Here is a 70,707-nt window from a genome sequence, read left to right as displayed (position 1 = left end):
ACAGTATTCTTGCCGCCAAGTTAAAGAAATATGGGCTGGATGAATGGACTGTAAGGTGGATAGAAAGCTGGCTAGATCGTCGGGCTCAACGGGTAGTGATCAATGGCTCCATGTCTAGTTGGCAGCCGGTTTCAAGCGGAGTGCCCCAAGGGTCGGTCCTGGGGCCGGTTTTGTTTAATATCTTTATTAATGATCTGGAGGATGGTGTGGACTGCACTCTCAGCAAGTTTGCAGATGACACTAAACTAGGAGGCGTGGTAGATACACTAGAGGGTAGGGATCGGATACAGAGGGACCTAGACAAATTAGAGGATTGGGCCAAAAAAAACCTGATGAGGTTCAACAAGGATAAGTGCAGAGTCCTGCACTTAGGACGGAAGAATCCCATGCACTGCTACAGACTAGGGACCGAATGGCTAGGTAGCAGTTCTGCAGAAAAGGACCTAGGGGTCACAGTGGACGAGAAGCTGGATATGAGTCAACAGTGTGCTCTTGTTGCCAAGAAGGCTAACGGCATTTTGGGCTGTATAAGTAGGGGCATTGCCAGCAGATCGAGGAACGTGATCGTTCCCCTTTATTCGACATTGGTGAGGCCTCATCTGGAATACTGTGTCCAATTTTGGGCCCCACACTACAAGAAGGATGTGGAAAAATTGGAAAGAGTCCAGCGGAGGGCAACAAAAATGATTAGGGGTCTGGAGCACATGACTTATGAGGAGAGGCTGAGGGAACTGGGATTGTTTAGTCTCCAGAAGAGAAGAATGAGGGGGGATTTGATAGCAGCCTTCAACTACCTGAAGGGAGGTTCCAAAGAGGATGGAGCTCGGCTGTTCTCAGTGGTGGCAGATGACAGAACAAGGAGCAATGGTCTCAAGTTGCAGTGGGGGAGGTCCAGGTTGGATATTAGGAAACACTATTTCACTAGGAGGGTGGTGAAGCACTGGAATGCGTTACCTAGGGAGGTGGTGGAGTCTCCTTCCTTGGAGGTTTTTAAGGCCCGGCTTGACAAAGCCCTGGCTGGGATGATTTAGTTGGGAATTGGTCCTGCTTTGAGCAGGGGGTTGGACTAGATGACCTCTTGAGGTCCCTTCCAATCCTGATATTCTATGATTCTAATGGCACCCCTGCAGAAGTCACCCCTGCGGCACCGTACTCTGGCCCGCTCCCCAGGACCATGCCAACGATCTCCGGAGCCGTGAATCACAGACCCGCGGCCACTTGGCAGGTTCCAGGCACCAATCTCCAGGATCCACACATTGGTCACCAGATCCACGGTACCAGGTCACAGAGGCATGCTGCCGGTCCCCGGGACTCAAGCAGCAGTCACCCAAAAGGCGCCGCTCCCTGGTTCCCAGGCACTGCTCACCAGAGCCTCCTCGCCGCCGTCCGGAATCCCAGCACTGCTCCTCAGAGCAACGCCAGTCGCTGCAGCCCCGACGCCGGTCACCGGAGCCCCATCGCCGATCACCAGAACGCCGATACCATCACCGGAGCCCCGACGCCGGTCACCGGAGCCCCATCGCCAATCACCAGAACGCCGATACCATCACCGGAGCCCCGACGCCGGTCACCGGAGCCCCATCGCCGATCACCAGAACGCCGATACCATTGCTGGAGCCCAGACGTCAGTCACCGGAGCGTCATAGACGATCCCCGCGCTCCCGGTGCCTGGAGCCTGCGCACGTTTCCAAAGTGGGTGGCATCGTTCTCCAGATCATTACCAGGCCCATGAGCAGCAAATCTATAGCCCATGGGCAGTTCCCCAGGCTGGGGGACCTCAGGCCCAGCGCTCAGTCTCAGGGGCATCAGAAAGACCTTCAGCCTCAGTGTCTCGACTGCTCCTGGGCTCAGATGTCGCGTCGGTCCAAGGGGCTGTGGTTCCCCAGGCAGGAGCCCTCCTGTGGCTGGAGGCTGGGGAGGAAGTTCCCGCAGAACGAAGAGGGAAAGGATTTTACTCCTGGTACTTTCTCATTCCGAAGGCCAAAGGGGGCCTACACCCCATCTTAGACCTGCGGGACCTCAACAAATATCTCAAGAAATTGAAGTACCGCATGGTCTCCCTGGCCTCCATCATCCCCTCCCTGGATCCTGGAGACTGGTACGCCGCCCTCGACCTGAAAGACACTTACTTTCACATCTCAGTATTTCCCGGCCACAGGAGATTTCTATGGTTTGTGGTCAGACACATTACCAGTTTGCAGTGCTCCTGTTGGGCCTAGCAACAGCACTGAGAGTGTTTACAAAGTGCATGGTGGTAGTCGCAGCTTACCTCAGGCGTTGGGGGTCCAGATCTATCCCTATCTGGACAACTGGCTCATCAAGGGCCACTCAAAAGGGCAGGTACAGCACAGTATCGAGGTGTTGGAAGCCACTTGTCACACCCTCGGCCTGTTGATAAACAAACAAAAATCAACATCGGTCCCTGCTCAGAGGATAAAGTTCATCGGAGCAGTCCTTGACTCTACCCAAGCCAGAGGTTCTTACCCCAAGCCAGGTTCAGAGCAATGTCACATCTGATTGCCCAAGTCACCACACGCCCGCTCACCACAGCTCGGGTCTGTCTCAGACTCCTGGGACACAGGGCTGCGTGCACCTATGTAGTCCAGCACGCAAGGCTGCAGCTGAAGCCCATTCAGATGTGGTTGTTGTCAGCCTATTCCTCAGCCAGACACCCTTTGGACAGGCTCTTCACCATCCTGCCCTGGGTACTCACCTCCCTCCAATGGTGGTGCAACCCGAATCCGGTGATGGAAGGAGTTCCGTTCATGGCTCCACAGCCCACAGTGTCCCTGATGTCGGATGTGTCCGACCTCGGCTGGGGAGGGCACCTCGGGGCCCTCAAAACTCAAGGACTATGGTCGTGGGAGGAGCTGTCGCTTCACATAAATGTCAGAGAGCTTAGGGCCATTCGTCTGGCATGCACGATGTTCCTTCCCCATCTATCTGGTCAAGTGGTGCAGGTACTGACAGACAACGTGGCCTCCATGCTCTACATCAACAGACGGGGGAGCCCGGTCGTCAGCCCTGTGTCAGGAAGCCCTTCACCTGTGGGTCTTCTGCATCCAGCATGCTATCCACCTGGAAGCCTTGCACCTCTCAGCGTCCAGAACACGCTGGCGGATTGCCTCAGCAAGTCCTTCTTCTCTCACCACAAGTGATCCCTCCACTCGAATGTTGCCCAGATGGGGTGGGGAACTCCCCAAGTAGACCTGTTCGCCACCATACAGAACAGGAAATGCCACCAATTCTGCTCGCTATAAGGCCTCGACAGCGGCTTGCTATTGAATGCCGTTCTCCTGTCATGGTCAGAGGGTCTCATGTATGCCTTTCCACCAATCCTGCTGATCAGCGGGGTCCTTTTCAAGATCAAGAGGGACAAGACACGAGTCATTATGATTGCCCCGGTCTCGCCTCGCCAGCATTGGTTCAGCACTCTCACGGACTTGACAGTGGCAGCCCCATGGACTCTTCATGGCCGTCCAGACCTGCTTTCTCATGATCACGGACAGTTGCTGCACCCGAATCTCACCTCTCTCCACCTCATGGTGTGGATGCTGTGTGGGTGAGCCCCGAGGAGCAGGCCTGCTCCACTCAGGTCCAGCAGGTTCTTCTGGAAAGCAGAAAGCCCTCCACCAGAGCTACCTACCTCACCAAGTGGAAGCGCTTCTCCTGCTGGGCCTCGGAGCGGAATATCTCTCCTGTTAGTGCCTCTTTACAATCCATCCTGGACTCTCTCCTGCATCTAAAGTGCCAGGGCCTTGCCTTTTCATCGATCAAGGTGCACTTGGCGGCCATATCAGCCTTTCATCCGCACATCCAGGGTAGATCAGTATTCTCACATAAGATGACTATCAGGTTCCTCAGGGGCCTCGAGAGGCTGTTTCCTCCGGTCCAGGATCTGGTTCCCCAATGGGACTTCAGTCTAGTCCTTTCCAGGCCTACCGGTCCTCCGTTCGAGCCTCTACCCTCTTGCTGTCTCTCGCACCTGTCGTGGAAGGTCTCATTCCTTGTAACTATTATATTGGTGAGGCGAGTCTCCAAGATAAAAGCTCTTACGTTGGATCCCCCGTACGCGGTGTTCTACAAAGATAAAGTCCAGCTGCGTCCCCATCCTGCCTTCCTGTCAAAGGTGGTGTTGCACTTCCATGTCAGCCAGGACATCTTCCTCCCGGCGTTCTGTCCAAAGCCGCACACATCTAAAGAGAAGAAGCGTCTGCACACACTAGACATCAGGCGTGCTCTGGCTTTCTACCTGGAGCGCACCTAGCCTTTCCGCAGATAGATTCAACTCTTCATTGCGGTGGCTGACAGAATGAAGGGCCTCCCCGTATCGTCCCTGGATCACCACCTGCATCCATACCAGTGACGCCCCACCAATAATAACTGCTTACTCCACGAGAGCTCAGGTATCGCCAGCCACATTTCTGGCCCTTGTCTCCATCCAGGACATCTGCAGAGCTGCGACGTGGTTGTTGGTACACACCTTCACGATGCATTACGCCATCACCCAGCAAGCCAGGGATGGCGCTGGATTTGGCAAAGCTGTGTTGCAATCGACACATCCATGAACTCCTACCCACCTCTGGAGGTGTACCGCTTGGGAGTCACCTACAGTGGAATGGACATGAGCAAGCACTCAAAGAAGAAAAACGGTTACTCACCTTCCATAATTGGTGTTCTTCAAGATGTATTGCTCATGTCCATTCCATGACCCGCCCTCCTTCCCCTCTGTCGGAGTTCCGGCAAGGAGGAACTGAGGGAGGTGGGAGCCGGCTGTGCCCCTTATACTGACGGATACACACGCTACTCCAGATGGCGCCAGAGCCGGTCCCCTACGGAAACCACTGAGGGAAAAACTTCCAGCACCGGTGCCCATGGTGAGCACACACACCTACAATGGAATGTAGGTGTGTGTGCTGGACATAGTGTACTTAGGTGTGTGTGCTGGACATAGTGTACTTAGATTTCCAGAAAGCCTTTGACAAGGTCCCTCACCAAAGGCTCTTACGTAAATTAAGCTGTCATGGGATAAAAGGGAAGGTCCTTTCATGGATTGAGAACAGGGAGCTTTGCGAACAGGGGCTGCTAACAGGGAGTTTCGCAAGGGAGTTTAGAAGGGGAGTGGGAAGGGAGTGGGAGTCCCTCGCCAGCCGTAACCCCATCCCCGTGGCCCCCCCCTAAAACCTATAAACCAAACCACATTCCAAAACTCCCTTCTGTAAACCACCCTTTCACTAACTCGGATACAATGCAGGCAGAAGCCCAGCAGCAGAGTGGGGGCTATCCAGTTTATTGCACCGACTGTTGCATGTATGATTACCTGCCCTGTGGGCGGGTGGCGTATGTGTGCAGTCGGTGCAAGGAGCTCCTGGCCCTCAGAGACCATGTACGGACTTTGGAGGCCAGGGTGGCGGAACTGGAGGAGCTGAGAGAGGCAGAGAGGTATGTTGATGAGGCTTTCCGGGACACCGTAGAATTGTCCCACCTCCGCTTAGACAGCACCTGTGCTGTTAAGGAGGAAGAAGGGCCCAGGGAAGTAGAGCAGTCAATGGGAGCAGAGGGAAACTTTCCCGTAGTTGGGACCCTCCTTCCAGATGGTTCTGGGGTTGCCTCTCGCACTGAGGTTGCCTCTCCGGGGGAGGGAACTCCAGTTGCTAGGAAAAGGCAGGTGTTAGTAATGGGAGATTCGATTATTAGAAATGTAGATAGCTGGGTCTGTGATGACCGGGAGAACCGTATGGTGACTTGCCTGCCTGGTGCGAAGGTTGCGGATCTCTCGAGGCATCTAGATAGACTTATGTGTAGTGCTGGGGAGGAGCCGGTGGTCGTGGTACATGTAGGTACCAATGACATAGGGAAGGGTAGGAGAGATGTCCTGGAAGCCAAATTTAGGCTGCTAGGGAAGAGACTGAAATCCAGGACCTCTATGGTGGCATTTTCAGAAATGCTCCCAGTTCCACGCGCAGGGCCAGGTAGGCAGGCAGAGCTTCAGAGTCTCAATGTGTGGATGAGACGATGGTGTAGAGAGGAGGGGTTCACGTTCATTAGGAACTGGGGAAACTTCTGGGATGGGAGGAGCCTATACAGGAGAGATGGGCTCCACCTAAACCAAAGTGGAACCAGACTGCTGGCACTAAACATTAAAAAGGTTGTAGAGCAGTTTTTAAACTAGGAGATGGGGGAAAGCCGATTGCTGCAGAGGAGCGTGTGGATCGGACACAGACTTCTCTTAGGGGAGAGTCTGATGATAGAGAATCTCCAGGTTATAGTCAGGAGCAGAGGACTGAAAAGTATAATGTAAGGGCCGGATCAGATGTAAACAGTCACATAAAAAAGAATCTGGCACATCAGAAAAAGACAGGCTAATAAACAGGGACAAGTTTTTAAAGTGCTTGTACACAAATGCCAGAAGTCTAAATAATAAGATGGGTGAACTAGAGTGCCTTGTGATAAAGGAGGATATAGATATAATAGGCATCACAGAAACCTGGTGGACTGAGAGCAATCAATGGGACACAATCATTCCGGGGTACAAAATATATCGGAAGGACAGAACAGGCCGTGCAGGGGGAGGAGTGGCACTATATGTTAAAGAAAGTGTAGATTCAAATGAAGTAAAAATCTTAAGCGAATCCACAGGTTCCATAGAGTCTCTATGGATAGAAATTTCATGCTCTAGTAAAAATATAACATTAGGGATCTATTATCGACCACCTGACCAGGACAGTAATAGTGATGATGAAATGCTAAGGGAAATTAGAGAGGCTATCAAAATTAAGAACCCAATAATAGTGGGGGATTTCAATTATCCCCATATTGACTGGGAACATTTCACTTCAGGACGAAATGCAGAGATAAAATTTCTCGATACTTTAAATGACTGCTTCATGGAGCAGCTGGTATGGGAACCCACAAGGGGAGAGGCGACTCTAGATTTAATCCTGAGTGGAGCGCAGGAGCTGGTCCAAGAGGTAACTATAGCGGGACCGCTTGGAAATAGTGACCATAATACAATAGCATTCAACATCCCTGTGGTGGGAAGAACACCTCAACTGCCCAACACTGTGGCCTTTAATTTCAAAAGGGGGAACTATACAAAAATGAGGGGGTTAGTTAGACAAAAGTTAAAAGGTACAGTGACTAAAGTGAAATCCCTGCAAGTTGCGTGGGCCCTTTTTAAAGACACCATAATAGAGGCTCAACTTCAATGTATACCCCAAATTAAGAAAAACAGTAAAAGAACTAAAAAAGAGCCACCATGGCTTAGCAACCATGTAAAAGAAGCAGTGAGAGATAAAAAGACTTCCTTTAAAAAGTGGAAGTCAAATCCTAGTGAGGCAACTAGAAAGGAGCACAAACACTGCCAACTTAAGTGCAAGAGTGTAATAAGAAAAGCCAAAGAGGAGTTTGAAGAACGGCTAGCCAAAAACTCCAAAGGTAATAACAAAATGTTTTTTAAGTACATCAGAAGCAGGAAGCCTGCTAAACAACCAGTGGGGCCCCTTGACGATGAAAATACAAAAGGAGCGCTTAAAGATGATAAAGTCATTGCGGAGAAACTAAATGGATTCTTTGCTTCAGTCTTCACGGCTGAGGATGTTAGGGAGATTCCCAAACCTGAGCTGGCTTTTGTAGGTGACAAATCTGAGGAACTGTCACAGATTGAAGTATCACTAGAGGAGGTTTTGGAATTAATTGATAAACTCAACATTAACAAGTCACCGGGACCAGATGGCATTCACCCAAGAGTTCTGAAAGAACTCAAATGTGAAGTTGCGGAACTATTAACTAAGGTTTGTAACCTGTCCTTTAAATCGGCTTCGGTACCCAATGACTGGAAGTTAGCTAATGTAACGCCAATATTTAAAAAGGGCTCTAGGGGTGATCCCGGCAATTACAGACCGGTAAGTCTAACGTCGGTACCGGGCAAATTAGTTGAAACAATAGTAAAGAACAAAATTGTCAGACACATAGAAAAACATAAACTCTTGAGCAATAGTCAACATGGTTTCTGTAAAGGGAAATCGTGTCTTACTAATCTATTAGAGTTCTTTGAAGGGGTCAACAAACATGTGGACAAGGAGGATCCGGTGGACATAGTGTACTTAGATTTCCAGAAAGCCTTTGACAAGGTCCTTCACCAAAGGCTCTTAAGTAAATTAAGCTGTCATGGGATAAAAGGGAAGGTCCTTTCATGGATTGAGAACTGGTTAAAGGACAGGGAACAAAGGGTAGGAATTAATGGTAAATTCTCAGAATGGAGAGGGGTAACTAGTGGTGTTCCCCAAGGGTCAGTCCTAGGACCAATCCTATTCAATTTATTCATAAATGATCTGGAGAAAGGGGTAAACAGTGAGGTGGCAAAGTTTGCAGATGATACTAAACTACTCAAGATAGTTAAGACCAAAGCAGATTGTGAAGAACTTCAAAAAGATCTCACAAAACTAAGTGATTGGGCAGCAAAATGGCAAATGAAATTTAATGTGGATAAATGTAAAGTAATGCACATTGGAAAAAATAACCCCAACTATACATACAACATGATGGGGGCTAATTTAGCTACAACGAGTCAGGAAAAAGATCTTGGCGTCATCGTGGATAGTTCTCTAAAGATGTCCACGCAGTGTGCAGAGGCGGTCAAAAAAGCAAACAGGATGTTAGGAATCATTAAAAAGGGGATAGAGAATAAGACTGAGAATATATTATTGCCCTTATATAAATCCATGGTACGCCCACATCTCAAATTCTGTGTACAGATGTGGTCTCCTCACCTCAAAAAAGATATTCTAGCACTAGAAAAGGTTCAGAAAAGAGCAACTAAAATGATTAAGGGTTTAGAGAGGGTCCCATATGAGGAAAGATTAAAGAGGCTAGGACTCTTCAGTTTGGAAAAGAGAAGACTAAGGGGGGACATGATAGAGGTATATAAAATCATGAGTGATGTTGAGAAAGTGGATAAGGAAAAGTTATTTACTTATTCCCATAATACAAGAACTAGGGGTCACCAAATGAAATTAATAGGCAGCAGGTTTAAAACAAATAAAAGGAAGTTCTTCTTCACGCAGCGCACAGTCAACTTGTGGAACTCCTTACCTGAGGAGGTTGTGAAGGCTAGGACTATAACAATGTTTAAAAGGGGACTGGATAAATTCATGGTGGCTAAGTCCATAAATGGCTATTAGCCAGGATGGGTAAGAATGGTGTCCCTAGCCTCTGTTCGTCAGAGGATGGAGATGGATGGCAGGAGAGAGATCACTTGATCATTGCCTGTTAGGTTCACTCCCTCTGGGGCACCTGGCATTGGCCACTGTCGGTAGACAGATACTGGGCTAGATGGACCTTTGGTCTGACCCAGTACGGCCTTTCTTATGTTCTTATGTTCTTAATGGACATGAGTAACACATAAGGACATAAGGTGGATAGAAAGCTGGCTAGATCGTCGGGCTCAACGGGTAGTGATCAATGGCTCCATGTCTAGTTGGCAGCCAGTTTCAAGCGGAGTGCCCCAAGGGTCGGTCCTGGGGCCGGTTTTGTTTAATATCTTTATTAATGATCTGGAGGATGGTGTGGACTACACTCTTAGCAAGTTTGCCGATGACACTAAACTAGGAGGCGTGGTAGATACACTAGAGGGTAGGGATCGGATACAGAGGGACCTAGACAAATTAGAGGATTGGGCCAAAAGAAACCTGATGAGGTTCAACAAGGACAAGTGCAGAGTCCTGCACTTAGGACGGAAGAATCCCATGCACAGCTACAGACTAGGGACCGAATGGCTGGGTAGCAGTTCTGCAGAAAAGGACCTAGGGGTCACAGTGGACGAGAAGCTGGATATGAGTCAACAGTGTGCTCTTGTTGCCAAGAAGGCTAACGGCATTTTGGGCTGTATAAGTAGGGGCATTGCCAGCAGATCGAGGGACGTGATCATTCCCCTTTATTCGACATTAGTGAGGCCTCATCTGGAGTACTGTGTCCAGTTTTGGGCCCCACACTACAAGAAGGATGTGGAAAAATTGGAAAGAGTCCAGCGGACGGCAACAAAAATGATTAGGGGTCTGGAGCGCATGACTTATGAGGAGAGGCTGAGGGAACTGGGATTGTTTAGTCTCCAGAAGAGAAGAATGAGGGGGGATTTGATAGCAGCCTTCAACTACCTGAAGGGGGGTTCCAAAGAGGATGGAGCTCGGCTGTTCTCAGTGGTGGCAGATGACAGAACAAGGAGCAATGGTCTCAAGTTGCAGTGGGGGAGGTCTAGGTTGGATATTAGGAAACACTATTTCACTAGGAGGGTGGTGAAGCACTGGAACGCGTTACCTAGGGAAGTGGTGGAGTCTCCTTCCTTGGAGGTTTTTAAGGCCCGGCTTGACAAAGCCCTGGCTGGGATGATTTAGTTGGGAATTGGTCCTGCTTTGAGCAGGGGGTTGGACTAGATGACCTCCTGAGGTCCCTTCCAACCCTGATATTCTATGATTCTATGAACACATCTCAAAGAACAACTGTTACAAAAGGTGAGTAACTGTTTTTTCTTCTCATACATTCTGGGAAGCTGTTTGAGTGTCTCTTCCTCCCCACTCACCCTAGGAGCTCGGGGCAGGTCTCTGCTGCTAGTTGGGCTTTCGAAGGATCACAGAAGAGGACATGTGTGCTGGGGCGATGGCCAGAATGTCCTTGGAAAGGCACTGGCCCTTAACAAGTGTAACTGGTGGTAGTTGTAACAGTCACTTCAGCAATGCTCCAGGCCGCTTCTATGCTCAGCATTCAGAAATGCAAGGAGGCCAAAGCCCAGACCAGCTGGGGGCTGAGAAACAATTCCAGATTTGTGTGGCCTCTCTGCCAGCACAGTCCTCTGCTGTGACAATGGGTCCCTCTGTCCCGCAGAGAACAGCAGCTTGTTCAGCCAGACTCCAGTGAATTCCCCTGCCCCTCTCTGGATGCCAGCGCCTAGGTTCTGCATCGGGGCTCCTACGTTCTGCTGGGTCCATGGAAATTCTGCAGCAGCTTCAGATACAGTGGATATTTCCTCCCCGCAGAGCAGCCCTCAGAGGAGCTGGTCTGCTCGGCGTACGCGCTCCCCAAAATGTGTCTGCTTTTGGTCCAGGCACTGACCCCACATGACTGCACTGTGAGGAGGGAGCTGGGGGGTTAGAACATAAGAACATAAGAACATAAGAAAGGCCGTACTGGGTCAGACCAAAGGTCCATCTAGCCCAGTATCTGTCTACCGACAGTGGCCAATGCCAGGTGCCCCAGAGGGAGTGAACCTAACAGGCAATGATCAAGTGATCTCTCTCCTGCCATCCATCTCCATCCTCTGACGAACAGAGGCTAGGGACACCATTCTTACCCATCCTGGCTAATAGCCATTTATGGACTTAGCCACCATGAATTTATCCAGTCCCCTTTTAAACATTGTTATAGTCCTAGCCTTCACAACCTCCTCAGGTAAGGAGTTCCACAAGTTGACTGTGCGCTGCGTGAAGAAGAAGGGTTGGGCAGCTGGGGAGATGATTTCAGATCAAGGGGTAAACACACTAGTTTGGTGTTCACTCTGATATTACCAACTTTGGTTGCAATTTTAATACCCCATTGAAATGACTGGGGAGTTCCCCTTCTCGGAGCTGTTCCTAGCTGTCTTCAGCCTCAGACCTGGGCCACATTAGAAGGTTTTACTAGCAAAACTTGCCTTTTCTTGGTAATCGCTGTGGGCATGAACGCCCTGTTCTAGGTCCTGGCGGTAAAACTCTGACTTTCTGGCAGTGGCTGAAAACCCGCTCGCCGAATGACACACCGCCTGCTGGCACTGATTGACTGGTACAGTGTCAGTGCAGACACTGCACTGCCTGTGCCGGTAGGAACAGTCCTGTAGTGTCCCTGTCCCTGCGGTGGTGACCACTCTGCTGCTCTGCGGTCACAGTGACCAGAAGTCCATCCCCCTTTAAAATCCCCAGCGTGTTTTCAAAGTGCATATTTTCCTGCTCACCTGCCTTGGTGAGCAGGCACACAGGCCTGCCTCCACATAAAGCTACAGCTAAACCTCATGCTGCTGCCTGGTCCCAGATCCAAGGAAGTCCTGGATCTCCTTGGCCTGTGGGAAGAAGGGGCAATGCAAACACAGCTGCATAATAACCCAGCTGCCAAAATAAATCTGCCTTCAGACATTGCAGAGGGCATGCAGCAGTTGGAGGACGAGCAGCAATGCTGGGTGAAAGGGAGGAACCGCGCCCGGCCTAACAAAAGGCAAAGGAGACCAACACAAGCTGACGCTGACCCCAGACCCACCGCTTCTATGCGGAGCTGAATGCCACCCTTGATGGGGATCCCCCACCACCCTGCGAGTGACAGTGGACACCTCACAAGCCCTGGAGGCAGGAACCCTCACCGGTGCCCTGATGACAAGCTCATTTGGGGACAGGGATGCAGGGCCTGTGGACTGCCAGGAGCTCTTTGAGACCCAGCAGGACTCGACCTAGACAAGGCAGAAGGCAGCATAGGGAGCTGTATTAATGCACGCTGCTCTTTTCCTTTCACTCTCTGCACGGGCCCTGAAACTACCTCCCCCTTCTCCACCCTCCCCCCCTTTCCAAAATGGTGGCCAAAAGCACACATGCAGGGAACACATAAATTGCCTTTTGAAGAAGAAATTTTATTTCAAAAATGTGCCCTGGCAGTAAAGCTAAAGAGTCCTGTAAAGATCACCAGCATATCAACCTTGCTAGATTTTCGCAGGCCGCCGGATTGGATTTCTACCAACCAAAATCAAGGCATTCATTGCAAACACTGATACTGGACCATTCAAATAAAAAACAAAAAAATTCAAATCACCCCTGCAAGCAGCCCAGTAACTGGCCATTCAGACGACCTGATTCTTATGAATAAACTTGAAAACTGAACGTGCAACATCACCATTGCAAAAGGCAGGGCTTTGTTTTCCAGTCCCAGAGCACAAGTCTGAAATAAATCACTCACATGGCGTGCTTGGATTCAGGGGTACAGAGAGGTAGAGATGATCGATTGCTGGCTCAGGGGGCTTGGCTTTGTACTGGCTTGAAGAGCTAAGTAGCTGCAGCAGCAGAGTTCTGCTTTTGTGAAATTTTAACTTATCTTGCATATGTCCCTTTTTGTCCTCTCGCACAATCCCAGTAACGTTTTGAAGCAGATGCTCTTTAATCTGTGACTGAACATGCCTGGGAAGGACAGCCCTGGCTCATTCACCATGGTAGGACACTGTGACTCTTCCAAGGGGTAGCCGGGGTGGAGGCACCTCGCTACCACCTGCCCTTACCAGGCTGGTCTGTGCCTCCCGCTTTTGCTTCTTTGCTAGCATTTCCGTTTCCTGGACTCTTTCCTTTATTTCCAGTTTTCTCATCTCTAGTTTGGCCAGTTCCAACTGCATTGCTATTCACTGGGACTTGTGCCCGGCTGGTGTCCGAAGCCCACACCCCTCTTGGCCGCAGGCACTTTGAATAGATTAGTCAGTTCCTCCTGATGTCTATCATCTTCCAGGAGCACAGGTCTCATCCCCTCTGCAGTGTTTACTGGACCTCCTGGGCCATGCTCGACACTGAGCTTTTCCCGCTGCAGTGTGGTATGTTTAGCAGATGTCTCCGGCTTACTCACCTTGTCCTTCCCTTTGTTCTGTTTCCCTTACCCAAAATAAACAAATGGAAAATAACAAACTGCAACCTTTTTTCTTTACCTGTTTTCAAGCTGCTCACCTTTGAGTCTCAATATCTGTATTATCTGGTGCACAAGTGTCTGGAGTGTGATCCTTGGCTTATGAGCAGACAGGCTGTAGAATACTCAAGGAGCGCAGGTGGTATTCTCTTCGATTCTTCCTGTCAAAGGTAGGGGCCCGGGCAGAGACAGATGCATCATGGAGGTGAATGCCTGGCTGCGAAGATGGTGTCGCCAGGAGGGCTTTGGCTTCCTAGACCACGGGATGCTATTCGAGGAAGGACTGCTAGGCAGAGATGGCATTCACCTTTCGAGGAGGGGAAAGACCCTATTTGGACACAGACTGGCTAACCTAGTGAGGAGGGCTTTAAACTAGGTTCGACGGGGACAGGTGAGCAAAGCCCGCAGGTAAGTGGGGAACATGGAGACCTGGGAGATGGGTCGGAAACGAGAGGGAGTGTGGGCTATATTGGCAGAGAGAAAGGAGGGTCAGGACAAAACTGGGAGGAAAGATCAAACCAGTATCTTAGATGCCTATATACAAATGCGAGAAGTATGGGTAATAAGCAGGAAGAACTGGAAGTGCTAATAAATAAATACAACTATGACATTGTTGGCATCACTGAAACTTGGTGGGATAATACACATGATTGGAATGTTGGTATGGATGGGTACAGCTTGCTCAGGAAGGATAGACGGGGAAAAGGGAGGAGGTGTTGCCTTATATATTAAAAATGTACACACTTGGACTGAGGTAGAGATGGACATAGGAGATGGAAGTGTTGAGAGTCTCTGGGTTAGGCTAAAAGGGGTAAAAAACAAGGGCGATGTCATGCTAGGAGTCTACTACAGGCCACCTAACCAGGTGGAAGAGGTGAATGAGGCTTTTTTTAAGCAACTAACAAAATCATCCAAAGCCCAAGATTTGGTGGTGATGGGGGACTTCAACTATCCTGATATATGTTGGGAAAATAACACAGCGGGGCACAGACTATCTAACAAATTCTTGGACTGCATTGCAGACAACTTTTTATTTCAGAAGGTTGAAAAAGCTACTAGTGGGGAAGCTGTTCTAGACTTGATTTTAACAAATAGGGAGGAACTCGTTGAGAATTTGAAAGTAGAAGGCAGCCTGGGTGAAAGTGATCATGAAATCATAGAGTTTGCAATTCTAAGGAAGGGTAGAAGGGAGAACAGCAAAATAGAGACAATGGATTTCAGGAAGGCAGATTTTGGTAAGCTCAGAGAGCTGATAGGTAAGGTCCCATGGGAATCAAGACTGAGGGGAAAAACAACTGAGGAGAGTTGGCAGTTTTTCAAAGGGACACTATTAAGGGCCCAAAAGCAAGCTATTCCGCTGGTTAGGAAAGATAGAAAATGTGGCAAAAGACCACCTTGGCTTAACCACGAGATCTTGCATGATCTAAAAAATAAAAAGGAGTCATATAAAAAATGGAAACTAGGACAGATTACAAAGGATGAATATAGGCAAACAACACAGGAATGCAGGGGCAAGATTAGAAAGGCAAAGGCACAAAATGAGCTCAAACTAGCTACAGGAATAAAGGGAAACAAGAAGACTTTTTTTCAATACATTAGAAGCAAGAGGAAGACCAAAGACAGGGTAGGCCCACTGCTTAGTGAAGAGGGAGAAACAGTAACAGGAAACTTGGAAATGGCAGAGATGCTTAATGACTTCTTTGTTTCGGTCTTCACCGAGAAGTCTGAAGGAATGCCTAACATAGTGAATGCTAATGGGAAGGGGGTAGGTTTAGCAGATAAAATAAAAAAAGAACATGTTAAAAATCACTTAGAAAAGTTAGATGCCTGCAAGTCACCAGGGCCTGATGAAATGCATCCTAGAATACTCAAGGAGCTAATAGAGGAGGTATCTGAGCCTCTAGCTATTAACTTTGGAAAATCATGGGAGACGGGAGAGATTCCAGAAGACTGGAAAAGGGCAAATATAGTGCCCATCTATAAGAAGGGAAATAAAAACAACCCAGGAAACTACAGACCAGTTAGTTTAACTTCTGTGCCAGGGAAGATAATGGAGCAAGTAATTAAGGAAATCATCTGCAAACACTTGGAAGGGGGTAAGGTGATAGGGAACAGCCAGCATGGATTTGTAAAGAACAAATCATGTCAAACCAATCTGATAGCTTTCTTTGATAGGATAACGAGCCTTGTGGATAAAGGTGAAGCTGTGGATGTGGTATACCTAGACTTTAGTAAGGCATTTGATACGGTCTCGCATGATATTCTTATCGATAAACTAGGCAAATACAATTTAGATGGGGCTACTATAAGGTGGGTGCATAACTGGCTGGATAACCGTACTCAGAGAGTTGTTATTAATGGTTCCCAATCCTGCTGGAAAGGCATAACGAGTGGGGTACCGCAGGGGTCTGTTTTGGGACCGGCTCTGTTCAATATCTTCATCAACGACTTAGATATTGGCATAGAAAGTACGCTTATTAAGTTTGCGGATGATACCAAACTGGGAGGGATTGCAACTGCTTTGGAGGACAGGGTCATAATTCAAAATGATCTGGACAAATTGGAGAAATGGTCTGAGTTAAACAGGATGAAGTTTAACAAAGACAAATGCAAAGTGCTCCACTTAGGAAGAAAAAATCAGTTTCACACATACAGAATGGGAAGAGACTGTCTAGGAAGGAGTACGGCAGAAAGGGATCTAGGGGTTATAGTGGACCACAAGTTAAATATGAGTCAACAGTGTGATGCTGTTGCAAAAAAAGCAAACATGATTCTGGGATGTATTAACAGGTGTGTTGTGAGCAAGACACGAGAAGTCATTCTTCCACTCTACTCTGCTCTGGTTAGGCCTCAGCTGGAGTATTGTGTCCAGTTCTGGGCACCGCATTTCAAAAAAGATGTGGAGAAATTGGAAAGGGTCCAGAGACGAGCAACAAGAATGATTAAAGGACTTGAGAACATGACCTATGAAGGAAGGCTGAAAGAATTGGGTTTGTTTAGTTTGGAAAAGAGAAGACTGAGAGGGGACATGATAGCAGTTTTCAGGTATTTAAAAGGGTGTCATAAGGAGGAGGGAGAAAACTTGTTCACCTTAGCCTCTAAGGATAGAACAAGAAGCAATGGGTTTAAACTGCAGCAAGGGAGGTCTAGGTTGGACATTAGGAAAAAGTTCCTAACTGTCAGGGTGGTTAAACACTGGAATAAATTGCCTAGGGAGGTTGTGGAATCTCCATCTCTGGAGATATTTAAGAGTAGGTTAGATAAATGTCTATCAGGGATGGTCTAGACAGTATTTGGTCCTGCCATGCGGGCAGGGGACTGGACTCGATGACCTCTCGAGGTCCCTTCCAGTCCTAGAATCTATGAATCCTGCCGACTACAGCGATGCTTCCTGGGGGTACCCAGGGCTTGGATGGAAGCACCTCGCTACCACCTGCGGTAAGTGTGTGGAAGCCTTGCCTATGCGTGCTGGGGGTCAGTTCCCCAACTCCGCCAGCCACAGGCAACACAAGCACTCCCCTCTCAGTCTATGCAGGCCCTGCTCTATCTCTTCAGGTTAGTGATAGGCACACTCCGACCTCTGAACCCTCCCACCATCTCCCTGGAGTGTCCAACCCGTTATCCACAGGGCACTCGCAGTATTCACAGAGTCACTGCTACCAAGGAACAGTGCCCCCAGCTCACCAGTTGCACCTTAGATCACTGCTCTGCTTCACACACGGCACTTAGATAAGTTTACAGGGAAAACAAGTAAAAGTTTATTTAACAAAGTCCAGAGATTCGAGTGATAGCAAGTAGATGTATTGGGAACAAATGGTTACATATAAAATAAAATCATAACACAGTCTAGAGTCTACACTTTATTAGATGTGAGAGATTCTCATTAATTAAGTATTGCTCACCAGTGCTTTCCGGGCAGATAGGCAGGCTGTGATGCCTTTTTCGTAAGACAAGCCATGCCATCAGCTTGCGTCCTGGGTGAAGAATGCTGTGTGTTTCCTGGAGTTACTTAATGTACAAGTCTAATCCTTTGATCTTAGTAATAAATAAGACATCTCCCTGCTGACTACTCTTTTCCTGTAGGTTTTCTCTCGTATAGGTTTCACAATCTTGCCTTACCTTCAACCCGGGGCTAAAATTAGGTTTGGACACATATATTCTATGTCCAGGCCGGAGTTTGCAGCTTTAAGAGAGTACATCCAGGAAAACCTAGAAAAAACTTTATCCACTGCTCTACCTCCCCTGCAGGCGCTCTGGTACCCTTTGTTAAAAGAAAGCTCTCTGAGATTTTGTGTGGACTACAGGGCACTTAACCAAATAACTGTAGGCTGTTAATTCCAGAGCTTTTGGATCAAGTACGGTCAGCTTGGGTGTTCACCAAATTGCATTTTAGGGGACCATATAACCTAGTTGACACCAGGAAAGGGAATGAGTGGAAGACAGCCTTTAGAACTAGCTATGGGCATTTTGAATATTAAGTAATACCCTTCAGCCTTATTAATGCCCCTGCCACCTTTCAGCACCTTAATTAACAATATTCTTTGAGAGATCATCAACCAATATGTGTTCACATATTTGGATGATCTCTTAATGTACTCCTTTGACCAAGCCAGCCATGACCACCAGATCCGTGAAGTTCTCACAAGATTACACCGGCACGGATTGTACACAGAGCTAGGGGAGTGTGCGTTCAATCAGTCATCCACTGAATTTTTGGCGTTTATCCTGTCAGCGGGAGGGCTATGGATAGATCCTCAGAAGGTATCTGCAGTTCAGTCTGGGCAGAGCCCCAGAGTATTTGAGACATTCAGAAATTCAGGGGGTTTGCCAACTTCTTTAGGAGATCTATTCCCAACTTTTCAAAAATCACATCTCCCATAACCACTATCCTTCATGAACCTGCAAAGTTTCACTCTGCCCCAGAGGCCCATCAAGCATTTGAACATCTTAAGGTAGCCTTCATCACAGCCCCAGTCCTGGCCCACCAAGATCCAGACCAACCTTTTATCCTTGAAACTGACATCTCCCATGTAGCCAGTGGGGCAGTTGTGCCCAAAAGAATGGGGTCCCAACGGGATGTGCTTTTTTCCCTCAAAAACTTGCTTCAGCTGAATGCAATTATGATGCAGCCAATAAAGTATTATTGGCAATCAAGGTGGGACTTGAGACATGGGGACACTACCCTGAGGGGGCTAAGCACTCCATGCTCATCTTAACAGACCACAAAAACCTGGAGTGTGTATAATCCGCCAAGGCGCTGAATCTACAGCAGTTTCATTGGGCCTTGTCCTTTTCAAGGTTTGACTTCATGATCATGTACCATCCAGGCCACAAGCCCAGTACATGCCTCCACAGAAAGGGGAATGCTATACAGAGCTTGTGAACCCCAAAGAACCACCACCTGACATACTGAAACCACACCGTTTCCTTTGCGGATCTGTGCCGTCGGATTTCCTTACCTCACTACCAATCCTTTTGTAAAGCTCATAACGTTATCCAAGGAGGGCCTCCCTGGCACCGGCCTACAGCGTTACTCCTGGGCTGACACTCTCGTCTATGTTAATGGCCATCTCTATGTCCCCAAGGCTCCCCCATGACTTGAGATACTGCGCATGCACCATCACAGCCCCCGTGTTTCTTTGGACAATCCAAGACTTGGCATGCAGTAGATCGCTCATTCAGGTGGCCGCAGATGCAGGATGATGTCCCAGCCTACGTCAGGTCCTGCAACACTCGCGCTGTGACTAAGATCTCCCAAAGCAAGCCTTTTGGCCTCCTGATACTGTCCGGACCCCCTTCCTGACCCTGGTCACGTATGACCCTTGATTTCATAGTAGAACTACCAGAATTATAAGTAGATCAGCTCACCAAATTGGCCCATTTTATACCATGTGTATGCTTCCCGACTGCAGAAATTACTGCATGAGTCCAAATTGTGCATGTTTTTTGCCTCCATGGCCTCCTAATCTTCTTACCACAGGTCAAGGTTCTCAGTTTCTATCCAGGTTTGGAAGGAAGTGTTTATCCTCCTGGATGTATGTTCTCATGCATCCACCTCCTGATGGATGGCCAGTCGGAACGGGTCAACCAGGTAATTGAACGGTATCTACACTGTTTCCCAAACCACTGCCAAAATAACTGGCTGGCTGAGATGGGGTATACAAACCCCACCCTGAGCCTGAAGGGGTTGAAAGGCACTACTGGGCCCAGATATCCCCACCCATACAGGCCTGCTGAGCATGTTCCAGCTGAAGAAGTGGAGTAAAAGGCGCTCAGAAGCCCAGGCAGGGGGTAGTGGACAGGCAGCAGGAGAGAAGAGTCCTTCTCCAGGAAGCCTGAGAGGGAGCCACATAGCAAGTAAGGCCCTCAGGCTGAGCCTTGTCCAACCACCACCCTCGCTGAGAACCAGCAAGCCTTGCAGGGCCCTGCTCCTTTGGTCTTTGTGAAGCTATTGACTGTTTGGATCATACGGGCCATGCCCCAGACTGAAGGCCCACATAGGTAGGAAGTAGCTTCGGGTGGCAGATTCAGGATCGCTACAGGGAAGAACCTGCCAGTGTTACTTCCCACAGGGCCCTGGGGTGGGTCCCAGGGGAGAGGGAGGCCTGGGTTCTCCTACTAGGCTCCATTCAAAGGCCTCGATGCAGGGGGGAGTCCCAGACATTCCCAGCCTGGGCTCAGGAATCAGGCACTGTTACTGACCCCCCCCCCCCAACAGAGAGATAAGGGGTTGGCGGTCAAGTGCACTAACCACTAGGCCACTCAGTCATCTGAACACCTATCACAGCTGCGTTACGCCCATTAGCCAAATTTGCTGATAATAGCGCAGAACACACTTCCACCCAATTCAGTCCTTTCTACTCCAATTATGATTTTCATCCACAGTTTGATCCCTTTGTCCCCTTGTCCATGGCGGTTCCTGCTGCCTCAGATCTGGTACTGACTATTCATAAGCCACAGGCTAACCTGCAGGATCACCTGGAGACCACCGAAATAGCCTACAGACATCACGCTGACAAATACCGCGCTGCTGAACGCTGGTCAAAAGGTCTGGCTGTGCACTTGCATCTACATGCCAGCTGACCTGGGCACCGATTGGACCACCAATACACAGGCGCTTGCACCATCAATCCAATGGCATTTGAATTGCAGCTCCCTCGGTCCTGGAAGATCCAGCCGATAGTTCATGTATTCCTCTCAAAGTTTTTTCTCAGTGATGCATTTTCTGGCCAGAGTCCATCTCCCCGGTTCAAGTACAGGACCATGAGGAATATGTAGTTCAGAACATCCTGGATTCCTAAATACACCCAGGAACAATGTATTGTTTGATTGACTGGGAAGGTTATGGGCCCAAAGAACGCTCTTGGGAGCCAGCTGATTGCGTGCACACCCCTGCAAAAGTACAGGCTTTCTACAGGGATCACTCTGAAAAGCGTGGTCCTGGGGCGCCCAGGGACCACCCTCAGTGGGTGGAGCATCAGGCCTCCCAGGGCTGCTGAGCAAGAGTCTGTTTCTTTGCACCCCTGTGCTACAACCTGCAGCTGATACCCCGCAAACGGGCTATGCCAGCTGACTCAGTGGGGTCAGCTGACTAGCAGCAGACTGCTAATTGGTCACCGCCTAGCATAAAGCTTCCTGTTCCTGCCCATGCCCCTTGTCTGAGCAACTGGTCGCCAGGCCTGCTGCTGAGTGCCCCTGAGACCAAGTTCCTGCCTCCACGCCTGGTTCCCGCTGTTCCTCGTACCTCACCTCGTTCCTTGTTCCTGCTCCCGTGTCCTGACCTCAGTTGCTGACTCTGGCTTGACCCTTGACATGACTCTGACTCTGGCTTTGACTCCTGGTGTGACTTCTGGCTCTGATGCTGGTTTAACATTGGGCATGGCTTCTGGCTCCAAATCCAGCTATGATTCTTGGCGTGATTCCTGACCATGACTCTACTCTGGGCTCAGACCATTAGGTCAGACGTCCAGGCCCAGACACTCATGTACCTCGGATCCATGTGGACAAAGATATTTACAATCAGGTCTGAATGTGGGTTTCTGGCCAGACTGGCAAGTCCCCCTTGGCTTAGATGGTCACACTGGTTTTTCCTGCACCTTATCTGGAGCTCCCTAGGTATGAGAATAGGCTTTCAGCAGTTTGGTACAAAGAGGATGTTCTGTTACCGGATAGGAAGGATATGTCCGACAAGCCCTATAAGACCTGATGGGTCTCCTACAGCAGTAAGGGGTCTCTTGTCAGAGAAGGAACTAATGGAATTTCAGAAGTCGGCTCCAGACTCTGGAGGGATGACATGTCCAAATAAAAGTGTGGGGGACAAGTCGGCCTCATCACCATCGGAAGATGCAGTGGCATTCCATGAGCTGATGGATTGCATGGTAAAGACTTGGGATATTCCTTCAGGCTCATTGGAGGAATCATTTCAAAATCAGTTTTTGATATACTGGGAGCAGCTACCCGACAAGGGGTTACACTCCACTCACTGGAAGGATTGTTCCAACCAGCAAAAGCAGTTGGAATACTCCGTCGTCTCAGCCTTTAGTGAAGAGGGCGGACAAATTGTACCAGTTTCCACAAGAAGCTCTGGCTGTGTTTCACACCCACCCACCCACCTCCCAATTCATTAGTTGTAGAAGCGGCATTACAAAGACCAAAAGGTGCTCAGGTGGACTCCCCTCCCTCTGATGAAGAAGGGAAAACACTGGATGGTCTTGTGAGAAAAACGGTTTCTTCAACCACTTCAGTTTAAATTTTGTTTCCTCCTGTTACCTCTTACCTCTTTAATCCCTTCTTTTTTCCTTCAGGTTTGGGCTGTCCAGAGCTCCTGGAGTGTTTACAGAATACCTCCCTGTAGTAATAGCAGTGAACCTAAGAAGGCAGGGGATGTGTGTACACCTATACCTACGTCCTATCACATGTAAAACAAATACGGTCCTTCTTTGCCTGTCTGGGATTACCACTAAACTGGGAAAAGTTGTTCCTAAGCCCAATTCCAAGGATGCTTTTTATAGGGGCCATACTAGATTCAGCTGTGTCAAGAACTATTCTCCCAGAGGAGAGACTTATAAAAACGTCTAAATATCTCTTTCTCCAATCCCCACAACAATCAATTCTCTTCTGTTCTCCAGTTGCTGAGTCTGTTGGCATCACCCATCTCAATGAGACCATATGCTCATCTTCAGATGAGAGATCTTCAACACTGGTTAGCAATAAGTTACAGGCCAGGTTTAAACAACATGCATCACAAACTAGTAATTCCACAGCCGGTGATAACATCCTTAATGTGGTGGACAAACCCTCGACATGTAATGAAGGGTGTGCTTTTTAATTTCCCTCTGCCAGTAGCAATATTTACCTCTGACGCATCTACACTGGTATGGGGAGCGTATTTCAATAAAAGATATTGTCTCACCTACCTTGTCTCTAACAATTTGTTGGTCAGAGCTCATTAGTCACCAGAATAAAAGAATCTACATATTAATATATTAGAGCTGAGAATAATCAGACTGGCCCTATAGTCATTTCTACCTCAGGTCAAACACAGGGTAGTTGAGGGTAACAGACCATATGCCAGTGTTATATTTATCTGGACAAGCGAGCTGCGAGGGGCTCATTCCCTACAGTTATGCCTGGAGGCAAAGAGCCTTTGGAACTGGTTTGTAAAACATGATGTTCACCCAGTAGCAATCTATGTATCTGGGGAGCAAAACGCCCTTGCAGATCATCTGGGCAGGTCACAGGCACAAGTGGTCTCTGAAGGACGAAATAGTAGTACAGCTCTTCCAGTTCTGGAGGAATCCAATAAAAGATATTTTTGCATCCAGCAGCAACGAGAAGTGTCAGAAATTTTGCTCAAGATCCAGCAGAGACAGGGACCCAATATCGGGCCCCTCTCTAAAACACTGGGGTCAGGGATTAACATATGCATGGCCCCTATTTCCCCTCATTCAGAGAGTGATAAACAAGATAAGACAAGACAAAGCCAGGATCATTTTAATAGCATCAGCATGGGCCACACAACAATGGTACCCAGACTTAATTCATTGGTCGAGAGGAGTAATAGAGCCTCTACCGTTAGTACCGGACTTGGCGCAAAAACACAGGATGGTTTATCACCCAGACCATCAGGCTCTTCATCTAACAGCAAGGGGCACAGGAGTCTGGGATTGTTAGAAAAAAGTTATTCGATACATTCCAGGAACGAGTGCACAGAAAAATGTTATAGTCATAAGTGGCAAAGATTGCTATTGTGGATTTCTGTGTCTGATGTCTACAGAACCAATTAGCTATATATTAGAATACTTATTGACTCTTAAGACAACAACTCTTTCACTATCTTCTGAAAGTTCACCTTTCAGACATAGCACCATGTTCCTGCAGGTGATAAATCAATTTTCACTAATGATGTAGTCAAAAAATTCTTAAAAGGTCTTAATAATTTATATCTTCCAATAAGACATCCTGTGCCATCTTAGGGTATGAACCTAGTGCTATTGCAATTGATGAAACCTCCCTTTGAACCTTTGGGAAGTTGTACTTTGTTTCAGCTGTCTATTAAGACAGTGTTTTGTATAGCGAATACAGTACAGACCCATTTACGCACGGATGTCGGGAGTCAAGCCGTCACGACCGCGTGTTAATGGACCGCGGGTTAAGAGGGCCATGCTGAAATATCTTAAGATATCTATATATACACATGTGTAATTATCTAGGATTACATACGTATTCACAGCGTCCCAAATACTGCAGGCCTATCTGTTAACGGCACTTTGCAAGGATATAAATTCAAATGTGTAATCTAATAAAAACATTATTATTACTACACAGGGGTGAAAGTACAGTACATCTGCAAGGCACATAAGTAAATTACGTGCACTAATGGCTGCATTCACTGTCTTTTGTAAAGATATAGTAATTCTTCGTAAATTTCTACCAAAGGTAGTCTCAGACTTTCACATAAATCAGTCTATAATTTTACCATTTTTTCCCAACCCTTGTGCTCAGGAAGGGGAAGCTAAATGACATATGCTAAATGTTAGAAGAGCTTTAGCCTTTTATTTAGACAGGACTAAGCAATTTAGACAGACTCCAAGATTGTTTATTGCCTATGAAAAGAGAGATAAGGTTAAAGCTATTTCTGTACAAATACTTGCAAGCTGGATTAGATTTTGTATTAACAAAGCTTATAAATATAAAAGTTTGTCTGTTCCCCAGGGAATTAGAACACATTCTACTAGGTCAAAGGTAGCCTCTATAATTTTTTCTAGACATACACCTCTAACAGAGCTGTGCAGAGCGGCAAGGTGGAGTTCTGGTCACACCTTTACTAAACACTGTTCCTTAGATTTAGAATCTAGAGCTGATGCGAGATTTGCCACAGTCGTCCTGCTGTCCTCCTCCAGTGAGGACTCCATGGTCCCACTGGCCTGGGTCAGAGAACTGCTTATTCATCTGCCCCGAGAAGTGAATTGAAGGTGACTTACCTGTAACGGAGATGCTTCGAGATGGACTCTGCACATGGACGCTCCCCGCCCGCCTCCTACTGACCAAAGGGCTTGGGGCCAGAGGGGAAGGGACTGAGGCGGCTGAAGCGCCAAGTCCCTTTGATACCCTCGCCCTGGAGTGTTCAGCATTCGCGGTGCGGGGAGGGAGAGTGAGATGCTCCAGTGGCTACTGGTAGCTGGAGTTCTACCATTCAGGCTCCACCAGCTGGAGTATCCCATTAGCATGAATATGCAAGAACCTCGGTTACATGTAAGTAACCTTCATTTTCCTGGTTTTCAGACATTTGAATTTTGCTCAGCTTAACGTTCTACAAGGGAATGACATGCCACCAAGCAACCCTGACTCTTCATTAATTTAGGGTTTTGCCATTGAATTTCCTAGTTGGGTTGAACAGAAAAAGACATGTTGTTGGTGGGAGTTAGCAGTCATTTTGCCAGTTGTACGTATCATGTCACATGCTTTCCATATCAAACCAGCCAGTCCCCCCTCCCATGAGCTGAGCCCCACCAGCCCTGCTTCAGCAGACCGCCCAAACCATGCCCCAACCCATTTACTGCCCCTTCCAACCTGGCCCCCTTCACATTAGTGTACCCAGCCCCCTCCCCCCACAAGCAGGGAACACATCTTCCTGAAGTCTTCACTCCCTGGTATACAAACGTTTCTATAGCCATTACTTCTCCTGCTCCCTAGAACCCCACTCGCATGCATTGCCGAGAGCAAAGAACAGCTATGTTACAATGGCATGGTCGTCCTGTTAGGGTGGCCACTCACCCATTTCTGGACTAACAGACATCCCGGTACTTCCTGGGATTTGTCCTGGCACTTTCAAAAGATGGGCCTGGGAGCTTAAATTCATAACTTTGCTGGACACTAAAAATCATGGACTGAATAGAGACACTGGATTTATGGCTTATTACAACAATATGTAACCCACTAACCCCTGTTTGTCCTATGCCTGCAGGGGTGTTAATGGGCCACTTCACCTTGAATGGTCCCTTAGAACATGCGCTAACTGCTTATGCTAAAGTTCTAAGCCGGGGTGGCCAACCTGAGCCTGAGTCTGAGAAGAGCCAGAATTTACCAATGTGCATTGCCAAAGAGCCAGGGCCGGCTCTAGGCACCAGCAAACCAAGCATGTGCTTGGGGCGAACAATTTCAGGGGCGGCACAATTCCGGACACTTTTTTTTTTTTTTTTTTTGCTTGGGGCGGCAAAAAACCTAGAGCCCTGCAGAGCCACAGTAATACGTCAGCAGCCCCCCATCAGCTCCCCCCCCCCCGCTCCCAGCGCCTCCCGCCCACCGGCAGCCCCGCCGATCAGTGCCTCCCCCTCCCTGCACCTCCCGATCAACTGTTTTGTGGCGTGCAGGAGGCTCGGCGGGGGCGTGGGAGGAGCGAGGGCACGCCAGGCTCAGGGGAGGAGGCGGGAAGGGGGGGCGGGGGGGCAGGGCCTGTGGCAGAGCCAGGGGTTGAGCAGTGAGCACCCCCGGCACATTGGAAAGTTGGTGCCTGTAGCTCCAGCCCCGGAGTCGGTGCCTAGACAAGGAGCCGCATATTAACTTCTGAAGACCCGCATGTGGCTCCGGAGCCACAGGTTGGCCACCCCTGTTCTAAGTTATCTGTTCCATCGTGTATTTAGCTGTGATACTCTTAGCACTTTTCCCAGACCTGAGGAAAAGTTCTGTGTAGCTGGAAAGCTTTTCTCTCTCACCTACAAAAACTGGTTAAATAAAAGGTATTACCTCCCCCACGTTGTCTCTCTAAGATCCTCGGACCAACAGGGCTACAACGACATGACATACATAAGATCAAAACCAGACGAGTGGCCTCCCTAGTGTCTGATCGTGTTTCAGAATGGTTGGAGGGGGCAGTTTGTGGCAGGGCCAGCAAGACATCACAGACTGGGTTTCTGTTCCATAACACTGACAGCTTTACGTTTGAGAGAGAGATCCTCCGACCCCTGATCAATAGGTGTACGCCCTCTCTGAGAGCCAGCGAGGTGTCAGAGCTCCTAATGTTTCTATGCCACCCCGTACATTTTCTGGTCAGCCACGAACCCTCCAATTTCCTGATTAATGTTCTTCCAACACTGATTAACAGCTTTCATCTCATCCCTGAAGCAACTATTCAGAAGCTCGGCCAACCCAGAGAAAACTATCACAGCTCCTGGACACAAAGCTCTGATGTGGTCCAAATCTGCCCTCATACTTTTTGTGAGGTGTGCACCAGGACTAAAGCCTAGATCATTTCGACCTGAGTGAATCACCACAATCTCCAGTAGCTCGTAAGTCACCGGTGAGAGGCTGCAGAGTGGGCAAAACAAGATGCCAACTCAGACCACTGCTCTCCGTCCCAATCAGCCTGTAGTCATCAACCCCCATGTCATGGTGTACTCCAGCTGCTGACTGTTCCGCTGTGTTCACAGTAAACCTCCCCATAAAATAAAACATGTTATATTACAACAGAGATAAAATGTAACAACAACGTGAGTTACTAAATCTTTACAATCTGCACAGGTTTACAAAGCTTGGGCTTGAATGTCAGCAGAGGGGCATTCCCCAGAGGAAATAGTGTCAGCACATTCCTTCGAGCTACCCAGGCAAGTGCAAAGTGGCTCCATAGAAACCCTCTCACTTGTTTTTTCAAATTGGTGCATGCGCAGTGGAAGCCTTCCAGGCTGCATATCTCTGCAAGTGCAGAAATAAACCTGTTCTTAAACAATGTTCTCAGATTGGGTCTCCCAAAAGTTTAGTGGGTGCCATGCACTGCCTTGGGTAAAACCTGACAGACTGAGACCATTTTAACAAGATCACATCCATAGTTTGATCCCTAGATCTGCGCAAAAAAAACCCCAAAAACAAAACCAAAAACCCACCACTTAAAGAGCTTTTCAAAAATGGCTATTTTTTTCAGGGCTTATTTTGCCTCAACTCAGCTCAAATGGCCCCAAATTTGGGTCACTAACACTACCCTGCATCCTCCTGAGGAACACCAAATTTCAAGGGAATCTGAGTAAGCATGCCAATTTTAGAAAGGTCAATCTTTGCAGAGAAGTAGTGACAGAACCTTCACTGCAGTAGAACAGGAGCACCACTATAATGAAGAACTTCATGGGGAAATTGTAGGGCGTTCTGACATTCGTATCTTTTCCTGCTCGCTAAGCCTTTAAATCTAACAATGTCTTTGTCTTGGTCATGAGCTACCTCAGTGTCCTCAGGTGACCACCCTCCCCACACTCCTACGCGCCTGAGGAGAGAGAAGAAACACACAAGGCAGGACATTTTTCAGATCTTCTTATGAGCTCTGAGGCCAGTTTACAAAAAGCAAGGGATTGAAAAGAGCACATGCTGGAGGAAAGGCAAAAGAACCGAGAGATGCAACGAGAAGTGCACCAAGACATAATGCAGCTCCTCAGACGGCAAACTCAGATGCTTCATTAGTAGGAGCACTGTCAGCAGATCGAGGGAAGTGATTATTCTCCTCTATTCGGCACTGGTGAGGCTACATCTGGAGTATTGCGTCCAGTTTTGGGCCCCCCACTACAAAAAGGATGTGGACAAATTGTAGAGAGTCGAGCAGAGAGCAATGAAAATGATTGGGGGCTGGGGCACATGACTTATGAGAAGAGGCTGAGAGAACTGGGCTTGTTTAGTCTGCAGAAGAGAAGAGTGAGGGGGGATTTGATAGCAGCCTTCAACTACTTGAAGGGGGGTTCCAAAGAGGATGGATCTAGACTGTTCTCAGTGGTACCAGATGACAGAACAAGGCGCAGTGGTCTCAAGTTGCAGTGGGGGAGGTCTAGGTTGGATATTAGGAAAAACTATTTCACTAGGAGGGTGGTGAAGCACTGGAATGGGTTACCTAGGGAGGTGGTGGAATCTCCATCCTTAGAGGTTTTTAAGGCCTGGCTTGACAAAGCCCTGGCTGGGATGATTTAGTTGGTGTTGGTCCTGCTTTGAGCAGGGGGTTGGACAAGATGACCTCCTGAAGTCTCTTCCAACCCTGATATTCTATGATTCTATGATTCAAGGAGAACTGCTATGACTGTCCATAGGCTGACCTGTGATTCATGCAGGAGCAGTGAGCACCTTGGACTTTGCTTTCAAGCTATTTTTAATGTTTTAACGTATTTAATACGTTGGTTGCTTGTACTGCTCAGAAGATTGATTGGTAAAAATCATGATTTATTTACATCTTACAAAGCAGACATGTAGTGTAGTTGTACCTGTGTTGATCCCAGGGTATTAGAGAGACAAGTTGGGTGAGGTAATATCTTTTATTGGACCAACTTCTCAAGCTTTTGAGAATATAAGAACGGCCATACTGGGTCAGACCAAAGGTCCATCCAGCCCAGTATCCTGTCTTCCAACAGTGGCCAATGCCAGGTGCCCCGAGGGAATGAACAGAACAGGGAATCATCAAGTGATCCAGCCCCTGTCGCCCATTCCCAGCTTCTGGCAAACAGAGGCTAGGGACACCATCCCTGCCAATCCTGGCTAATAGCCATTGGTGGACCTATCCTCCATGAATTTATCTAGAGTTTACACAAAGGTCTTCTTCAGGTCTGGGAAAGGTACTCTGAGTGTCCCGGCTAAATGCAAGATGGAACAGGTTGTTTAGCAGAAGTAATTATGCAAATCTTATGCTAAAGAATCTGATCCATCTTGCATTTAGCTGTGATACTCGGAGTACTTTTCCCAGCCCTGAAGAAGAGCTCTGTGTGAGCTCAATATCTTGTCTGTCTCTCACCAGCAGAAGTTGGTCCAATCAAAGATATTACCTCTCCCACCTACTCTCTCTAAAGCAGACATGTGACAGCAAAAATCAGCCCCTCCCACCAGATTCATAACAGGTGTTAACAAATTGTTTAAAATTCATATAGAAGCTAAGCACACCAAACCAATACGCTCCAGGACCCAGGCACACTGTTAAAGTGATCTTGTAAGGCTTCCTTCAGCAGTACAGCATCTTGATGTGATCTTGCTGAGGTCCTTGTGTCTGCTGATTGTGAACAGCCAGAGAATCTTTCCACTTCCCCTGGCACTCTGCTGGTCACTTCCCCCCTCCCCCCTTTGGTTTGCAAATATTATGTAAAACACAACAGGCAGCAATAACAGTGGGAATATTTGGATCACTGAGATCCAGACTAGTCAGGAGGCAGCACCAGCATCCTTTCAATCTACCAAATGCATTCAACAGTCTGCACCTGTTCGAGCAGCAATCAAATCTTTCGTTGCTGCTTTCCAGGCGCCCGGTGTATGGCTTCATGAGCCAGGGAAGCAAAGCATAGGCTGGTCTCCAAAGGTCACTATCCACATTGCAGCCCTACTGATGTGAATGTGCCAGCCTGAGAAAAATGTCCCTGCTTGCATCTTTTCAGACAATCCAGTAGTAAAGCTGCGAGCATCATGCACCTTCCCCAACCATGCTTCGTTCATCTCAGTGAAACATTCCTGGTGACCCACCAGTGTTAAATCACCACTGGAAAGCACCCCTCTTGCTGTATGTACTCAGAAGCAAGGTAGGTGGAGGGTTATAGTCCAGATACATGTCCCATCTGTCACCCCACCATGCTCGAGTTAAGGAAGCCCATTGCATTGAATCCCTCAATTACTTACTGCCCACACTCACAGTCTTGTGCAGCAGGACATGCTTAATGGCCTTGCAGACCTGGTGATGGCAGCTCCCATTGTATCAGTCACCCATTGGTTACCCACTGTTGCAAGCTTCCACATTTCTCCAGAGCAGCTATGATGGGGTCTGAGGTAAACAGGATGAAGTTTAATAAAGACAAATGCAAAGTGCTCCACTTACGAAGGAACAATCAGTTTAACACATACAGAATGGGAAGAGACTGTCTAGGAAGGAGTACGGCAGAAAGGGATCTAGGAGTTATAGTGGACCACAAGCTAAATATGAGTCAACAGTGTGATGCTGTTGCAAAAAAAGCAAACATGATTCTGGGATGCATTAACAGGTGTGTTGTGAGCAAGACACGAGAAGTCATTCTTCCGCTCTACTCTGCGCTGGTTAGGCCTCAACTGGAGTATTGTGTCCATTTCAAGAAAGCTGTGGAGAAATTGGAGAGGATCCAGAGAAGAGCAACAAGAATGATTAAAGGTCTAGAGAACATGACCTATGAAGGAAGGCTGAAAGAATTGGGTTTGTTCAGTTTGGAAAAGAGAAGACTGAGAGGGGACATGATAGCAGTTTTCAGGTATCTAAAAGGGTGTCGTAAGGAGGAGGGAGAAAACTTGTTCAACTTAGCCTCTAAGGATAGAACAAGAAGCAATGGGCTTAAACTGCAGCAAGGGAGGTCTAGGTTGGACATTAGGAAAAAGTTCCTAACTGTCAGGGTGGTTAAACACTGGAATAAACTGCCTAGGGAGGTTGTGGAATCTCCATCTCTGGAGATATTTAAGAGTAGGTTAGATAAATGTCTATCCGGGATGGTCTAGACAGTATTTGGTCCTGCCATGAGGGCAGGGGACTGGACTCGATGACCTCTCGAGGTCCCTTCCAGTCCTAGAATCTATGAATCTACTCCCCACACCAGCCCAGAGAGGGTTGAATTAGGCCAGGCAGGGCAAATCAACCAATTAAGCAGCAAATGAGAGAGATTTAGGCTACCAGGAGCCCACTAATTGGAAGCAACTCACCTGTGAGGGAACTGGTGGGGCTTACATAAAGCCAAGAAATGGGCAACAGAGATAGGGCTGCAGGGTGACCTAGCAGACCCTAGGAGAGAGGGCTCTGACGAGAATATTGGCAGCAGGGTAGTTAGTAGTCCAAGGGCGAGAGTAGTAAGGTCAGGGAAGCTGCAGTCCTGAACTGCTTGCTGCAGGGCCCTGGTCTGACACCCAGAGGAGAGGGAGAGCCTGGGCTCCCTCCCAGCCACGGCTGGGTGGTACTGCCGACTGTCTGAGTCACGGCAGGAGTGACAGAGGCGGGGCAGCGGGTGTGAGGACTGTTGACTCTGCTTGTTCAGAGACACTTGGAAAGTCTCCCACCCTGGAAGGGGAAACCAGTTAGTGACCTGGGCGAGGGCTGGGTCACGAAGAGGAAGCTGGAGCGAGAGGGGGCCGCAGAGTGAGAGAATGATAGAGTGCAGCCGGAGGAAGGTGCGTCAGCCTGGCTGAGCTAATCCCCAGAACAGCCAGTGGGAGGCGCCATCAAGCAGAGAGTGGAGCACCCTGAGACAACAGCACTCATTCTGGCGTGTCTGCGCTGGAGGCTGGGGCGACCTTGGCACACTGATCCAGGAATACGGCCTTCTGCATCTAAAAGTTCTGCAGCCGCTGCTGATCGTCCAGATTTGCAGCTAGTCTGAGCCCACCATATGGTGCTTATTTCACGGGCCCAGAATCCCCACTCCGCCATATGCAGCTGGTCAGTGAACGCTTGCAGCAATGGGTGACGTTGATTTGCTTCCCCACATCATCCCCTTCTCCTGGGTGTTCTCATTTCACTGCTGTACGCCTGGCTGCTGCGGGAGTTATTGAAGTTCATCAAATACGGACGAATCAGACGCCTTGTCTCTAAAACAGACATGAAAACTCCACTGATCAGTTCAGGATCCACGCTTCTGACAGTGAGATGGCAAGAACTCGGAAACTGCTTATGGGCTGTAACAGAGGAACTGTGGGGATTGTTTTGAAAGCCACAAAAATAGCAGATTGTGGGTTGGAGCAAAGGGAATTTGGAAAACGTGACCTCAAGCTCCTAGTGTTATTCTACACACACTGCAAAAATGCCCCACAAGGCAGTGTCCCATATGGTGGTGCAGGGGACACTGGGACCTCTACCCAGAGGGCAGCACATCTTTTGCCAGGATAGCTTCTCACCATAAGGACATATGGCACTGGCCAAGGCAAACAAGTGTGAACACACTCTGGTGACATAGTAAGGTCAGTAGCTGTATGCTGGCAACTGGTAAAGTTTTCTAATGTAGACATGGCATTGGGTGTCTTGCTGCTTTGGTTATACTCATGGTGTCAAGCCTTTCTTCATAATTAGAGCTAGAAACAATTGTTTTTAAATTAAAATTGAGGTTGTGGGGCTGTGTCATACGCGGGTCTCTGCCTATAATTTGGGGTACATGTGTAGTGTACTTTCTCCCTCTGACAGAACATCTCCAATCAATGAAACCCCAAACCCAGCTTGCTCTGAAAGGTCTGTCTCCAGGTCCCTGTGTGAAGCAATACGTTTCAGAATGTTGAGTGCTGTCGCTTCTGCTGGGATGCTGCATGCTCCTCCTGCTTCTGCTCTTGTGTGTTGGATGTGTGTGTGTGACGGGTTGGATCACAGAAACCCCCTTGGGAGCTGCCACCCAATGTACCAAGACTACTCCTGCTTCTGTTTTCCCTGCCAGCTCAGGACTCCAGCACCCTGTCTTGCTGAATTAGACACTCCAGTCCACTTCAACACAGACCCAGGGTCTGAATCACTTGTCCCAAAGCTGCAAGTTTACCTGAAAACAGCTCACAGGAGTGTGCTTGTCTTTAGCACTCAGATGCCCAACTCCCAATGGGGTCTAAACCCAGATAAATCCGTTTTACCCTGCATAAAGCTTATGCAGAGTAAACTCATAAATTGTTCGCCCTCTATAACACTGATAGAGAGATATGCACAGTTGTTTGCTCCCCCAGGTATTAATACATACTCTGAGTAAGTTACTAAATAAAAAGTGATTTTATTAAATACAGACAGTAGGATTTAAGTAGTTCCAAGTAGTAACAGACAGAACAAAGTAAGTCACAAGCAAAATAAAATAAAATGCGCAAATCTATGCCTAATCAAACTAAATACAGATAATCTCACCCTCAGAGATGCTTCAGTAAGTTTTTCTCAGACTGGACACCTTCCAGGCCTGGGCACAATTCTTTCCCCTGGTACAGCTCTTGTTCCAGCTTAGGTGTTAGCTAGGGGATTCTCCATGATGGCTCCTCTCCCTCTCTGTTCTCTTCCACCCCTTTATATATCTTTTGCATAAGGCGGGAACCCTTTGTCCCTCTGGGTTTCCACCCCCCCTCACTGGAAAAGCACCAGGTTAAAGATGGATTCCAGTTCAGGTGACATGATCACATGTCACTGCAAGACTTCAATACTCACTTGCCAGCACACACATATACAGGAAGACTCACAGGTAAACACAGTCATCTGCAGACAATGGTCCTTGTTAATGGGAGTCATCAAGATTCCAAACCATCATTAATGGCCCACACTTTACATAATTACAATAGGCCCTCAGAGTTATGTTTTATATTTCTAGTTTTAGATACAAGAGTGGTACATTTATACAGATCGGATGATCACACTCAGTAGATTATAAGCTTTGTAATGATACCTTACAAGAGACCTTTTGCATGAAGCATATCCCAGTACGTTATATTCACTTTTTACCATATTTTTCTAAAACAATCCCAGTTACATTATATTCACTTATTATCATGTTTTTATAAAACCATATAGACTGCACAACGTCACAGTGTGTTTTCCAGCAGTGCCTGAGAGTTCCCCGTGGGCTCAGCACTGAACAAGCATGTCTTAAGAAGTCAATCCCTGCCCTAAACACTTACAGTTTATAGGGCACCACAGGTAGGTGGAGCAGAGCGTGGTGGGTGTGGTCATAGGGCAAGGAGGTTAACTGCTCAAGCACACTGCATTTTATCATGATTTATGGCTCCCCTCTTCTTGGCCAATACCAGCTGGCAGCGGCTTGCAGGCATTGTGGCCCAGATGAGTTTTCAGAGGAATATGATGGCCGTGACAAAGCAGATTTAGTCAGAAGTTTCCCCAGGGGGACCAGGTGGTGTGGGAGGAAGTATGAAGGTGGTTGTGGGAAAAGCTGTCGGCATGAAGGTGATGGTCAATGTCACAATGAGCCATTAGAGCATCTAGGTACGGTGCCTGGCCTTCTCTCAATGTGCTGTCTCTGGCACCAGGGACAGAAATGGAGGGCACTGTGCTTGGTTTACGGGTTGCTGAGTTAATGACAAATGTCTGGCCACCACGCAGCAGGACCCTCCCACATGGGAACCTGTGAGGGGATGGTCAGTATGGTGCTGCTGCCTGTGTGTTGCTTGGAGCATGTCTACATGCAGGTGAAGGTGTGGATTTAAACCAGGGGTTGGAAACCTTTCAGAAGTGGTGTGCCAAGTCTTCATTTATTCACTCTAATTTAAAGTTTCGGGTGCCAGTAATACATTTTCACATTTTTAGAAGGTCTCTTTCTATAAGTCTATAATATATAACTAAACTACTGTTGTATGTAAAGTAAATAAGGGTTTTAAAATGTTTAAGAAGCTCCATTTAAAATTAAATTAAAATGCAGAGCCCCCCGGACCAGTGGCCAGGATCCGGGCAGTGTGAGTGCCACTGAAAATCAACTCGCGTGCCGCCTTCGGCACACGTGCCATAGGTTGCCTACCCGATTTAAACTGATTTAGCTGATCTGCTGGAAACTTGCGGACACTTTAATTTCAGTTTAAACTGCATTGGTTTCAGTTTGGTTTAAACTGATTAGGAGCAGGTTTAAATTACACTGCAGTAAGAACATCCACACCCAGGTTTGCACCAGTTTGACTACACCAACACTGGTGAAAGTTTGTGTGGAGACAAGGCCTGGCAGACATCTGAACTTGACCTCCATCGATTCATAAGCCTAAAGCCAGAATGGACCATTAGATTGTCTAGTCTAACTCCCAGTATATCCCATCCAGAGAATTTCACCCCATTATCCCATACTGAACCAAATTTCTTGTGTTTGACTGATGTCTTGTCAGGACAGGGAAACTGACTGGCACAAGCTTTAACCCTTACAATAATAAGCTATTAATAATAATAAACTATTCTGGAATAGCTCCCTGTCATTTTATTCACTTTAGTCTTTAAATCGCTCTATTCAGGCATAATCAATGCACTCCCATAGTGGAGTAAAATCACTTTTATTCCAAAATAGCACCCACAGGGGAGCTTTCCTGCAACACCATCCTGGTCTACACAGAGAAATTGACACCCTAAAGCATAACTTGTGTTTGATAAAACCATCTCCTCCAGAAAGGCATCCAGTCTGGGTTTTAAGACATCAAGAGATGGCCAACTCTTTGTCTCAGCTGATAAACCGGTCCAGCAGCTGACAAACACATGATGTGGAGGCAAGGCAGGAGTGTGTATGAGCTGCTCTGTTCGGGGATCTGCTCTCTCTCACACGGGTGATAGTGCTGGAGTGACGGCACGGGGGTGGGGGGCAGCTATAAAGAAATGTAGTTTGGACTCACCCCACCAAACATTACAGTGCAATGCTCGGATAATGAGTGTGTGACCAAAAGCAAGAGAGAGAGCAATAGCTAAGGGGCACATGGATCCTGGAGCGTGCTCTGATGGGCCAGCCGGGGATTGGTACTAAGAACTCCTGGGGTTTATTACTGGTGCTGGAAGTGGGGTATTGGCCAGTAGCCTGAGCAGGAGCATGTGATCAGGACTCCAAGATTCTGTTCCCAGCTCTGCCCTGAATTGCTGGGTGACGCTGGGTGAGTCTCTCTGCTATTCTTCCCAGATGCACATGGGTGTTATTCTTCCCAGCTGCACATGGGCGTTAATCTGCCAGCTGCCCCACAGGGGTTGAGAGAGCAATAATGTCTGGCGGCTCTGATGAAACATGTTCTGTATAAATGCACAGTTGTGTTATTAGATTCAGGCTGCCATGGTAGCAACTCTGGAGCTAGAGAAGTGCAGAGATGTGCTGTGAGGGTACAACCAGGGGGTGTGGCCCCACTGAACTCTGGAATTGAGGTCAGTGCTCCCAGTTCTTGGACAGGACAGTCTCCAGGCTGGAGGTAATAAGCAGCCAGAGCAGGCTCTAGGACTGGCTGGGGAAGGTGATTAACTTCATGAAATCCCCATGGGCTGGGTGGCCCTGAGAGCTGCAAACTGGAGTGCGAAATCAAAAGAAGCGCCCAGTCCTGCCCCCACAGATACTTTCGGGGTGACTCTGGGTTTCCTACTTCCTCAGTTTAGGGGAATGACTCAGGGTGGGGTAGCAGTTCTGCCAGCAGCCAAACCGTCCTCCCACAGCACCTCCCGCCCACTGGCAGCCCCCCATATCAGCTCCTACCCCTCCCCCCAGCGCCTCCCGCCCACTGGCGGCCCCATCGATCAGCTCCTCCCCCTCCCCAGCGCCTCCCGCCCGCTGACGGCCCCACCGATCAGCTCCTACCCCTCCCCCCAGCGCCTCCCGCCCACTGGCAGCCCCCCATATCAGCTCCTCCCCTTCCCTCCCAGCGCCTTCCGCCCACTGGCAGCCCCCCATATCAGCTCCTCCCCTTCCCCCCAGCGCCTCCCGCCCACTGGCGGCCCCATCGATCAGCTCCTCCCCCTCCCCAGCGCCTCCCGCCCGCTGACGGCCCCACCGATCAGCTCCTACCCCTCCCCCCAGCGCCTCCCGCCCACTGGCGGCCCCATCGATCAGCTCCTCCCCTTCCCCCCCAGCACCTCCCACCCGCTGGCAGCCCCACCAATCAGCTCCTCCTCTTCCCTCCAGCGCCTCCCGCCCGCTGGCGGCCCCATCAATCAGCTCCTCCCCCTCCCCCCCAGTGCCTTCTGCCCACCAGTGGCCCCACCAATCAGCTCCTCACCTTCCCCCCAGCGCCTCCCACCTGCTGGCGGCCCCCCCCGATCAGCTCCTCCCCCTCCCCCCCAGCACCTCCCACCCGCTGGCAGCCCCCCATATCAGCTCCTACCCCTCCCCCCAGCACCTTCCACCCGCTGGGGGAAGGACCAATCCACTCCTCCCCGTCCCCCACAGCACCTCCTGCTGCTCAGCTGTTCAGTGGCGGGCAGGAGGCGCTGGGGGGGAGGGGGAGGAGCAGGGGCAGGAAGAGGTGGAGCGAGGACGGGGCATGCTTGGGGGAGGGGGTGGAATGGGGTGGGAAGAGGGGGGCAGGAGCAGAGTGGAGGCGGGAAGAGGCAGAGCGGGGGTGGGGCCTGGGGCGGAGCGGCGGTTGAGCACCCCAGGGGAAATCAGAAAGTCGGCGCCTGTGGTGTCCCATCCTGGCAGACGATGACCTGGCCTCACTTTCGTTTGTTATCCCCCGACTGGGCTACTGCCAGGTATGAAAGCACTGGCCCGAGGGCACTGCAGGTGTACAGAACGCTGCAGGGCCCCCTCAGCAACTCATGCCACTGCCAGCACTTCAAAGGCCGGGCCAGGGCAACTGATCCTCCTGGGGAATAATCTGAGGCCCCAAAACTCAACGGGAAGAAGAAATGCAGGGAACCGAAAGAAATGAGAGAGCCCAAGAGGGGAGCAGAAGGGAACAAGACACGTTGCAATGGAATAGGGCTAGAAACAGGCCACTGGTATTTGGGGCTGTCGGGACAGAGGCATCAGGGAAGGAAGGCCATTGTCGCCATTGTCTGTCTCAGGTAGATAGGCACAAAGCGGAGGCAGTCCAGGGAACAGCAAGAAAGTGAGGGGCTGACGGACTTGTTGACCTGGCAAGAAACGCACAGCTTGGCTGTGCAACCATGAAGGGAGAGAGACGAATTCTGCAGGGCGGCAAAAGGAGTAAATGGATGAAATGAAGAGTGGAACAATTTAGGTGGAATATCAGGCAAACCCCCTGACGGGAAGCTGCACCAGGCTGGGGATCAGGGCCGGCTCCAGGCACCAGCGGAGGAAGCAGTCCCTGGGGCGGCCCGTGCTAAGGGGCGGCATTCCGGCCATTCTTGGGGAGCACAGTCCGGGCGGGTTTTTTTTTTTTGCTTGGGGCAGCAAACATGGTGGAGCCGGCCCTGTTTGCAGGGGGCAGCGATTGCTACCATGCTGCCGGCCCTGCTGGGGATCGATCACCTCAGGGAGCCCCTGCACTGGGGGCTTTTAAAACTGGGCTGCCCCAGACCCTAGGACAGGGGCAAACGGCTCTGCTCGTACAGCGCCGAGCACAGTGGGGTCCCAGTCCATGGCGCGGGCTCTTGCCGCCAGGGGCCACACCGCACAGAGACAAATGGGGTCCCTGCAGTGCGAGCTCCGGGGCGCCCCCCGCGGTGGGGCCCGGCCTGGCTGCGGCCCGAGCGGCTCCGCCTGACACGCACCGCCCGAGCCCCGCCGCCGCCCGCAGACAATGGAGCCTCCAACCCGCGCACGCAGAGGCGCCGCCGCCCGCGCGAGCGGAACGTCCAAGCGGGCCGGGGCCGGGGGCGCGGGGGGGCGAGCCGGGCTGTGCGCGCGCGCGCCGGGAGGGGGCGGTGACGGGCGGCTTCCCCCGCCCCGCCCTGCCCGGGAGGGGCCGCCGGGCCCGGCCGGGCCAATCAGCGGCCGCCGAGCGCCGGGGGCGGCCCCCTTAGCGCTGGGGTGACAGCGCGAGCCGGCCGCGTCGCCAGGGCAGGAAGCGCCGCGAGCTCCCGGCAGCGCCAGGTGGGTGAGTCCTGCTGCGGGGAGCGCCGGGCCCGGCCTCCGCCATGGCTCCGGGGGCGCAGTCGCATTGCCGGGAGGGGGGCGCAGGGCTGGTCCCCAGCAGGGCTCTCTGCGTTACCTGGGGGGTGAAGGGCGGGGAAGGGGGGCACAGGACCAGTGCCCGGCAGAGCTCTCTGCATTACAGGGGGTGAATGGTGGGGAAAGGGGGCACAAGACCAGTGCCCGGCAGGGCTCTCTGCATTACATGGGGGGTGACCAGACAGCAAATGTGAAAAATCGGGACGGTGTGGGGGTAATAGGCGCCTATATAAGACAAAGCCCCAAATATCGGGACTGTCCCTGTAAAATCGGGACATCTGGTCACCCTAGGTGGGGGTTGCAGGGCTGGTCCCCAGCAGGGCAGTGAGGGGGTTGCAGGTGGAATAATGTGTGGGGAGGGTACTCTCTGCACTGCCATGGTGGGAGAGGGGGCTGAGCACAGCTATGCAGGAGCATAGCTGGGGATCTGATTCCCAGCCCGATCTCTTGCTGGAAGCCCTTGTGCTGAGCTCTTGGGGGAAGAGCAGGGTGGCTCCTTCTGGGTGATATGCTGCCCCCGTCGCTTGCTGGGGAAGGGGATGTGAATCTGGTCCATTTCCCCCCAGCACTGCACATTGTGCCCCTGTGGTTGGCAGTAATAGTGTAGTGGTCTGAGTCAGCAGGGCTTGGAATTGGCCAGAGAAGAGCTTCAAAGACTCAGATTGATTCAGCCAACTTCACAGGGTCTGCTACGATTATCAGCTCTGACCTCCTGCATAACACGAGCCAGAGAATCCCACCTACCGATTCCTGCATCAAGCCTATAGCTCTGCTTTGGGCTCCGGCCTGGCTTTTTGAAAGCCCTCCAATCTTGAGTTGGCATCAACTTTACCCATTCCCTGGAGGAAGCCCTTTCTCTCGCTTGCAAAACTTTCCCAGGGCCAGGCCTGTGTTCCTTGGAGAGAGGTTTCAGGTGCGATAACCCCTGCCCAGCGATACTCAGACTGAGGCTTGTGATCCCCAAGTAGCTCTTTTTATGCATCTCCTGTGGCTCTTTGCAGCACATGATATCAAAACAGTGTGATTTAATTATTCACCAATCAGGATGCTTTTACTATGTTGTTAGTGAACTGTAGTTGATATAATAACACTTGGTCAGTCACTTTGCTGTGAGAATATATATGTATATACTCCCCTGTCATATTGCTTCAGCATGACTAGATAGTACTATAGCAAAGGGAGGGAAATGAATTCACACCATTGTGGCTCTTTTAGCTAATGTTGATCGCTAATCTGGCTCCTGGACTACTGAGGTCTGAGTATCCTTGCTCTTGGGCCATGTCTACACCATGGGGACTATAGCAGCACAGCTATGTAGCTATGTAGCTATGTCGCCATAAGCCTGCAGTGTAGGCACAGCCTACAGTGACAAAAGGGGTTTTTCCTCTCACTGTAGGAGTTGCACCTGCCTGAGTGGCGGGAGCTGGGTCAACAGAAGTGTTCTTCCATCAGCTTAGCAGCAGCTTCCCCCCGGGGTTAGGTCAGCATGGCTGGGGTGCACCCTTCGCACTGTAGCTAGTCAATTTACATTTTAAGTGTAGACCAGGCCTAGGTTAATGACAAGTCACCACAAGTGGAGTCAAGTGGGTGGTTGTGTGGGAAGAAATGGGACCAATAATCAGAGCAAGTTGATGCATAGGTTAGCTGTGTGCCTGCTGCAACAAGTACCTGCTATCAGCTGACAGGCCCTGGAGGCCTCTTGATACAGATGACTCTGGGTGGAATAATGTGATGATTCTACAGAGTTTGTGCCAGTGGCAGGGGGCAGCTGTGAAAAAGTGGGGAGGGATATGCTTCTGTGAGATTGTGAAGGATGGACATTTTTAGAGCAGAGGCAGGAGGCAATGATACAATAAGATGGTAGATGCAATAAGTGGGGCAGAGATATGTCATGAGGAGTGTTAAAGGTGAGGATGAGATGCTTGTGTCTGAGGAAATAAGGAATCATAGAATATTAGGGTTGGAAGAGACCTCAGGAGGTCATCTAGTCCAACCCCCTGCTCAAGGCAGGACCAACACCGACTAGTGGAAGTGGAAGCCAGTGGAGGGACTTATAGAGGGAGTGGGAAGGGGAAGACAGAATTGTGACACATTGAAGTGATGTGCCTGGAAACTGATTTTTTTGGCAGCAGTGTTTTGACTGGGGTGGGTAGCTGAGATGTGAGGTGAGGAGCAACTGGACAGAGGAAAAAGATGCAAAGATTCTTAGTGTACCCTCAGAGTGTGGCTCTCTGGGGAGCTAAGCTAGCGCTCCCCCCCATCCCCCCACTTCCAAGTACTGCTGCAGTTTGGGAGCAGGGGCTTGTAACATCTGAGACGATCTCTTCCCCTGTAGTAACACTAACACCTTACACTTACAGTCCATACCACTCTGCACAGCATGGGAATCCCTCCCCTTGCCAAACTCAGGGCTCTGCAGAGAGTTCAGGGCAGGAAGGCGAGGATGGTGTCCCAGTTAACCTGCAGGAAGGTGGAGGACCTCACACTGGGAGATGTCTGAGATCCTGTAGCAAACATCCCTGCACTTGTGAAAGGTGTTATGGGATTCTCAGGCTGTCTACACTAGCACTTTTGTTGGTATAACTTATGTTGCTCGGGGTGTGGGGGAAAAAATCACACCCCTGACTGACACAAGTTTCACTGACAAAAGCGCTGGTGTGCACAGTGCTATGTCAGTGGGAGACGCTCTCCTGCCGACATAGCTACTGCCGCTCGTTGGGGGTGGTTTAATTATGCTGGCAGGAGAGCGGCTACACAGGAGACTGCTGCAGCTGTGCCATTGTAGGGTGTAGTTGTTCTGCTGTAAGGTCTGTAGCATAGACATAGCCTTCGTGTTCATAAGTGTCTATGTCTGTGTAGAGGCTCAAGCTGAGCTGCCTCTGTTTTAAATGGAGGATGCTGGAGTCAGTGTTCTCTGAGGGCCCTTCTGCCCTGGAATTCATCTCCCCCGCCCCCATATCCCAGTTCTGTTCATTTTAGTGTGTCCTGTAAAGACCATCCATCATCCTAGGCCCTTTGGAGAGGGTGTGGGGAGGTGCCACTTCTGTTTTTCTTGTCTGGCAATCTCTTGATATGGGGGTTGAGATGAAATTTAGATTTATCATTTTTAAATATTTGACAAAAGCACCTAGATCCCATTCCAAGCTCTTTCTATAAAAACAATGTTGAAAAATTGGAGAGGGTGCAGAGAAGAGCCACACGAGGGACTGGAGAGCTGGAGAAAATGCCTTAAAAGTGAGAGAGTCTTAAAGAACTCCAATCCGTTTAGTTTGTTTATTAAAAAGAATCAAGAGGTGACTTGATTAGCGTGTAAGTACCTTCATAGGAAGAAAACAGCAGGTACTAAAAGGCTCTCTAATCTAATGGAGAAAGGCACACGAGGATCAATGGCTGGAAGCTGAAGCCAGACCATCAAATTAGAAATTAGGCACAAATATTTCCCACTGAGGGTGACCTACTACTCGAACAAACTCCCAAGGAAGTGGAGGCCTTTCTGGAAGAGGTGCTTTAGTCAAGCACAAAATATCGGTCGCAATACCAGGGTAAATGAATAAAATTGTCTGGCCAGTGATAGACAGGAGATCAGACTAGCGGTATGTCTACACTGCAATTAAAACCCACAGCTGGGCCATGCCAGCTGACTCGGGCTGTGGGGCTGTTTAATTGCAGTGTAGGTTTCCGGGCTTAGGTTGGAGCCTGGGCACTAGGACCATGTGAGGTGAGAGGGTTCCAGAGATCAGGCTGGAGCCTGAGCCAGTGTCTACAGCCCAATTAAAGAGCCCTGCAGTCTGAGTCAACAGGTGCCAAATTGCATAGATGAACTAATGGTTCCCTCTGGCCTCAAAAAAAATCTGACTAAATAAAGCTCCTGAAGTATCACAGGAAAGATGGCAGTTTCAGGAGCCCGAGCCCAAGGCCAAGACACTAGGATCTGGACTCATTGAGGCCTTCTCTAGATGAGGATTTAATAGGGACAGTCCCGATGCTTCGGGCTTTTTCTTATATAGGTGCCAATTACCCCCCACTCCCCGTCCTGATTTTTCACACTTGCTGTCTGGTCACCCTAAGATTTAAAAGCATGATGTATGCATGTTACCAACCAGTGCTCAGGACTAGTGTAGGCATGGCACACTGCCTGTAACATGCGCTGTCCTGGTTGGCATTTGTAATGTTGGCTAGCATCACGCTTCTAAATATTCGTCTAGACAATGCGCTGATGAATCCCCATCCTACTCCTGCAGCATTGCACCTCCTAGTACCACACTGGGGCATCGGGGTCAATTTGGTTTTGTTACCATGTCACACTTGAGGTCTCTGCTTTCAAGTTTCTACTTCCCATTAAATATTGTCTTGGCGGTGCCTAAACTTTCCCAGCCCTCTAAGAGGCTCTCTTTCTAATTTAAGTAATCAATTTGGCTCCAGTCATTGTAGTATCTGGTGCTGCTGAGGAGACAAGGAGTGGAAATCAAGGCCCACCAAAGGGGGGGTCACAGGAAGCGTTAGAAGCCTCCATAGAGTCATGCAAGCATCTCTTTGTGGATATGTCTGAACTCTGAACCTTTGTAATCCCCCATCTCTGATTTGAACTGTAACTTTGCTCTGTTGATTGTGGAGTTTGTGGCTCTTAAGTGACTTTGGCAACAGTGCATCATAATGATGCAATATCATGGGATGATATGTGAGACAGAATGGAGGATGGGGAGTGTTTGGTCTGAGAAGATCTTTCAGATTAGCCTAGAGGTGGTGCCCTGAGAATTAAATATTTATGCTACCCTCCTGGGACTGAGCATGCACCCTCCAGCAAGCAGCACTAGCGGCCCCTTGTTATCTAGAAAGTTGTCCCTGTGTGAGAAGCCAGTTCCACTGAAACCCTCTTGACCCCATGAGTCTTGGGTGTGTTGGTAGCCATGGGGAGAGGGGCTTATAAAAGCTGGCACTTCCCTCTCAGCAAATCTGGTAGATGGGGGCAGGGCACAATACACATTTTGATATATAGAGTGCAAGAGCCAGGATGTGACCTGAAGCCTCCCTAGAGAGCTCAGTCCTGTGGCCTGCCAGGACCCCTGGGAATAACTGACTACTGGGAAGGGGGGTCCTGCCCCATAAGAGAGGGCATGAGGGTGACCGCAACAGAAGCCACAACCCCAGGAGGGGGCAGAAGCGGCCTGTGCTGCATGGAGGCTGGGAAGGCAGCTGTGCCTCTTCCCACAGGGCCCTCCTCCACCTGAGCTGGGGGAGGCTCCCAGCCCCTGCCCACCTGCTGCATCCTGCCCCCTCACAGCCTTCCCCTCCCCCCTGTCCTCTCCCCCACCCCCTCCCTGACAGCCCTCTGCCCCCTCACAGCCCTGCCCCTCCTCCGCCCTCACAGCCCTGCCCCCTCAGAACCCCCTCCCCTCTCACAGCCCTCTTCCCCTGCCCCGCTTCCGGACAGCCCTCTGCACCCTCACAGCCCTGCCCCCTCAGAACCCCCTCCCCTCTCACAGCCCTCTTCCCCTGCCCCCTCCCTAACAGCCCTCTGCCCCCTGCCCCCTCAGAGCCCTCTCCCCTCTCACAGCCCTTTACCCCCTCACAGCCCTGCCCCCTCCCTGACTGTCCTCTGCCCCCTCAGAGCCCCGCCCCTCCCCCTGCCCTCACAGCCTCCTCCCTGACTGTCCTCTGCCCCCTCCCCCCGACAGCCTCTGTTCTCGCCCCCCCTCAGCCTCTGCCCCCTAACAGCCTCTGCCCCCTCCTCGCCTTCTTCTGCGCCCGGGGCGGGGCCGCCGCTGTGATTGGCCGGGCTGCCCCCTCCCGTGGCGGGGCCCGGGGCCCAGTCGGGCCGCCCAGCGCCGGGGGCGCCGCCCGCTCACTGCGGCCGGCGGGGAGGCTGGGCTGGGCAGGGCTGGGCAGGGCAGGCCGGCGAGCGCTCCGCGGCCCGGTGAGTGGGGCCGGGCGGGGGGTCTGAGGCCCGGGGCTCTGGTGCTGCGTAGGGCGGATCGCGCCGGGCCCCGCGCTCGGGAAGGGCCCGATGCGGGGCCGCGGGGCCTGGGCCGGGTCGGTCTGTCCCGTGCCTGGCCCCGGCCCCTCTCCCCGCAGACGGGCCGCGGGGCCCCGCCAGAGCCCGGGGGTCGGTGTCTCATGGCCCCGCGGCCGCTGGGTCCGGGCCGGTCAGTCCCGTCCCGCCGGTGCCCTGGCTCTGAGCGCGGCCGGTGCGGGAGGGAACCGAGCCGGCTGTTCTCCCGTGGGTCCCCCGGGCCTGGCCCCTGGGGGTTGGCCCGGGGGCGCACTCGGCTCCAAGCAGCCGGGGGCTGGCGCCCCGGCCGGGCTCTGCGCTTCCCTGGGTGTCTGTGCAGAGCCGGGTACTGCAGCCGGGCTCGGGCTCCGGGCCCGCTGCCCCACATCCGCTGCAGGGCGGGCCCGCAGAGCCAGGAGTGCGGGGAGCGGGGTGACGCTGGAGTGTGCCCACCCTGGGGGGAGTGCCGGGGCGACGGCCCAGCGCTGCTTGTGGACTGGGATCGTCGGCGAGCGCAGCCTGGGTGCGCCTGGCGAAGAACTGCTGAATGGCTCTGGCCAGGAGAAGGGAGTAGGAGTGCTGGGTGAGCCGCCAGGACGGGGTAGGGGTGCTGTATGGAGGTAGGAATTTGCCACGCCTGAGGGGTTAGGGTTGGAGGTCAGCAGGGTTGATCCTGAGTCCCTGCAGAAAGGGGTTCTGGCTGGCTTTGGAAGGAAGCCTATTGGCCTCTGGCAGCTGGCTAAGCTAGGGAGACGTTGTTGCTGTGGGTTTCCTAGATAGTGGCAATATGTTGAGGAGGGGGTGGCTCTTTACCTCTGGCTGTGGGGCTAAGCTGGCCTGACTCAATTGTGTGCTCCCACTTGGTGCAGGGACTGCACATACATGTTCCCCTTGTGCAGAAAGCTTCACCATCTACCCCAGCCGCAGGTTGAGTTCTGTCCAGTGCCCCATACCAGGTGCAGCCTTATGTGATTCCAGCATATAGGGTGAAAACATGTGTATGTCCCAGGCATGAGCTAGTGTCATTTCAGTCTCCAGGCACACACCCTGCCCCACATGCTTGCCTCAGCCCAGGTGCTCCAACAATAGGAGCTGCAAATGTCAAATGGGTGGCACAGATTCCTCTTCGGGTTTGCCCTCTGATCTCTCCAAGGCAAAGGAGCCCAGTGCCATCTTGTTCTTCCTCTGCATTCACACCCTTGCTTGTCTCTGCTACTCCCAATCCTCCACTCTGAACTTTACTCTAGGCTCCCATCTCATATACCTGGCCTACCTTGGCAGCCTTGTCACAAACCTGATGGCCCTACCCCTTCTGAGCACCTCACTCTGCCTGCATCATCTCTCACTGGGGTACTGAAGCTTTTCCCTAGGGCCACCGCAGCTCTATGCTGGACCATTCTCCCTGACCCCAACAGTTGCTACTGCTTTCCTCTCTCTCAGTGGGTGCCTCAGTTCTAAGGGAGTTCCTGTTTCATTACAGCTAGCAACACATCTGTGACCTGGAGAAGAATTCAGGGGCCCGTTCCTGAGAGAGGCATCTTTGATTGGAGAAAAGGTAAAATTCAGCTGGGGCTGCATCAGCAGCGCCCCTCTCCTCTTGGTTTCAAATTCATGCCTCCTGCACTCAGAAGCCAAAGCTGGAGGGAAGCTGCATGTGTTATATAAATAAGGCCCCTGGCCCAGGTTGATATGTGGCTGAGGGGAGTTGTTTGGGGGCACAGAAGATCGGATCTTCAGTTGGGAACAGTGACATGTGACAGTGCCCACCTCTTGCTGCAGGGCAGCATGCTGTCACTTTGCAGCTGAGCCTGCAGCAGTTGCCATGCTCAGACCTCTGCATTGCAGGGCAAAGGCAATCTGACTCTTGTGATTGGCTGACTGCTTTGTAGCATGAGAGCTCCTTCTCCCTTCCAGGCCACTGCATCAATGTCCCATTGAGAGATTCCTCCTCCCCTCCCCATGCTGGATGGCAGTGCCAGGCCTTGTGCGCTGCCTGTAATAAAACATTGGCTTTCATGAGATCCAGCTCGCGTAGGTGCATGGCCTGTGTGTGGGTCTCTCTCTGGAACATCTGTGGGAAGGAGGCTCTTGGGACTGTGCAGCACTAGCACTGGGAGGCCAGTGCCAGACTCACGTGAAGCTTGTGGCGTTATCATGCACAGGGGATCTGTGCTGCCGCTTGTGTAGGGAGGGGGTAGAGGAATTTCTAATCTCCTGGACCATATAATTCAGTAGCTGTCAGCCCCCACTCCTGGGCGGGACTGGGGGTGACTCAGCAGCTTACTGTCCCGCTTCTTCCCCCTCTGCATGCGGTTGCCTTTCTTTAGAGCCTTTCCTTAGGGATGTGGTCGGCATGCATGGTGGGTGAAGTGGGGCTATACACGGAGGCATTGGGGAGATGGTGGGCAGTTCTTGTGTGTGCACCTGGGCTTATGCCTGCTGCAGCAGGAGTGGCAGTCTCTCTGGAATGCTCTGTGCAGCTGCCCCTGGGATGACTTGCTTTGTTCTGGGTACCTTAGTAACTAGGGAAATGGGAGAATTCAGAGATGCTGGAGGCACGAGCCTGGTGAAGAAGTGGCTGTGGTGGAGAGGGGTGAAATGAGAGAGGCAAGTGGCAGCAGGGGTGATAAGCAGACTGGGCTGGTAGTGGGGGAACTCCTCCTGTCAAGGAGCTGAGGAGAGTCTCCTTGGGAAGGTCTCTGCCCCAGGACTGAAGGGCAACAAGCATTGTGTGAATGGCAGGCATGTATCCTGCTGCTGTGGGTTACAGGCTCTGGGCTGGGCCCTCTTCCCACCTTGCAGAATGTGGGCAGGGCAGATTCCAGGCTGGGCTGACCTTCCAGCCAGACCTGCTAAACAGCTTCCCAGGGATAGAGGGCTCCCTGAATCAAACAGCCTGCCTAGTGGTATGGGGCTTGAGTGACACTGCTGGACACTGTCTCATGAGCATGGGTAGGCAGACGGGTGCTAGAGGGGCTCAAGCTAGCATGCTAAAAATAGCTGTGAGGACATTGTGGCTCTGGCAGCGAGTCAGGCTAGCCATCCGAGCTCAAGCCTGGGCGGTTGTATGGTCTTGAGCTCGGGTGGCTAGCCTATGGGAGTGTCTACACTGGAAACGCTGCAGTACTGCAGTGTAGACACTTACTACAGTAACGGAAGGGGTTCTCTGTCTCTGCAGTAAATCCACTTCTCCGGGAGCTGGTAGCTAGGTTGATGAAGAAAAGTCGACCTAGCGGTGTCTACACTGAGGCTTAGATTGGCTTAACTATGTGTCTCAGGGGAATGCTTTTTTCCTACTCCCTGGGCAATGGCGCTAGGTCAACATAAGTTTGTAGTGAAGCTCTGCCCAAGGCGCAGTGTCCGTACAGCCATTCTTGGCATGCTAGTGTGAGTCTGTCTGCCTGTGCTGGGAGGCTTGCTGCCTGCTGCACTGTAGACACGCCCCTAGAGCAGGGGTAGTCTATTTTTTGTCAAGGTCCAAATTTCTTGGTCAACATATAGTCAAGGTCCAGACTCCAGAGGAGAAAAATCATTCTGCTCCCCCCCCCCATCATGATGATAATAAGTAAATAAGATTTTGGGGTCTGCCCAAAAGCGTCTGGATTTGGCCCACAGTCCCCCTATTGACTTCCCCTGGCTTAGAGGTTAGTGCATACCGGTCAACCTGCGATTCTTTGTTCCCGTGACAGTGCCCAGCCTTCAGAGTAAGCTGCTGCATGCTCCTCTCTCTACCACACCACAGGTGTGGAGCTGCCAGGCCTCTGCTGGGTTCTGATCTGTGCCGTTTCAGGGGGGATGAAGGGAGGAGTAATGCCTCTAGGTATGAGAATTAGATGTGCTTCCTCCCACACAACTCTCTGCCCTGGGGGACCAAGACCCAATTCCCCACTCACTCCAGAGCAGGTAGGACAACTTGTTTGTTTGTGGGGAGTGGGTAGGAAGCCCAGTGCTTCCTGAATCTCTGAGCCAGGCTGAGTCTGTCTTCCTAGTGCTGTGTGAGTTGGGGAGAGGCCCAGGGTCTCTTTCAGATTGCATTGCCTTCTCCCCCCATGTTGGTCTGGATTTAGGGGAACCTCCTATTTGCCCCACAGAGTAATAGCAGGGAGGACAGGCCTTTCCTGACCCTGTTGCACAGGGTCAGCCTGGGTGCTGATCCCAGCTCTGCCTCTGTGGCCTTGAGCTGTCAGTCTGACCGTTGTTGAGGTGGGGCTGGGGAGCCTGGGTGAAGATGCTCGGTGCCTTGGGTTTATTGGGACATGTGATTTCCCCATAGAATTGGAGCCCCTCCCGGGTGTTAACACCAAATACCCTTTGCCCTACATAGTTGTGGGGGAGGGAGATGCTGGCTGAGCGGAAGTGACCTCTCAGAGCAGGGTGTGGGGCCTGGGGTCTTGGATGTTGCAGAAGTGCATTCCATAGCCTAGTTCTGGCTCCTAGGTAAACTTTCTTTCTCCCCCCCTCCATGCTCCCTTTGTTGGCTGATAGCTGCATTCTGCTGGGTGGTAGCTCTCGGGGGAGGTTGTGCTTGCATCTCTTGGGTAGCCAGGGTGGGGTTTCAGTCATCAGAGCCCTCGAAGTCTTTCTCCTGGTTCTTGCTTTCCAAACCCTTTAGTGTGCCTGTGCCCTTCTCCAAGCTCTCTGTTCAGTCCCTGTCTGTGTGATGCTGCAGCCAAGGCCTAGCCAGGGCAAGAGAGTGGAGTAGTAACTGCTAACTACAGGGCCTGTCCCAGCAATCAAATTGAAGCCTTGCAGCATGGAATTTGCACTCTCGTGTGTTTCAAATAACCGAGGTGGGTGCTGGTGAAGCCCTGTCTGCTCTCACCCAGTAGTGGGCTCCTCTGGGGCTTTGGCCCAGGGAATGGGACTTCCGGCTCTGCCTTTGGAAGGCTGTCAGCCTAACCCATGTGCCTGTCAGGAAGCTGTTCCCCTTGGGACTTAACTGCACTCTTCCCTTCCTTGTTGTAACACTGTTCCTCCACTTTTGCCCCAGCTAGTTCTGTTCTGCCTTGACCTCTCCACTCTTTAGATATTTGTATAGAGCTGCTGGGTTCCACCACCTTAATCATCCTTGGGCTGGGCTGCCTGTGGCTGTGCGGTCTAATCTCCTGCCCACACAATTGTTGTTGATTACTAGCACGGTGGTGGAGTTTCCACAATCCCCATAGGTTGCAGGCAGCTCAGGGCAGGAAGAGCTCTTGCTCGGATATCGCTGATCTCATCCCTTCCTGCTCCAGATGCTCTGCCCAAGCCTCTGTAGTTGCTGCTCCCTTTACCTTTGCTCGTTTCTGATCCTGTGCTGCTCTGCTGCTCGTGCAGGCTGTGTTCAGATGGTATTAGTGCAGCTGTTCCTTACTGATACACTTACTGTTGTGAGGCAATGAGAATTGAAGGGTACGTCTACACTGGCAAAAAAGACCGTGACAGCGAGTCTCAGAGCCCGGGTCAACTGATTTGGGCTTGTGGGGCTCAAGCTACAGGGATAAAAATAGCAATGCATATGTTCCTGCCCAGGCTCTGAGACCTGGCCTCTGTGTGTGTGATTTCTCCCCACCCCGCATACACACAATCTCCGAGCCCAGGCTCCAGCCCAAGCAGGAATGCCTGTGCTGCTATTTTTATCCCCATAGCACAAACCCTGCAAGGATGAATGAGTGGACCTGGGTTCTGAGACTTTCTTCTGCTCTTTTCCCCACCCCCGCCTTTTCTAAGATTTCATTCAAGGTCCTTGAAGGGCTTTACAAACATTACTGCAGCCTGCCCAAGGCAAGGAAGTGGTATTGAAACACACCCCTCTTCACAGATGGGGGAAACTGACTTGCAGAGATGGGAAGTGACTTGCCTAATGTCACTTGGTGATTCTGCAGTAGAGTCCGGAATAGAATCCGGACTAACTGACTCCAGGCCTGTGCTGTAACTGCACAGGCCCCTTCCTCTTAGCAGAGGGGCTGTCAGTTGTGTTTTTTGGAATCCCAGACCCTCCCTACCTGTATGGAGTTTATTAAACACTCCCTGTTAACACTTGTGCTTTGTGCACTTTTGAAATCCAGTGCACTGGAGGAATGGATGCAGAGCATGCAGTCAGTTCACTAGTGTGAGGCCACCAGCCCCGAGCTAGCCTAACATACTTGGGTTTGGTAAGGAGGAGACCTGGGGTGGCTACTTGCCTAGACAGTCTGCATAGTTTGGCTCACAGAACTGTGTGACGTAGGAATCTATTGGGTTGAGGGTGTTCTCCTGCAGAGATCTGTGTAGGGAACTCCCCCAGGAGTGCACTGACCGTGGCATTCGAGTATTCTGATCCAGCGGAACTCTTCAGTCTTTTTCTGACTTGCAAGCCTGCACCAGGCGTGTGGAATCAAATGGTAGGAAGGGAAAGCTCACCTTTACCCTATTTTAAAGCTGCTGAACTGGTTCTGCCAGGCTTGACTCCAAGAGGCTGGTGCCATGACGTTGGAGTTTTCTGCTGGGTACAGGAGACGGCTGAGTTGTCTGCATGGCATCTTGATAGCTACTCTGGGAGGCACACGTCTAAGCACCTCTGGGTTGCAGTCTAATTTCGTCAGGAAATGAGACTGCTGGAGGGTCTGCTCCTTGGACAGACACGTCAAGCAGCCTGATCGGAGGCTGGAGTCCTTGGCTGCTTCCTGCCTTTCTGAGAGTTAGAAATTTCCTTGCGTGCCAGGTGCTGCTGGGGCTGTAGGGAACAATCCTGAATTCAGTGTCTTTTTCCTTACTTTGGTGTGTTGCTTCAACTCTCTAAGGGGCAGACATTGAGTGAGATTTTGCCCCGACCACACTGGGGGAAGAGATGGGCTTGGCTGTCCCATAATACTCAGCATGGCAACTTCTGAACATAGCATATCCTCAGCATGATGGTACTGCTTGGCCCTTGCTTATTCAGTCCCTCATCTTCCTAGAAGTGCTTGGGCAGCATCCCATGGCTTCTTCTGTGAGTGACCTAATCGTCGGCCATGGCTGTTTGCCATGTACTAAGTCAGTCTCTGACGTCCTTCCAGCTCATCAGCCTCTCCAGTACTGAGGTGCCTGGAGTGCAGTGCACTACCTCAAGTGCAGTCGCACCAGTTCTGTGCATACCATTCTGATGTGTAGTATCCAGGTGTTGATCTTCCCTTCTTAACCACATCCACCTCTACTGCTGCCATACCATAGTGCAACCCTCTGTCTAATCTCCTGTTTCCCTCTGCTGGGTATTCCTAAAGGGCCCATCACTGCGACCTGTGTGCTGTCAGCATTCCCGCTCATGGGCCCATCCCTCTCTCTGATGCTTTGCTTAGGCTTGATCTACATTAGCAACTTATGTCTATGTACCTATGTCACCCAGTGTAGACAGTGCTATGTCAAGGGGAGGGCTTCCCCCTCAACATAGCTGCTGCCTCTTGGGGGGGGGGGGGGAGTCCCTACATTGTTGGGAGAAGCTCTCCTGTCAGTGTAGGACCATCTTCACTTAAGTGCGACAGCGGTGTAGCTGCATTGATGCAGCGTTAAGTGCAGATCTGCCCTTAGTGACAGGTCTGTGACTGTTCCAATCAGGCTGCCCTGGTGCAGTGTTTCAGTGGAGTTAATTGGGGAGTGGGGGAAGTAAGAAATCCATTCCTACCCCTTCAAGGCCCTATTTATAATGCTGGCAGAGACGGGTGGAGGGAGCAGGGCTCTCAAGCCTGGAATGGAGGGGGCAAGGTAGGCTGAGGTAGAGCAGCCTGCCCTTCAAAGTGGGGTGTAAGGTAAGTTCTGTAACTTGGGTAAGGGGGGAAACAAGGAGAAGTCCTGGCCCTTGACAGCATCCCTGTCTTCTCCTGGCTGCCACCTGCAGCCACATGGGGGTCTAGATTCTCCGACTGTAGAACTGACTCCTGCTGGCAGCCGCTCCTACCATTTTAAAGCGCTTGGCTGTTTTCAGTGCATTGCTCTTCCCGTGCATGTGTGTGTGCATGAGACACTGCCTTATCCCGGGTTGAGAGTTTTCTCTGCAGCTGTGAGGCTAGAAAGCATTGGTGGCAACTGAATGGAATTACAGCCTCTGCAGCAAGGGATGGGTTTGCGGGAAACCCAGCACTGTGCCAGCAGGGAACCTGCTCCTAGCTCTAGGCATGCTGGGCCTGGTCCTTCCAGCCCCTCTGGATGTATGCTCAGCAGTCCAGGTGGATGGGCTCCCATACACAATACTGTTGTGGTTTCTGCTGTTGTCAGAATGGCCTTTGTGCATACTCTACTCCTGCAGTGGCCTTCTCTGCAGGGCTGGTGGGGGGCGGGGGGGGGAGGGGGAAGGGTCTCCTCCCTGGGCATCACCACATGGTTCTCCTGCTTCCTGACAAACATGCTGAGAGGCACAGGAGCCAGCCCTTTCTGTCATCTGGCTGGGGCCTCCATGGTACCCCAGCCCTGTGCCAACCAGTCGCTGGCTCTCCAGCTCCCTCTCTGGAGCACACAGAAAGAAGAGCAACCATGTGGTCTCAGCACCGGGCGGGAGCCGGGGCTCCTGAGCTCTATTTCCAGCTCTGGCACTGACTGGCTGGTGGCATTGGGTAGTCCCATGTCATCCTGGTGCCAGCAGTGCTGGCTGATGTTTAGAGTGACTTCAATCCCATGGTCAGCTGGGTGAGCCTCTCCCTTAATCCAGGCATCCTGGCTCTGTAGGCTGGGCAGGTTTCCAAGGCTTGCAGGGAGTTTGGGCGGTGCATCTGCTTCTCGGTACCTTCTGCCTTTGGAGCGCCGGCACTGTCCTGAATCTGCAGGGGCCCAAGGCATGGGAGTGAAGAGATGAATGAGGGTGATAGCAATAAGGCTTTGATTATATTACTGAGTTGGCAGGCAAGATACCCTAAAGAGCTCTTGCTCTATGGATGTGTCTTCAGGGGAGTATCAGAGGGGTAGCCGTGTTAGTCTGAATCTGTAAAAAGCAACAGAGGGTCCTGTGGCACCTTTAAGACTAACAGAAGTATTGGGAGCATAAGCTTTCGTGGGTAAGAACCTCACTTCTTCAGGGGAGTTAACTCACGTTCTCTGCACTTAACTTAGGTAGAGGATGCTGCAAAGGTTTCTGGGGGCATATTCTGTGGTCCATAGCTTACATGTTGACCCTAAACTTCAATGGTGTGTTTAATTCAAATTGGCAGGGTGGGGGTGGGAGTCACAAGGGCTAATGCAATCCTTGGATGTAGAAATGGGAATCTTGAGGAGTAGGTTATTCTCGCTGATTGTCACACCAGGGTTGAGTTCTGGTATCCACAAGCCAAGAAGGATATGGAAAAATTGGAGACTGCTCACAGAAGAGCCCTGAGAGAGATTAAGGCCATATTTTTCCAATCCTTTATATTGAGAGACTCAAGCTAAAGAGCCTGAGCTCCTTATCATACCACAGGCTGGGGGTAATTTGATTGCATCTGTAAGTACCTCCATGGGGAACAGATGTTTGATAGTAGAGGGCTCTTCAGTTTGGCTAACCAGTCTACCACAATGCAATGGGTGGAAGCTGAAGCTAAACAAATTCGGACTAGAAATAACGTGCCGAGCTGGAACAATGAGGGTCATTAACCATTGGGACAGCTGTGGTGGGTTCTCCATCCCTGGAAACAGTTCAGTGAAGATTGGATGCTTTCCGAAGAGAGATGCTCTAGCTCAAGCGCAGCTGTTGGAATTAAAGCAGGAATTAATACAGGGCATGGGTCTGGCCTTTGTGATGCAGGAGGTCAGACTAGAGCAAAAACGGTCCCTTCTGGACTTGGAGTATATTAATGTGAGTTGTGTTAGCATGTGTCCAGAGCGCAGAATGGCCTGTTAGCACCACATGAATGCCCCTCGTCCTCCAATGACTTCCCACGATTCTCTTCTCTCCCTTCTCCCCCATGCCCACCAGGACAGACAAACTTTTCCACAATTCACTGGACAGAATTCATAGCTTGAATTCATAGCTTGAGACAAGCCCTCAGGTAGGTGCCACGGGGGTGGGGGGGATTGAACATGTCATCCCTCACCCCACCCCGTGGCCCCAGACAGCTCACCATACAGATTGGTGGAGTGGGATCTGGTGGGGTCACTCTTGCTGTAACTGCCCTGTGGGGGAGGAGCTGCCGCCCATGGGGTGGCCATGGTGGGCCAGGCAGTGACTCTCTAGGAGAGAGCTCAGTGCCATCTCTCCTGTGTACCAGTGTCCTCCCTGGCTGGTTGCTGGGAGCTGGCGTCCCCCATCCTGTGGGGTCTCTCTGCACCTTCCCTGGGGCCCTTCACTGTGCCAGAGGCTGGGGCCTACCCTGCCCAGTAACTGCAGAGAAGGGGCTGTTGTCTGTAGAAGGCGGGTGGGTGGAGTGCGTCTTTTGGCAGGAGAGCTGAGGGAGTTCCCTCTCTGGGCTGGCTCTGAGTGAGTCAGGCAGGGCTGGGCCTGCGGTCGGAGCTATGCCAGGCACACTCTCCCCTCGGGCAGGTGGAGGAGGGCACGGCAGGTGGCTGTCCTCAGTGCTGTCCCATGCCTGCTGTCCCACTTCCAGGAGCGCACCTGGCTTGCTGTGTGCTTGGTAGAGTGGGCTGTGTGGACGACTGTCCGGCACTGCAGCAGCTTCACACCTGTAGCTGAACTTGTCCCTCCAGAGGGGAGCTGTAATGAGGCCAATAGGAGCTGTGGGCTGGGAAGTGCTGGGCTGTGTGGCTAGCACCCTGCCAGGGGTAGGTCCTAGGGAGCCGTGCATGGGATTTGGAGACCAGCAAGCTGGTGTCCAGATGCCTGAGCTGGCAGCTTTCACCCAGCCCTGCTGCTCCTCTGCCTTGGGTGCTGCTGCCCAGGGGCTGTGTCCCTCCCTGGCTGGGGCCTGCAGAAGCTCAAAGCTTTATGCTCCGTGTTCTGGTGGCCATTGATGTCTGGGGCCCACGTGCGGTGGCCCCTCCCGTCTTTGCCCTTGTCCTGGCAGGAATAACTTCATTTTGCTCAGACCTCCAGCTGATGGGTACGCGAGCAGCAGGGAGGGGTGGTGGTGCCGTGGCACCCTCCTGGCTCTGTTGTGTGAGGAGTGGGATCACCCTGGCTGGTTTGGGCGAGTGCTTGAAGGGGCAGGGTGAGGGAATCAGGCTGCAGTCATGTGGAGGGCTGGGGTCTCTCTCCAGGCATGAGAGGGATTGGGCATGGCCATGGTCCGGGAAGAAGCCCCTTCTGCATGGGGAGGGGGAAGGTAGTGTTGGGGGTGCAGATGGCCCAGCTCTGGGAACTGGGTTGGCGCAAGTGGCTTCTCCACTGCAGCAAACGGAGTGAAGCTGTTGGGTGTGGCAGCATTGAGCCCTGCCCGCACAAGGCTCAGTGCTGCCACGAGCAGGGACTGAGCTGTGCAGCGAGAAGCAGGCTGAGAACAGCCTGATGGGGAGGAACCGGTTCTGCTGCAGCTGGGCTCTTCCAGGGTCCAAGTAGAGCCAGAAGGGCCTGACGGCTCATCTAGGCTGACCTGTGCATCACGGGCCACCAGCACCTGCACACTACTCCAGCGACCAAAACGAGACCCACAGGAGACGAGACTAGGATGTGCCACAGGCAGAGAATGGGGGGACTGAGGCGCACCAGTGCTCGGGGCCCCTGCAATGGCAGGGAAATGATTCCGTGAGATGCCCGGATAATCCTGGGAAGTGACCTCTGGACCCGCATGATGCAGGGGAAGATGTTAGCATGACCCTGGCACTGTTCAATTTTAAACAAGGTTTGGGGTTTGGCTAGAGAGCCCTCAGCCTACATAAGACCATGGCAAACACAGTATTAAAAATCTCTATTTAAGACACAGAAAAGGAGAAACGGCTCACGCATTAAGTGAGGCTTCTGTTTTAACCACACCTTTTTTTCCTTGGGTTTTTAGCAGTAGAATTTTTAAAAGGGAAAATTGTTGTTTGACAATCTTAGTCCTTTTTGGGGAAAAGAGAAGAAGGTAGCTGAGTGGTGCTGGAGCTGCTGTTGCTGGTAACATTTGTTCCCATTTTCTAAAAGACAAGACAAAACCCATGAAGGGGGAAGAAAACAGTGAAGACAGAAAATGCAGCTTCTGTCTCTGCTGTTGACTATCACTTGCTGCTGGGGAAACACAAGCCTGGCGCTTGACTCTATTAGCCATTCTGTGGCCTGGCAAACTTGTACCAGCATTGGGCTGTTTAGGACATTGCTTTTGTTTGTCTCTTTTTTGTTACAGGCTCACAGCCGTGTTGCAAAATCAACAGTCTGGCAGGTTAAGCCAGACCATGATTAGAAAGATGAGGCGAGAAGTAAGGTGGGGAAGGAAAAGGACACATGAGCAGGGGGGGAAGAGAGGGATGACACATTCTTACATCCCAGGTGGCGTTGGGGATCTGGCCAAAGTTGGTGGAGATGATGCTGTGATCTGGGTCCCTCTCCCTGGCCGGGTCTGGTCAGGATAGCACTCAGGATCAGGATGATGAGGGCCCAGTGGTGGTGTGATGCCTCCTGGGACCCCAGTGGGGATGGCAGCTGTGATGATGAAGCTTGCGTCTTCCTCTTTTCCGTCAGCCAGGGGTTTTGTCAGACAGCTTTTTTATTTCTTCCTCCCTTCCCCAAACCAAAAAAATCCTTTTATTTTAAGGACTCCAGAAGGGATGGTGGGTGGAATAGCCTGTCCCTCGTTATTTTGCCCATTGGCTGGGCAGTGATTCTCAAACTTTTTTGTACTGGCACATAGCAAGCCTCTGAGTGCGATTTCCCTCTGATAAATTAAAAACACTTTTTTATATATTTAACACCATTATAAATGCTGGAGGAAAAGCGGTGTGTGGGGTGGAGGCTAACAGCTTGCAACCCCCCCCACATAATCTCACAACCCCCTAAGGGGTCCCAACCCCCAGTTTGAGAACCCCTGGGTTAGAGCTAACTTCCAGTGCACCAACTTTTGTCCATTGAGTTCCAGTTCCACAATTCTCTTGTTTACCTGGCATTATTTTAACTCCGTTCTTGAGATGTAGTAGGGCAATGGTTCTCAACCAGGGGTACCCCCAGAGGTTTTGATGGGTAGGGCTGGTGTCCCTAACATCTGTTTGCCAGAAGCTGGGAATGGGCAACGGGGGATGGATCACTTGATGATTACCTGTTCTGTTCATTTCCTCTGGAGCACTTGGCACTGGCCACTGTCAGAAGACAGGATACTGGGCTTGATGGACCTTTGTTCTGACCCAGTATGGCCGTTCTTATGTCTTCCAGGGGCTATATCAACTTACCTAGACATTTGTCTAGTTTTACAAAACAGGCTACATAAAAAGCACTAGCAAAGTCAGTGCAATTAAAATTTCATACAGACAGTGACTTGTTTATACTGCTCTATGTACTATACACTGAAATGTGAGGGCAGTCCAATCAATTTATTTTTTAATTATATGGTAAAAAGGAGAAAGTAAGCATTTTTCAGTAATGTGCAGTGACACTTCTGTATTTTTATGTCTGATTTTTGTCAGCAAGTAGATTTTAAGTGAGGTGAAACTTGGGGGTATGCAAGACACATCAGATTCCTGAAAGGGGTACAGTTGTCTGGAAAGGTTGAGAGGCACCATATTAGTGGGCCTCAAACTGAATTAATTCAAACAAATCTCCCTTGTGCACCTTTTCCCATCACATTTATTGTTGTAGGTTACTGTGGCACTTGGTGAACTTTCACTTTTTACGGTGAAGCTCGCACTCGGGGTAAATCGGCAGGCTCAGTGCTCACCACAGAGAGCTGGGGATCCTGAGCCCAGAAAACCTGACCCTTCCCTGACTCTCTGCAGAACTCCAGCTGCTATGGAAGCAATTGTAACAATGTACCGGGACTTCATGAAGGGAACAGGTGAGATCTTCCTTCCGTGCCCAGCTGCTGGCCAGGGAGCTGAGTGCCATGGGAGCTGCAAAAACAACGAGTCCGGTGGCACCTTAAAGACTAACAGATTTATTTGGGCATAAGCTTTCGTGGGTAAAAAAAACCCACTTCTTCCCTAACCCTAACCCTGAAGGACTAGCCCTGCTTGCTGGCCATCACAGCACCCAGTGGAATATAGTTCCACAGCTCTTGGATTCACACTGGTACTGAGCCAAGCTGCAGGACCCCTGCGCTGCGATCCCGATGCCCTTGGGGTGCCCCCATTACCGAGCCATGCTGTGGAACCTCGGCTCTGCTTCGGGTGTCCTGGGCTGCTCCTGCTCTTAGTGCCTCCTGCACGGTATTATGATGCCATCTGAGGGGCAGGGGAGAAGTCCTGGAGTGGAGCCTTCACCCAAAGTGGTTTGTGGCTGCCATGGAGCCTGGTGTGCATTAGGAATTACTGGGGTTCATCAGGTGCTCCCAACCACCTCCCTCCCTGAGCGCCATGTAACTGTGATTGCCCAGGAGGAGCAGGGGGTCTCCAAGGGCCACACTGTGGGTCAGTGGCAGAGTCCAGGTCTCCTGACTCAGAGCAGTGCCCTGACTGCAGGCGAAGGGAAGCAGGGGCTGGGGGCTGGACTTCTCCCCTCGTCCTTACCGTCATCCTTTGTGCCTCTCCCTGCAGACCCCCGCATAGCTGAGTACCCCCTGATGCAGTCGCCCTTCCTCATGATGGGGATCCTGCTGGGCTATGTCTACTTTGTGCTGTCCCTGGGCCCCCGGCTGATGGCGAACAGGAAGCCCTTTGACCTGAAGAAGTTCATGGTGGTCTACAACTTCTTCCTGGTGGGCCTCTCACTCTACATCGTCTATGAGGTGAGGTGCCAATGGCAGTGCAGTCTGTGCCAGGCGTCTGCGCCATCAGTCCCTGCCCCTGGACAATCTGAGCTGCCGGGCAGAGGGCACCTGGATGCCCAGTGACTGAGGCACCCCCTCATGGTTGCTTTGGGAGCTTCGGCCTACCCTCTCTCTGAGGGGGAGGGTGGGCATGGTGGTATGGTATGTGCTGAACCTGGTCTGGTGGTGTCCCCTTGCTGCAGTTCCTGATGGCAGGCTGGCTGACGGGATACACCTGGAGATGTGACCCTGTTGATTTTTCCCAGGACCCCAAGGCCCTTCGGGTAAGTTCTCCCCTCTTGCTGCAAGCAGAATGGGGCCCTTAATCACAGGCCCTGGGCAGCATGCAGCTGCTTCCTTCCTGTTACCGTAGCCATTGGCTTTGGGGACCTCTGGCCCAAGATGGTGGCTGGGTGTCTCCTGTGGCTTATAAACCAGCAGCGTGGAGCTGAATAAAGAGGCAGTGCCTTCCAGAGATGGGTGTGTGTGTGTGCCTGTATGGGATTGCAGAACCCCAGGGGTCCATCTACTGAACCACAGAGGAAAGCGTCACGGCCCTGATGTTTGTTGGCCCTTGCTGCTGCATGAAACGAACCTGTCTGGGAGGGTTGGACTGCAGGGCAGAGCTGGGTGGGCATTGCTTGGTCTCTGACGCACATGCACTCTCCTTGTTGCAGATGGTCCGTGTAGCTTGGCTTTTTGTCTTCTCCAAGTTCATTGAGCTGATGGACACGGTAAGTGATGGATCCTGGGGGAATGGTAATCAAGCACCCTCTCCCTGGCCCCTCCCCCTCCCCCCCCCACCCCCCAGCACTCCAAATTTCCCAGAGTGGTTTGCAAATCCAAATGAGCCTGGCCAGACCCCAGTGCTGGGCCTCAGCAGTGCCCGTGGAAAAAATACGGAGACTGGGAATAATGAGCTTCATAAGAACGGCCACATTGGGTCAGACCAGTGGTTTATCTAGCCCAGTATCCTGTCTTCCGGCAGTGGCCAGTGCCAGGTGCTTCAGAGAGAGTGGATGGAACAGGACACTTTATAGAGTGATCCATCCCCTGTCTTCTAGTACCAGCTTCTGGCAGTCAGAGGTTTAGGGATACCCAGAGCATGGGGTTGTGTCCCTGCCCATCCTGGCTGATAGCCAGTGATGGAGCTTCCCTACACCTCGTGCCAGGTCATTACCCTGAAGCAGTGACCAGAGATTCCCCTCTTGGGCTTTGGAAATGAGTGTGAGGGAGCCAGGATCCATCCAAACAATAAGCCCAGCCCATGGGAGGTGAGCGCTTTCTTTCATGCCAGTACCAGGCTCTCCCCTTCCTGAGCGGGGGCAGGTTGCAGTTTTTCCACCTTCCCTGATGGCTGCACAGGTATTCGCTGATTACTGGGAATTGGCACTGCCCAGGTAAGCATGGCACCATCATCCCTGGTGACTGCTGAATCAGATGTTCTTAGGATGCAGGACAAGAAGTGCCTGGCAGTGGGTTCTCCCCATCATATCACCCGAGCTTTGGAAGGACCCTCCCTGCTGTTGGAGCCTCTGCAGTCACTGTAGGTTCTTCTTCAAGTGCTTGCTCATATCAATTCCAATTAAGTGTGCGCGCGCCGTCGGATGGGTCGGCTGTGGAGCCCCCTGGAGTGGCACCTTCATGGCACTGGATATATACCCCGGCCGACCCAGCGCCCCTCAGTTCCTTCTTGCCACACGTGATGGTCGTTGGAACTGTGGAGCTTGGCTTTGCTACTCTCCACTCTCCCTAGCGCTCCTGTAGCTGAAGCCGGGGCGCTGCGTACTGAAGCACTCGGCACCGGGTCTTGGCGCGCCGCTGGAGGCTGAGGACTAAGAGCTGCAAGTGCCTGAGGCCTCTGCCAGCCGTCCTGATCCCGGAGGCATGGAGGCATCATCCTTACAGGCGCCAGCTTCTCTTCCTCCAACTCCAGCTCCCGGCCCAGACACTGAGGTCGTGGGACCGGAGCAGAGGGACACAGCTCAGGAAGAGGCCCTGTATGATCCTCTACCTCCTGTGGCAGCCTCCTCATCTTCACCCGATGTGGCTGTGGCAGGGACTGTTATATCAGCCCCCATCCCTCCAATAGACCTCCGCGCCCACCAGGAACTCTTGCGAAAAGTGGCGCGGAATATGAACCTGCAAGCAGAGGAGGTAGTCGAGGTGGAGGACCCTGTGGTTGACATTTTTGTCCGCAGAGGCTCCTTCCAGGGTGGCCTTACCACTTAGCCGGACCATTCAAACCACGGCCAGTATAATCTGGCAAACACCCGCTTCCATTCCCCCAACTGCTAAAGGGGTGGAGCGGAAGTATTTCGTCCCCTCCAAGGGATATGACTATCTGTACACTCACCCATAGCCCTGTTCGCTGGTGGTGGCCTCAGTGAATGAAAAGGAGCGTCATGGTCCGTAAGCCCCGGCACCCAAATCAAAAGAGGCCAAGCGCCACGATTTATTTGGGTGCAAGGTCTACTCCTCAGGGGGGCTCCAACTCCGGGTTGCGAACCAGCAGGCTCTCCGGAGCTGATACAACTTTAACTCTTGGAACTCCATGATGAAGTTCAAGGAACTGGTTCCTCCGGAGTCCAGAGAAGAGTTTGGGGTCCTGGCAGAAGAGGGCAAAACGGTTGCACGAACCGCTTTGTAGGCCTCATTGGACAGCACGGACTCTGCCGCTCAGATCCTCTCTTCAGGGATAGCAATGAGGCGCATTTCTTGGCTGCAAGCTTCTAGTCTACCACCAGAGCTCAGCAAACTTTGCAGGATCTCCCCTTTGATGGAGGGGGGCCTGTTCTCAAACAAGACAGGCTCGAGGCTTCAAAGCCTCAAAGACTCTAGGGCCATAATGCATTCGCTGGGGATGCACACACCATCTACCCTGCGGAAACCATTTAAACCGCAGCCTCAACACTCCTACCCTCCTCCTCGGCCGAGACAGGACTTCTATAGGAGACGGGGGCGCAGTGGCAGGAGAAAACTCTCCAACCACCAATCCGGCCAGGCCCAAGGTCCTTCCAAGCCCTCGGCGGATCCCAAACAAAAATTTTGAAGGGCTGCCCGAGGACGGTGTACCAGACCTCACTCAGGATCCTACCCCATTCTTGAATCGTTTCTCATTTCCACCGTGCCTGGTCCCTCATAACCACGGACCGTTGGGTTCTTCGCACAGTGGAAAGGGGATACTCTCTCCAATTTTCGTCGTCCCCACCCTTCCTCCCCGTCACTCTTCAGGGACCCCTCTCACGAGCAACTCCTTATCCGGGAGGTGCAGTCGCTCCTCGCCATGTGGGTGATCAAGGAGGTTCCAAGGGAGCTAAGGGGCAGGGGGTTTTACTCCCATTACTTCTTAATCCCCAAGGCAAAAGGCAGGCTTCGACCTATCCTGGACCTGCATGGACTCAACAAATTCATGGTAAAGTTGAAGTTCCGCATGGTCTCCTTGGGCACCATTATACTTTCCCTGGATCTTAGAGACTGGTACACCGCCCTTGACATGAAGGACGCGTATTTCCACATAGCGATCCATCCAGCGCACAGACGCTTCCTCTGCTTTGTGGTCAACCACGAACACTATCCGTTTACGGTCCTTCTGTTTGGCCTCTCTACGGCCCCCCGAGTGTTCACCAAATGTATGGCAGTAGTGGCAGCCTTCCTCTGTCGTTGATGAATTCAGGTATACCCGTATCTTGATGACTGGCTCATCCAAGGGCACACCAAAGAACAGGTGCAGTCCCACATTCAGTTGGTCACGGACACGTTTGGTCGATTAGGCGTCCTTCTCAACGTGGCGAAGTCGACGCTAGAACCGACCCAGAGGATAGAATTCATCGGGTGGTCCTGGACTCCGTGCGCTCGAGCCCTCCTGCCGGACACTCATTTCCAAGATTTGTCGGGCCTCATCCGGAGCCTTCAAAGCTTCCCAACCTCGACGGCAAGAACGTGCTTGAGTCTTCTATGGCACATGGCTTCCTGCAGACGTCACCAGGCATGCCAGACTAAGGCTCCGCCCACTTCAAGCCTGGCCGGCATTGGTCTATCGCCCAGGTTGAGACAGCCTGAACCTGGTGGTCACCGTCCCAGAGAGGATCCTGACCACCCTCCACTGGTGGCTAGACCCAGGGGCAGTATGCAAAGGAGTTCCCTTCCACAGCCCTCAGCCCTCCTTGTCCCTTGTTATGGACGCGTCAGCCCTGGGATGGGGCACCCATCTCGGGGACACTCAGACACAGGGTCTGCAGGTCCCGTCCAAACTCTCTCTCCACATCAACATACGGGAACTGATGGCAGTACGTCTAGCTTGTCAACCCTTTCAAGAGCGGCTGCGTGGCCGTTGTGTGGCGGTCCTCACAGACCACACCACAGCCATGTTCTACATCAACAAGCAAGGGGGGGCTTGTTCCTCCCCCCTCTGTCAGGAGGTCATTCGACTGTGGGAGTTCAGCATAGCCCACTCCAGTCACCTGGTGGCATAATTTCTCCCAGGGGTCTGGAACACGTTGGCAGACCGCCTCAGCAGATCCTTCCACGCCCACGAGTGGTCGCTCCGTCCGGATGTCATCCACTCCATCTTCCTAAAGTGGAGGTTTCCCCAGGTCGACCTGTTGCCTCACACAGCAATCAGAAATGCCAGGCGTTTTGCTCCCTCCAAGGTCGCTCCCCAGGTTCTCTCACAGATGCCTTCCTACTCCGGTGGACGAGCTGATTGTTCCCACCGTTTCCCCTCCTACACAAGGTCCTGCTCAAGGCGTGCAGGGATAGATCACGACTGATTCTGGTCACCCCGGCGTGGCCCAGGCAGCATTGGTACCCCACGCTGTTGGAGATCTCGGTGAACGCCCCGATTCCGCTGCCTCTCTTTCCGGACCTGATCACGCAGGATCGCGGTCACCTCTGTCACCCCGACCTGCGGTCCCTCCACCTCACGGCGTGGATGCTGCATGGCTGAGCCACTCTGAAATCCTCTGTTCTCACTTGGTACGACAGGTCCTGTTGGGCAGCAGGAAACCTTCCACTCGGGCTACGTATATGGCTAAATGGAAGCGATTCTCATGCTGGTGCTCTCGCCACGGCACATTTCCCCTCCAAGCGTCCGTACCTATCATTCTGGACTATCTCCTGAACCTGAAACAGCAGGGCCTGGCGATATCATCCATCAGAGTTCACCTGGCGGCCATCTCAGCTTTCCACCCGGGAGTGAATGGCCGATCTGTCTTCGCCAACCCCATGGTTGGTAGGTTCCTCAGGGGCCTGGACCGTCTATATCCACAGGTACGACAGCCTGTACCCATGTGGGACCTCAACTTGGTCCTCTCCAGACTTATGGGACCCCTGTTTGAACTCTTGGCCATGTGTTCCCTTTTGTACCTCTCTTGGAAAACAGCTTTCCTCGTGGCTATCACTTTGGCGAGTCGAGTCTCTGAGCTCAAGGTTCTTACATTGGAACCATCTTACCTGATCTTCCATAAGGATAAGGTGCAGCTACACCCTCACCCTGCCTTTCTTTCCAAGGTGGTATCGACTTTTCATATCAACCAGGACATCTTTCTTCCCAAAACCTCACGCCAATAGTCAGGAACAACGGCTTCACTCCCTCGACGTTCGTAGGGCTCTTGCCTTCTACATTGAACGTACAAAGCCGTTCCGGAAAACGACGCAGCTCTTCGTCACAATAGCAGACCGGATGAAAGGTCTTCCAGTCTCCTCCCAGCGGATCTCTTCCTGGATCACGTCATGTATTTGTGCCTGCTATGACCTGGCCGGGGCCTTGACACCCCCCCCCCCCCCCCATCTCACTGCTCACTTCACGAGGGCTCAAGCCTCATCGGCAGCCTTCCTGGCCCAGGTGCCAATCCAGGAGATCTGCAGAGCTGCTACTTGGTCTTCAGTGCATACGTTTGCCTCACACTATGCCATCGTTAGACAGGCCAGAGACGATGCGGCATTTGGTAGAGCGATCCTACAATCCACGGTACTTCACTCTGACCCCACTGCATAGGTGAGGCTCGGGAGTCACCTAATTGGAATCATGGAATCCTAGAATATCAGGGTTGGAAGGGACCTCAGGAGGTCATCTAGTCCAACCCCCTGCTCAAAGCAGGACCAATTCCCAACTAAATCATCCCAGCCAGGGCTTTGTCAAGCCGGGCCTTAAAAACCTCCAAGGAAGGAGATTCCACCACCTCCCTAGGTAAAGCATTCTAGTGCTTCACCACTCTCCTAGTGATAGTGTTTCCTAATATCCAACCTGGTCCTCCCCCACTGCAACTTGAGACCATTGCTCCTTGTTCTGTCATCTACCACTACTGAGAACAGCCGAGCTCCATCCTCTTTGGCACCCCCCCTCAGGTAGTTGAAAGCAGCTATCAAATCCCCCCCTCATTCTTCTCTTCTGGAGACTAAACAATCCCAGTTCCCTCAGCCTCGCCTCATAAGTCATGTGCTCCAGACCCCTAATCATTTTTGTTGCCCTCCGCTGGACTCTTTCCAATATTTCCCCATCCTTCTTGTAGTGTGGGGCCCAAAACTGGACACAGTACTCCAGATGATGCCTCACCAATGTCGAATAAAGGGGAACGATCACGTTCCTCGATCTGCTGGCAATGCCCCTACTTATACAGCCCAAAATGCCATTAGCCTTCTTGGCAACAAGAGCACACCATTGACTCTTATCCAGCTTCTCGTCCACTGTGACCCCTAGGTCCTTTTCTGCAGAATCGATATGAGCAAGCACTGGAAGAAGAAAAGATAGTTACTCACCTTTGTAACTGTTGTTCTTCGAGATGCTTGTATCCATTCCAAACCCGCCCTCCTTCCCCTCTGTTGGAGTAGCTGGCAAGAAGGAACTGAGGGGGCGCTGGGTCGGCCGGGGTATATATCCAGTGCCATGAAGGTGCCACTCCAGGGAGCTCCACAGCCGACCCCACCGGTTGATTGCTAGGGTAAAAATTCTCCAACGGCCGTGCACGCGGCGCATGCACACCTAATTGGAATGGATATGAGCAACATCTCGAAGAACAACAGTTACAAAAGTGAGTAACCGTCTTTTCCTGAGAGCCCTGGCAGAACCTCTGCACTTTCAATAGTCATCCTGTCCCACCTGCTCCAGCTTCTGTTGACTCAGCCACCCACCTGCTTCTCTCTGCTTCTAGGTGATCTTCGTCCTGCGCAAGAAGAATGAGCAGATCACCTTCCTGCACCTCTTCCACCATTCTGTCCTGCCTTGGAGCTGGTGGTGGGGGGCTAAGTTTGGCCCAGGTGAGGGCTGGCACACTGAATTGCCCTGCAGTGAGAGGAGGGGAGATCTGGTCCCAGTCTCCCGATGAGAGGCCTATGCCGCCCCGCTGGCCTCAGGGCTCTTCTGTCCTTGTTCCCCGTGGGCCCTGCAGGGGAAGATCTTATCACTACCGTTGTAGGAGTGCATGCACAGTCTTCCCACGCCTGGCTGCAGCCCCCATTCTCGCCAGTGGCTGAATCAAACCCCCTTCCCTACCCACTCCACACCCATTATTCCCCATTTGTGGGGGCTGGGAGCCCTGTGTGGGTATGGGGAGGGCTGTAGTGCAGTTGGGCTTGCTGCAGTAGGCCATCCATGAGCTTGGGAGCCTGTGCCCCTGTCAGGTGCGGGTGCGCAGCACCACAGGGTGGGAGTGGCCCCCAGCCCTAATCACCTCTTCTCTGCCTGGCAGGGGGAATGGGTTCCTTCCATGCCATGATCAACTCCATGGTGCATGTCGTCATGTACTCCTACTATGGGCTCTCGGCGGCAGGGCCTGCCTTTCAGAAGTACCTGTGGTGGAAGAAGCACATCACAGCTGTTCAGCTGGTGAGTTTGGGCTGTGTAGCAGCCACAAATGCCCCATACACCCCTGGGGCTGGGTGTTCCTGTGGGGGCTGGGGGAGGCACAGCATGGGGGCAGGGTTGCTCTGGAAATGATCCATGCCAACCTCTGGCAGGACCAGCCACCCCTCACTAGAGTTCAGATGGGGCTGTGTCCGTCCCACACTGAGATCCTTAGCAGGCTGTGCATGTCGGGGTGCTGTGACCAGCTGAGGTCTGCAGCAGCTTCATGTATTGCCCTGGGAAGGGCTGGGCCTTTGCCACCGCCAGGGGCACCCTCGTGGTGCTGTTCTCAGTGTGTGCCCTGTGTGAATGGGCGCTCTCCCATGGGCTGGGGGGAGGAGGCGTAGATGGGGTTGGGATGCTCTCTCTCTCCCCCCTCCCCCCAATGAGTAACTGGTCCCCTCTCTGCCTCCCTCTCCCGTGGCGCACGCTCCACGCCGGCTCCCAGGCGCAGTTCGTGATCGTCTCCATCCACATCTCCCAATACTACTTCATGCCCGGCTGCCAGTACCAGTACCCCATCTTCATCCACCTCATCTGGATTTATGGGACCATCTTCTTCATCCTCTTCTCCAACTTCTGGTACCACTCCTACACCAAGGGCAAGCGGCTGCCCAAGGGGGCCCAGTACCCAGCCCAGCTCCAGCACAACGGCATCAGCCTGCACGAGAACAGCGCTGTCACCAACGGCAAAGTCAAAGCCAACTAGAGGGCCAGCCCCTCCCAGAGCCAATGAGAGCCCCGGGGCAGAGGTGGCTGGGACTGTCCCCCTGCTCCTGGGTGTTACTAGCCAAATCAAGTGCCTACAGACTGTTGTATCCCAAGTGCCCGGCCCCGCTCCCTGCTGCCCTGTCTTCAGGCATGGCCCCTCTGCTCTGGGCAGCTCCTCTCACCAGTGCGGGGGAGGCTCCTGCTGCTCCCTGCCATGTGGGCAGAGGGGTTACAGCCCTGCTCCGTTGTCTCCAAAGGAACTTCCCCATAAGTGCCTGTCTGCCCCTTCTGCCAGGGCCCCCTTCCTGCACCAGGAGGCTGCTCCATGGTGAGTAGGACCAAACATGGAGCCCACCCCACCTTTGCCATGTGTTGGGCCCTGTGTAAATGAGGGGAGTCGCTCTCCATTTGACTCCAGGTGCTCCCTGTGCCCCTCTGCTCTCAGCACTGCTGCCTAGGAGTGTAAGGCCCTGGGCCTCACTCCCACCTCAAGGACCCTGGGTCCTCCCCATTCACCATCTGTCCTTGCCACTTCATTGCATTTCATTGCGCTGCTCCCTCCCAGCTCCAGTACGCATAGCGAGGGGATGCTGGGCCCTGCACTGAGAGCACTGGCACTCCAGGACAGCTAGGCTGGGTGCAGGGTCAGGTCCCCCTCTGGTTACTACTTGAATGTGAGGCTGGGCCTACTGCCCCTGTGCACTAGCTGACCCTTTTCACCCTGTGCCTTGCACCCACATGGGCCATGCTGACACTCGGGAAAAGCCATTCCCAGAGCGCATGCTCCCAGCCTGCCTGCACCCTTCTTTCCTGGCTGGCTGTGGGGTGAGTGAGTCCATTCCGGCCGTGGCTGCCTGAGAGCTAGCCTCTTCAGGTTGTGGCTTGGTCCAGCATCGGAGCAGCTGAGTTTTGTCTCCCTCTGCTTAATACCCGTAAACTCAAGACTGGAGCAATAATCTCCCCTGGAATTTGCTCCCTTGCTGCCGTGGCATTGGGCCAGTAGCCACACTGAAGCCCAGCAGCCGTGTGCACAGTGAGAGGAGGTCAGAGCATGGCCGCAGCCCTCTTCCTCCCGGTGGCCCTGCTGTCCCTTGTGCAGGTTCCCAGGGCAGTGCCCTTGGTGCCTTGTAAGTGTTTCCACTTGGAGGGCATGGGGGGGCCTGTTCTTGCACTTGGGAGTAGGGCAGCAGCTGCTCAGTGGGCATCTCCCACTCTGGCTGCAGTCAAGCCTTGTTGGTGTGCATCCTGTGGGGGAAGTAGGGGGCCTTGAGCACCCCTCCCCCCACATAAACCGGGCTGCTCTTGTGTATCTCCAGAAATAAAGACAGAAGGAGAAGCGGCTCTACCCTCTTGTTTTCCAGGATCTCTTTTTAGTGTGAACTCAGTGACCCTTGCCTGAGCTAGATAGAGATGTGGGGTGAAAGCTCCTGAGAAGTGCCTGGCCCTGGCAGAACACCAGGGAGCCAGCAGGCACCTGCAGTGAACTCGCTGCCTTGAGGGCAGCTGCTTGTGGCTGGGAGGGAGTTAACAAGGCAGCAGATACTAGAATCATTTGCTGCTGGGGAAGGCAGCTGGACTCTCAGAGCACTCTGGGAAGAACATTGGTAGGGGTGGGAATAGGGTTGTCAACTGTCTAATGGCACAAACGCAAACACCCTTGCCCAGCCCAAGGCCATGCCCCTGTCCTGCCCCTTCTCCGATGCCCCACCCCCTCACTCATTCCATTTCCCCCTCCCCCTGTCGCTCGCTCTCCCCCACCTTGACTCACTTTCA

The 70,707-nt window shown here is 51.7% G+C and overlaps 1 protein-coding gene across 4 annotated transcripts; it reads left to right on the top strand.

The window, feature by feature from the left end:
• The first annotated feature begins 39,538 nt into the window (after positions 1-39,538).
• On the top strand, positions 39,539-70,279 carry ELOVL1 (ELOVL fatty acid elongase 1). Of its 4 annotated transcripts, none has more exons than XM_065408822.1 (9): positions 39,539-39,593; positions 47,141-47,215; positions 59,276-59,471; positions 60,169-60,359; positions 60,584-60,664; positions 61,058-61,114; positions 67,532-67,637; positions 68,069-68,205; positions 68,672-70,279. In XM_065408822.1, exons 3-9 carry the CDS (start codon positions 59,426-59,428, stop codon positions 68,930-68,932), a joined length of 879 nt encoding a protein of 292 aa, XP_065264894.1. In that variant the 5' UTR covers positions 39,539-39,593; positions 47,141-47,215; positions 59,276-59,425; the 3' UTR covers positions 68,933-70,279. The 4 variants fall into 4 exon arrangements, with proteins under 4 accessions (XP_065264894.1, XP_065264895.1, XP_065264893.1 ...); XM_065408823.1 differs by lacking the exon at positions 39,539-39,593 and adding an exon at positions 42,853-42,905; XM_065408821.1 differs by lacking the exon at positions 39,539-39,593 and adding an exon at positions 45,547-45,585.
• Positions 70,280-70,707: the final 428 nt, after the last annotated feature.

The sequence above is a fragment of the Emys orbicularis genome, chromosome 8, assembly GCF_028017835.1.
Source record: "Emys orbicularis isolate rEmyOrb1 chromosome 8, rEmyOrb1.hap1, whole genome shotgun sequence".
In the NCBI taxonomy this organism is placed as follows: Eukaryota; Metazoa; Chordata; order Testudines; family Emydidae; genus Emys; species Emys orbicularis.
The sequence above is the reverse complement of the archived record's forward strand: the minus strand, read 5'-3'. Positions and strand labels throughout refer to the sequence as shown.

What these genes read in the sequence shown, in the direction of transcription:
- ELOVL1 (XM_065408822.1), top strand. Translation starts at nt 59,426, where the DNA reads ATGGAAGCAATTGTAACAATGTACCGGGACTTCATGAAGGGAACAG. An exon ending in TCATTGAGCTGATGGACACG is followed by an intron (nt 61,115 to 67,531) that starts GTAAGTGATGGA and finishes CTCTGCTTCTAG; the next exon opens with GTGATCTTCGTCCTGCGCAA. An exon ending in ACATCACAGCTGTTCAGCTG is followed by an intron (nt 68,206 to 68,671) that starts GTGAGTTTGGGC and finishes GCCGGCTCCCAG; the next exon opens with GCGCAGTTCGTGATCGTCTC.